Raw genomic sequence first — 72089 nt, forward strand, 5'->3', positions numbered from 1 at the left:
TATAGATTAATCATTTCACTTAGATTGCTTAGTAAATTCATTCGGTTGCTTCCAATACTGCTAAACTGTTTAGTCTTTAACCCTATGAAGTTAGTATTTGTCTTTGTTTTGTTTTTTTGTTGAAGAAATGCAATTCATTCAAGTTGCAGAAGAATAGTTTTTGAAACTTAAATTCGCAACACGAAAATGAAAATCGCAACACGAAAATCGCAACGCGAATTTAGTTTCGCGTTGCGATTTTCATGTTCGCGATGCGATTTTCGTTTTTGCATTGCGAATTTAAGTTTCAGAAACTACTTTTCTTCTGCAAATTGAAACTTGAATGAATTGCATTACTTCAACCAAAAAACAAAGACAAATACTAACTTCACAGTGTTGCGAATTTAAGTTTCAAGAATAAACTACTACTCTTTATATTGTCTTTGAACCTGCACTAAACCTATATGTTGTCATTTTAAATGTTTTATAAGTGCTTACTTCTGGAATGTTATCTGATGCATTTCGTGAACTATGATGGAATAATGACTTGGGTAAATACCGTGCTAGTTTGAATTATATTTGGCTTTGTTTTCACTGTTTAATATCATGTCTGTTTATAGTGTATAATTTGTAGTTTTTGGTATATCTAACTTGGTATGTTTATTGTTTTTGTAGAAATTTTTTTTCGACTCAATTGACCTTAAGGAATAAATTAAGCCTAGCTACTAAAATTGCGTCGACGCTTACACCTCTACAAAGAAAATTGTTTGAGGATACTTGCTTCGGGCCATGGCTGAAAGTACAACATCTGGGTGGAGATGCTATGTTGACACATTTGTTTCTTCAGACCATGACTAACGATCTACCCGAGAGGATACAACGTGGTGATGAAGAGATATGGTTTCATTTTCCTCCGGCGTATACTTGTTTTGAGCGGGAGGAGTTTTGCTTAATCATTGGTCTACGCTTCGGACACGATGAAGTAACCCGGTACACTAGTCATATCTCCCACCCATCATGGTTATCTCGGGTTTTTCCTGAGCAGGCAAAGTCGAAGCCGAGTTTACACGTCGATGACTTGAAGAGATTATTTGTTAAAGATGGTTTTACTCGGATGGATGACCTTGATGTTGTCCGAGTATGCCATTTATTACTTTTGCATGCCGATTTTTTAGGCAAAGAGGGCAGACAACCTATTTCTGAGGACTTAATATTATTGGTAGAGGATTTAAATGCATGGAACCTATTTCCGTGTGGTTCATATCTATGGAAAGCTACCTGGAAGAAGTTGTCTTCTGCCTTTGAAGACCGAAAAAGTTTGTGGGGCGATGGTTCTAAATACACTTTGGCAGGCTTTATTTGGGCCTTTAAGGTAAGAATTTCTATATAATGTTTCCAAATTTATAATTAATTATTTAACAATTACTGATGTTTGTGTATTATATTGTTTGTAGATTTGGATATTTGAGAATTTCCCCAGCATGCGGACATATGCGATAAAAAATTCAAATGATATTGCTAGGGCTATTACCTGGAGGAGGATCCGCCTGTTGGATTGGGAAGAGTTAGTCCCATATACGACGATGAATGATGTAAGTTAACACACAAATACTACCATATATAAACAAATTATTATTAGTACACGTTTAACTTTGTTTGAGCTTTTATATTGTTAAGAGGCCAACTATCCATTACAGAGGCTGACACCCACAAAGGCTGAGCTTTCCACTGATTGGTGGCAAGCTAGTAAGCGATTTTTTGATGGGACGGATGATGAGCATCCCCTACTTCGAGAGCCATCACCTGATCGAGCCTCTTCTCCACCTCCACCATCACTTATTTCATCACATCATCGAGCCTCTTCTCCACCATCACCTCATGATAGGCGACCAGCAAAGAGGCCACGACATTTATCTCCATGTTCTCCACCTCCACGGGATGAGTTAGGGGAGTTACGCGATGAGGTCGGTACTTTACGTGAAGACAATGGTGTGCTACGTGATGAGGTACGGTCTTTACGTGGTGAGGTGGATGTTTTTCACGATGACAATGGTGCGCTACGTGGTGAGGTATCTATTTTACGTGAGGTAGTTGCCGCTCTACGTGAGATTGTTTTATCGTTGTAGAATGAGGTTCATACTCTATGCAATGAGGTAAATTTGTTTAATACCATACTAAAAATGCAAATAACCTTTTTTGGCATTATTTATTTATTTATTTATTTACTGTTTTATGTATTAATTTATTTTCAGTGGCCCGATAAAGTAGATGCTTTATGTCGGGTTTTTCTTGCACGACGGGGTTCACGCATCAGACGTCATGCACATGCCATTATGTCTCCTTTTACCCCACTAGTGCCAAGACTCCGTAAGAAGAAGCCCAATGCTCCTTTCATCGTTTAAGAGGCGCCTCCTATCGTTCAAGAGGCCCTTCTCATCGTTCAAGAGGCTCCTACCGTTCAAGAGGCCCCTCCCACCATTCAAGAGGCTCCTGTCATCGTTCAAGAGGTCTCTCCCACCGTTCAAGAGCCCGATTCACATGGCGTTATATGTCGACATATTGATAAACCCCCTCCCGTGCCAGATATAATGCATGTGAGTTGGATTTCGTATGTGTTACCGGCCAGTACCATTCCTCAGCAGGAGAGGGGAACACTACCAGAAACAATTACGGATAATACCCTTTGGGCTAAGACCACAGTTGATTTTTATCTACATGAGCGGAGCAAGGGGTGTTATTCTGACATATGCAAACTCGACGATGTTATTCATTTGTTTCTTGATCGGTCTTGGTGGGGTATTTTATTAGGGGTTGAAGATAATGGCTATCTCGAAGGGGTGGTAAGTCTTATATTCTTCTTATATTGCATTTTGATTAATTTTTTTAAAATTTATTAATAAATTCACTAATATATTTTTTTTTATAAAACAACATATTGATGCATGGGTGTCACGTCTTCTAATAATAAGAAAATTGAAGAAAATAAAAAATACTCGATGAACTATTATGCCGACGTCTTTTCACGTAGCTCACTTGAAGGATCCGAGAGATGTTTCATATATGTTGGGTAATAGAAAAGCTAAACTTTATCTTGTGTGGTGGGAGGTTGATAAGGTTAGTATTTTTTTGAATATTTTAAAGGTGTTTATCCATATTTTGGAACATCTTTTATTTGACGTGCGCAATTATTTATGATTGTAGGTGTTTATCCCTATTTTGGAACGTCGTCATTGGCTTCTCCTCAAGATTCAGCTCTCATCCCTGAAGATAATAGTATATGACAGCATGTTATATTACATACCATTGTCTGATTTGAGAGATATTATTTGTAAGGGATGGAGCGCTCATTTGGCGAAATACTTGAATGCAATTGATTATTGGATTAATTTTTTAAACAAGAAGCCAAAAAAGTTCAAAGTTACAATGATCAGAGACGAGACCGTGCCACAATAAACGGAAGGAGCCAGAGGGGATTGTGGTCCTCTCGTATGCATGTGCTTGGAATGTTTGACGACATGAAGTAAACAATTTTTACCTCCCACAGATAGAGATAGAGGTGCAATAGGCTTGTGGTTTCAGTATTTTATGGCTAGAGCGATATATACGAGACACTGCCTACCTGCATCCGCGTGCTGAAAGTGTGCATAAACAATTGGTAAGTTTGAGCAAGTGTTGTTAACATATATACTCTTTGTTGGTTTGAAAATGTTTGGTTAAGTACCTAGAATTCCATAATTTGATGTTTGATGGTTTTAGATGTGTAGAAAGTGTTGTTTGAGAAAATGTTTGGTTTCTTCAGGTTAATCCTGAAGTGAGTTGCGTGAAATTAATGTATTTGTGCATAAACAACTGTCTGGGGTACACTTTTTTTGCTTGTTTAATTGAATTTTACATTGATTTGTAAAAGTTGATTTGTTTAATTGATGAGGAAATAAGAATTATTTTTTGCTTGTTTAATTGATTTATAAAAGTTGATTTGTTTAATTGATGTGTAAATAAGAATTATTTTTTGCTTGTTTAATTGATTTGTAAAAGTTGATTTGTTGTTTATTCAATCTGCATTATGTTGAAGGCAAAAAGACCTGTTGAAGGTACACTTTCGCATCGTGAAAGTCAAATTCGCGTTGTAATTTTTTTGTTGCGATATTCAAATTCGCAACGCGAAAGTCAAATTTGCAACGTTAAAGTCAAATTTGCAACGTTAAAGTCAAATTCGCAACGCGAAAGTCAAATTCGCATTGCGATTTTCAGTTTGCGATTTGACTATCGCAACTCAAAAATCGCAATGCGAATTTGACTTTCGCGTTGTGAATTTGACTTTCGCATCAATCGCAACAAAAAATCGCAACGTGAATTTGACTTTCGCGTTGCGAATTCAAGGAAAACACCTTCAAAAAGATAACAGACAACAATCTGATAAGTGATAACAACTGAACAAATCATAGCAATGTTCAAACTGAAGTTACTAATGAATGTCTAACTGAAAATGTATGCATTCACACATAAAATACACATAATACAACGTTTGCATTTAAAAATCACCTAAGTTAATAAGTCCCAAAAGGTAAAGCCGGTTGTGATTGGGATTTTGATTTTGATTTTGATTGCGATTTTGATTTCCTTTTGCTTGGCACCATATGAGCTTTGGATTTTGATGAGGATCCATATTTTGGTAGAGGAAAAGATGATTGTGATGGCACTGGTGATCCACATGTCAACCTTGTATGACCACTTTCCTTGCACCGACTACATGTCGATATCCTCTTCTCTTCACCCTTAGACGATATACGATCGTGATTTTTTGGTCGGCCAGGTAGCCTGCTGTCCATGACTGGTGGCAAAACTGTTTGTAAGTCATCTGGTATGTCCCACTCAGAAGGATGTGGAATAGGGTAGACAATCTAGGCATAAGTCTGTCGATATACTTCTGTAGTGTAGCAATCTATAGTATATGCGCTTGAATCATCTTGGTTTAGATGAAGAGCAACTTTTATAACATGGCCACACGGATAACTAGATGTTTGTCATTTCATACAACTACACGCCTTTGCATTTAGATCGACAAGCCCATTTAAGTTATTATCCAATACTTCAAACAAAGTGTTTGAACATGGTTCAACTCTCCATGACGTTGACTTCACAACACGTTTCGTTATCTTTTTTTCAGTCCATGGTGTAACACGATGTTCCTGTAAATTTAAATAAATAATACTTAGTAAAATATATGATATGTTATGAATTTAAAGAAATAATACATGCATGGTTTCTTTTCTTGTAGTACCACTGTTGAATAGAGGCTCGAAAAAACTCCATTGACATAGTAATGGGTAATTTCCAGGAATTACGACTTAGAGCGTTGATTGATTCTGCACTGTTAGACATCATGAAACATATCTTACTCCAAGTTGATGTACTCTTGACCATCTTTCAAACCCGATATCTTCTAGTGTTTGAGCACATTGAGGCAAAACACGTCTTAAACAATTTATATGCTTATTAAAATCCACTACCCGATAAGCTTTTACAGCCTTCAGTATATCCATTTGTGATTTTTTATACCAGCAGACATTGATTTTAGATTTCTGTACAAATGAACACCACAAAGTCCATGAAAAGCATCTGGAAAACACCTTCTAGCAGCGTTGTCAATTGAATTTGCCCTATCGGATATGATTGTCAAATTGCTAATAGGACCTATGCAATCCCTAAGATGCCCCATAAACCATGTCCATGAATCAGAGGTTTCAGATTTGCCAACCCCGTAAGCTATTGGCAGTATCCTATTGTTAGCATCCATGACTACTGCTAATAAGTTTACTCCAAGGTATCGACTTTCAAATGTGCTCCGTCAACTATAATAACTGGGTGCATGCAAGTAATAAACGAACGAATCTACAAAATAATATACACAAGACATATAATCATTTAAATGTGAAATGCATGTAACTAACAAAAATGAGTCAACAAAATTATATTGATTTACTAACCGCAGCATCAATGGCAATAAACAATAATTCAAAGCGTCCATCTGTATCTATTTTGATATGAGTTACCAACCCAGGATTTTTCAGCTTTAAATTGTGACAATAAGCCGACAGTTGGGCAAACGATGCTTCTAGAGACCCCTTCAACAATTCCAAGGCATAACATTTGGCTCTCCAAGCTTGAGAATATGAGATACTAATCTTGAACCGAGCATTCATGTCAGTCATAATTTGATGTCCTCGATATACTCTACCATTCAAAAACATTAACTCAGCCAGAAAACCACCCAACACCTTTTTGTTTGCCTGTCTATGGTGAGGAAAAACTTGGGTTCTTGAACATGTATGTTTATTAATAAAAGTCCTAACTTGAAACATTTCACAATCTTTTATCCTCTTTGCAATCATACGCCACGTACAGTTTTTTTCAATCATACACTTTGTTTCGAAATGATGTTTGCTTGATTTGTTAACTTTTAGTTGATAGTCATCTTCTACACATTTCGTATACAAAGCTATCTTCAAGTCTTCCTTTGTATCAAAACAATCATCTTTCTTGATACGAACAACTTTTATGTAACAATCAACTGCTATCTTTACCAACTCTTCTTCTGGTATCTGAAGTAATTCTGGCATATTCCAGTTATACTCCCGTGGCATTTTCTTCTTCTTTTCTTCGGGGGACTTCTTCTTCTTCTTCTTTTTCAGGGTTATATAAATTACAGAATGGATGTTCAACATGTTCATTCACAGTCGTAACTTCCTCCTCATTATCATCAATAACATCTTCCTCGACAGCGGCTGTTTCATCATCAAAATTTGGGTATTGACCAATATCAAAATCATTACACGCAGGGTCTGTTTCTTCTTCTGAAACATCATCAAAATCCGAGTATTGACCAAGATCAAAGTCCGTGTATTGACCAAGATCAAATTTCGAATACTGACTAGTACTTACAATTTTTTCTGTTGGCTCATAATCGTCTAACTGGTCAATACGAAAACCGGAATTTGACGCTGAAAGTTGATTGGGATTTGGATTAGGAAAAGGTTGTGGTTTTTGAGATTGTGTTTGGTATTGGAAATGTGGTGAAACAAAATTTTCTTGGTGATGAAATTGTGGTGGAACCATTAAATTTTGAGGTTGATAACAACGTTGTACATTGTGAGTACCATAAACTGAGGTTGAAGAACTTAGTTGATTACTACCCGCTACTGACCAAACTTCACTACTTCTAGGTTCAACAACATACAATGTAACATCATCTTCTTGCGAAACACTAATGTAAGCAATGAATCGTTCGACATCTTCATTGTCGGCTAACAAATAAACTTTACATTTTCTCTGATAAGATAGCCTAAATCCACTTAGAGGCTATAAATTCAATTTCTTTGCAACACGTAACATTAGAGTTTCATAAATTAACTTTTTTAATGACAGTTTTAGTTGAAGATTCATGGGTAAAAGCACATATTCTAAAACACCATGAACATTCTCCCATGACCATCCAAAACACAAATATATCCAAACATGATCAACATTAGATGATTTCATTCTACAAATTGTAAATTAATTTACTAAACAAACAAGCTATAAACTACATATCATCACTAACTTAGAGAAAAATATACCTTTATTAAGTTGATAGTTGATAATTTGAGAGAGAAATCATTGAAAAATTATATAGAAATAAAACTATGTAAAAAAATTAGAGATGGGGAAGGATGTCGTTGGATATAGGAACGGATGTCGCCGGAGAGAGTGATAGATGAAGATGGAATGAGTTGCGATTTAGGGATTTAGGTTATGAGTTGCTGCTGCTGCGTAGTTATATACCCAAAAGATTTGTGTTGCAAAACTAAAACCTGTTGCGAAATTAAATTCGTGTTGCGAATTCGAAAATCGAGTTGCGAATTTGAAATTCAGTATTGCGATTTTGGCAAACGCATTGCAAATTTGACTTATTTGTTGCGATTTTCTAAATTCACTTTGCGATTCACATATTCACGTTGCGAATTTGGAAACTGGGTTGCGAAATTGGAGTTCGTGTTGCGAATTTGAGATCGCGTTGCGAATTTGTTGGTCATTTTCACAAATCCAAAAAAAGTTGGTTAAAATCGTATATTATAAGGCATTTTCGGTCACTGAGGTTATTTTCTCTAAAAAAACTCAAAACTGTTAACTGGTATAACCATTATATTTAACATGTTAATTAACTGAATCGTTAATACTAAACAGTTTCGATTAACTGAACCACTAAAAATAATGGTTAAGTACGGTTATGAATTTTGATAAATGGTTAATTATTAATAAATTAAATTTATAATTATATTTCTAATTTATTATATTTTTACATAAATAACTTAATATAATTTTATATTATTTATATTTATATATATTCTTAATAAAATTTGTATACAAATAATTTAATATATTTTTTTATTTCTTTGAAAATATAGAAACATACGTGCACTAATACAATTATATGTTTATTGTTAAGTACTAAGATATTGAAAGATGTACATACTTATATCGGTGTAAGTATGTGTTAAGTGTTACATTTTTTTATTTTATTCACTTACATTGATGTAGCATGCGTTAAGTGCTACATTTTTTTTTGTTTTATCCACTTACACTGGTATAAGTATGTGTCAAGTGCTACACTTTTTTATTTTATTCACTTACACCGGTGTAGTATGTGTTAAATGCTACACTTTTTTTTATTTTATCTACTTGCACAGGTGTAAGTATGTGTTAAGTGATACACTAGTTTATTTTATTCACTTACACCGGTGTAAGTATGTGTTAAGTGCTACAATTGTTTATTTTATTCACTTACACTGGTGTAAGTATGTGTTAAGAGTTACATTTTTTTATTGTGAATTATGAAAAAAAATTGACAAATAATTATAATATGTTAACTGTAGGTTAATCTGTAACCAAATCATTAATAACGGTTAACCGCTAACGGTTAATCGTTTCTTAATAATTAAGTTACTGTAAGAAAAATCTCATAACCGTTATAACGATTAACTGACCGTTTAGGCTAAACGATACGATTAATCGTTCATCAACAACCTTAGACAAAAGCATAAAATAATCGAGTTTAATTTGTAAATAGTTATTATTTTATTAATTATTCGATAAAAAATCAAATTAAAGATTTAAAAGAAAAATACACTAAAATATATATATTTTTTAAATATCACAATACCGTGTAGGGAGGTGCAAACTGGAAAGTAGGAGTGCTAACCGTGTAGGGACACTTGTTGATTACTCTGACGCTAAACCACTTTAAAACGACCGATTGATTTTGGACTTTACCTTTTGTTTTTGAAGACTTAAATTATGTTTAGGGTAAACTACATGGGTGACCAATAAATTATTGCTTATTTTCATTTTTACAATCAAAGTTTCGATTTGATCAATCAGACCATTCAACTATTTAAATACTTCAATTAAGCTTCTGGCCGTTAATTTTTAACGGAGGTGGCAATGTTTCAGTTAATAAAATTGGTATAATTATATATTTAGTCTTTAGTACATATATATTCTATCAATTTAGTCATTGTTACTTATATATTCTATCAGTTTGGTCTTAATTTTAATAAATTAAAATAAATTTATGCCTCAAATAAGATTGTTTCATGTGTCACCGTCCGATTGAAGGATTAAATAGTTTAGTGGTCACTCGTGTAGTTTATATTTAACCATTCTAAATTTAAATCAATAGAATTTAAAATTCAAATTCAAATAATTTATATATATTCGAATTCACATTGAATGGTTTATATGGCATGAAAGAAATGGTAGAGTCCATGGTGAAAAAAACTAGGAGTGTTTTTGTTTTGTTTGGATTGATTAAGGATGTGATTAGGACAGAATAAGGGGATGCAAGGAGGTTGTTCCTACTCCTCAGGCATTGCTGCAGTGTTGGGATCTGGTTTTTCTGGATGAAATGAAATCTTGATTATCCAAAGATTTTTATATATATATATATGTGTGTGTGTGTTAGAAAGTAAATCTTCCTATCTGTTTGATTTAAAAATATTAATTTAATGAATGAAAAAAAAATCATCTATGTTTTTGTTGAACTCAGAATAAAAATTAAACAATATTATTGAAGTAATTTCTTTGATTTTTGTTGAACATGTGAGAAACATAATACAATTGAAGTTTATTGTTGAAATGCGCTTAGCTAGGCTTGTAAACAAAGAATGGCCACCCTCTGTAATAGTCTAACAATTAAAAGAATCCAACAGTATCATATTTTGGAGAATCGTAGATTTGAGAGATGAAATATTAAGTAGAGACAACGTTTCCGACATAACCAGCAGCTGCCACAGTGAAGGCAATGGATTGAAGGAACAGGAATATGAAATACCCATTCTTCCCAAAGGCCAAATCATAGCACCCACACAAGAATAGGTATGCCCCGATTCCAAGCTCCAGTAGATGGACTCTGTTCATTTGTATCCACCAACCACATATCAATCAGTCACACCAACACTTTAAGAAAAACGAAACAGTTCGATCGATTAAGAGTACTTTACCTTTCTCCGATACGAATACGAGGCTTCCTCGGAGGCTTGCCGTCTGATTTAGGCTTCAGAGCGTCTCCCAATTTCTCGGTAACGACCCATTCATTCACTCTTCCGGCCTCCAGCAGACCGATGAATGTTGCCTTTGTCCTGTGTAAGGACATGACATTCTCGAACAGAATCCAGAATAGTACTAGATGCAATGATCTTGGAGTTCCGACGGCATTGAGTAGAGTGATAATGGAAGGAATATAGACAGCACCCCACTTCGGAACTTCGATTTCGGGAAAAAACACGGTTGCAGGCAGGACAACGCAGTAGAATACGAACGTGACGATGTGTGCCACTATCTTTCGGACAAAGAAGAAACTATAGATCACATATAGCTTCTTCCACAGTGAAACTCTCTGCAATAATATGCACCGTTCCATTCAGTAATATGTACATATTAGGTTGTCATATAGAAGATTTACATGTACATACATACCTTATTTCTCATGATCTCTGTTACCATTTTCTTGAAGAGGTTTGCAGGGCCACACGACCATCTGTGCTGTTGAAATCTGTAGGCTTTGAAAGTACTCGGCAGTTCGTTTTTCACCTTGAGGTCGCCGACGTAAACGAATTTCCAGCCCTTGAGACTAGCTCGGACAGCCAAATCCTGTCTTCAACTGTTGTTCTGTCTTTCCATCCTCCTGCTTCATTGATTGCTGAAATTCTCCACACGCCAGCCGTCCCTGCCTTCGTATAAACCGTATGATGTTCATTACAGGACATAAAAGCCGTTAATCGACGCCGAATGTGGTTCATGTGAAAGTTGTAGGATTACCATTGAAACCGAAGAAAGCGTAGGTGGAAGAGCCCACTTCTTGCTCCACTATGAAATGGTAATCCAATGACATCTCTTGCATCCTTGTCATTAGGCATTCATCCGAGTTCACTGCAACACATCCCACACATATGCTTCAAGCCATGACTAGATCAAAAGAAGCATAACCAGAGGGAGGTTTTAACGAAAAGGTTACCGAATTTCCAACGAGCTTGAACTAGCCCGAGTTCAGGGTTGTTAACCAGAAATGGGATGGATCGGTTTAGGAAGTCCGGTTCGGGCTGGAAATCGGCGTCAAAAATGGCGACAAAATCACATAGTTTAACATAGCTATGTTTCATCCCTTCTTTTAGAGCACCTGCTTTGTATCCATTCCTGTTGTCCCTTATCTCGTACTTCACATTCACGCCTTTGCTGGCCCATCTTTGGCATTCGAGTTGCACCAGAGTCTACAACACCACACCATGTATCCATCACTGCAATTAAAAGATCTACGTAAAAAGTACACCATTACATGGTTTAATGAGAACACCTTAATGGCAGGATCCGTTGAATCATCGAGCACTTGAATTATGATCCGATCAGCTGGCCATGAAAGCCCACATGCAGCTCCGATCGACAACTGATACACCTATACATATCCAACACAACACTAAACATAAGCAAATCTCAAATTTTCAATACAAATAGACATATATATCAAGCAAAGTACTCAATATTATATATACGGATAACGGACCTCTTTTCATTATACATTGGGATTTGAACTAAAACCATGGGATAACCCGAATTGCCAAGCTCAACATCGTCCTTCATCGGCTCCATTTATACATCTTCTCAGGCTTTCTCCGAAGCAACTTGACAAAAGCTATCACAACCCCCATATAAACCCTTTCGATAAAAAGCATTAAGGACATTGCCAAGCACACAACCACCATGACTTTCAACACCGGCACCATCAATGGCGCCCTCGTGTGCTCCCAGATCAACCAAACTGACCTGTAATCTCCATCACGATGTATAGTTTCTTCAGCTCTGATGGAGTACCGACCAGACAGATGAGGAGGCTGTCTGAGAAACTAGGGTTAATATACGAGGTTTGGCTTGGCCTTTGCGAAAAGAACACGAATCTTTGGTTTGGTTCGTGTTTGGAGTGTGATTATTTGGTTTTTGCTTGTGAGTTACGAATAGGCAATTTTGTAGAAACAGCAAGCTGGAAACTTTGTGTCAGTAAGTAGATCAAAAGCATTCCATTGCACTTTCTAATCTTCCTATGCAATTCTCTCTCTTGTTTAGAGAAGAGAGAGTAATTAAAAGCTTGATGCACACCCAGTTTCTAGTCTTCCTATATATATATATATATAATATTGTAAAGAATAATTGGTCAAAAGGAAAGGGACTGAGGATCTTAAACCAGCAATGAAAGTCCAAATCCTGCAGCTTTTTATTTACAACTTCATTTTTAAATATAAATTTAATGTCAACTTCCAAATTTAGTTTAATTTAGTTAACCCAAAAGAGTTTAGACATTGCTTTCGACCAACTTTAGTAAGGAAAGATTAATTTATTTAGTTCTCAGTTGCATGGAAAATGATTAATTAGCAGATTTTTTAATTAAACGTGGAGATGAAATTTTGAAGTTCAGATTCAGGATGCTATTGGTTTTCTGGGTGAAATTGAATAGGTTGACTGCATTTTGTCAGGATTATGCTTCATTAGTTTGCCAAGTATTTCTTTTACTTCTTAATTATTCTTAAATGATTGTTAGACCAATCATCATTTGTAAATTAACCAAGTAAAGTACATGGAAAAGTTGGTAAATTATGAATCTTTTACCTCCTTCAATTTCCCATTTTATAATTAACTTTCACACGTTGGGGAAATGATGGTTGGAATTAGTATTAGAGTTTTATATTTAATATGATAATTTAAATATATTTATACATTCTCAATGAATTAGCTAATATAATCTTAATAATTCTTTTTAAAAATAATTTTATTTTTATTAAGAAAACAATATTGATTTCACCCTTTTATTTTTAATATTCCGTAAATATAAAGTAATATTTGTTCAAAGATTCTGCATAATTTGACATTAAGCACTCATATACCCTACATATGTGGGTTTTGAACTCAAGACCTCAAGAGACAATAATAATTCATTAATCACTGAAATCATTTGATTTATACAACATTTATTTATTTGTATTAAATGTATTTATACATTGTTGATGCATCAAATATAATTCATTTTTAAAAAAATAAATAGAACCTAGTCATTTACTCTCTCTTTTTTTAGAAACATTTTTTTTGGATAATCAATCTATTCATCCAAAGAGAGCAGCAAGCTGCTACAAGTTACAATTACAACCAATTACATGAGTTCCCAATCAATGCAAAGTTGTCTATTTACATTATCCACTCTATTCATATCGCGCATATACAATTTTGTTCTAACAGCTCCTTTTATAATATCTACAATTGTATCAGGCGAATGCGACGATCCCCTAAAAATACGATGGTTGCGTTCTTCCCATGTAAAATAAACGAATCCAGTCCATGCTAGTTTTAGAATGTGAACTAACAAGGACTTACCTTTCCAATTGCAAGCCATCCAGCCAAGCAAGTCATCCCAGCTAGAATCCTGCTGTTGCAACCTACAAGCATGCAAAATGGAATCCCAAACTGCTTTCGAATAAGAACATTCCAAGAACAGGTGATTTCATGATTCCAGTCCAGCACCACAAAGTCTGCAACCAAGGTCTGTCATCACGCCAAACCTAGCCAATCTGTAACATCCTCAATACCGGGTTAGTGATCAAATTGTAAAGTTTCAGAATTTGGCGACTAGAGTAGAACCATGGATTAGTTTAATGATTTATTTGGAAATAAATCATAAAAGTTATTGGTAATTATTAAATGAAGTAAAGGGTAAAATAGTCAATTGACAAGGAAAGATATTTTCTCCCCTTTATTAGGAGATTAACACGTGTGGGGGAGAGGAAGATGAAAACTCTCTTCTTCTTCACTTGCTTTCTTCTTCTCCAACGTGCTCAAGCTAGGCAAAGGCGAGTTTATTTATTTGTTGATTATTAGCTTAAATTTAAGGTTGAGTTTTGATTATTAGGTGATAATTAGCTTAAATTATCTTGAAACAATAAGATGAAGAGAATAGAGGGGATTAAAGAAAAGAGAAGAATAAGTGAAATCTTGAAAGAGGGTTCTTTAATGAGGTTTTAGAGTGAATTTGACTTGTCATCAATCTAATTAACATGTATGAAGTATTAGAATTGGATTTGTAACATGTTAAAATTTGGGTATGATTCTTGAATTTCTTAAGAAGAATAGGATATGGAGGTTAAAGAAGTGATTATTGAGTAGAAATGAGGGAAAATATGTATATGTAAGTAAGGAATATGAAAGGGGATGAAATGTGAAGCATTTGAGTTGAATTAAATGGATTTTCGGGCTTAAAATGCAAATTCTGGGCAAGGTGTATAGATGCACATTGAATGTGCATCGATGCACTCTTTAAAGAAGAAACATCGAATGCAAATGGTGCATCGATGAATAAGGAGTGCATCGATGCATCCCTTTAAAATGAAAACATCGAAGGTAATTTGTGTATCGATGCATGGGTAGTGCATCGATGCACATGTTAAAGAATGCATCGATGCACTTCAAGGGGAAATTGAAATAGACATTTCTTCTGGTCTAAGAAATGATAGATTAGATTATAACAATGGGATACTGATATGTATCAATGTATAATTATGTAGATATCGAACATGAACAAGTTCCAGGTTGTGTATCAAGTTAAGATTCGATCGGAAGAGAGGAAATCATAAAGTGGATTGAAACTTAGTGAGGCCAAGGTGAGTGCACATTATTTAGTATGATGTTAAATGGAAAATAAGACTTATGATAAGTCTATTTCCAATAGTAAAATGCATGAATTCATAGAGGTATGTGTTTGTTATGATTTATATGTGTGCATGAGTATATGTGTTATTGATATGATTCTATGATAATATGATGTAAACTATGTGATAAGTGACTATTTGGAATTATATGAGAACAAGAGATGACAATGATTTACATGTCATATGAAAACCAGAGAAATGTTATAAGCAAAGTGACATATATGTGATAAATGAATGATATGAAAAGTGAGATAAACAAAGTATGGTTGATATAGGGTAATATAAGAATAGCTCATAGGTTATATGATAAAGATGGAACCATATAGAAACATTAATTGAGTACTTGATAATAAGTCATAGGTTATATGAGAATATATATGTTATGAGAAATGACCTATGTGACTAAGTGTGAATTGATATAAGTATGTGATATGAAGTTATGGGTATATGTGTTATATGTTACATGATATGACATGCGAGTTACATGAACAAATGAGAAATGATATAAGTCATATGAAACGATCTACGTGAATACATGCACTTGTGATACATGTGATATGATATGAGATATATGGTTAAACATACATGTGGTATGTGACAGAAGAGAAATAACAAGTGATATGAAATGTTATAAATGATAATGCCCATGTTATGTGATATGAGAACTAGGGGTATAGTTGGCATGCCAAGAGTCGAGGGTTTACCTAGGTTCTTCGGGACCTATGGACAGTTTACCTAGGTTCGTCGGGACCTATGGACAGTTGCCGAGGTTCTTTATGACCTCTGGATAGTTACCGGGGTCTTTGTGACCTCTGGATAGGTCCTTCGGGACATTTATACGAGCTGTGGTGACAACATAGTGGTGCACAACCTCAATAGACTCACGTATCTACAGTTCTCACATGTATACCATGGGCTAATAAAGAGATAATATTAATAAACTGGATATGATGATATGTTTGTTTCCTTATGAAAGGTTATGTGTGATATATGATGGTACAAATGGTAATTATAAGATTATACGATAAAAGGAATCAATGATAGTGATAAGAATGAAGATGATGATATAGTTGCTTGTGTGTTTGATTTACGATAGGATATATGTTTTACATGACATGATATATATATATGTTATATGGTATACGTGAGTACCTGTTAAGGTATATGTGAATGAGTATAATTGATTGACATGATGATATAATAACAAGTCTATCAGATATATAATATGGACATAAAAGATCATAGGAACAGGAGATAAGAGATATGAATGATAATGACATATATGTATGTATGTATTTGTTACATATAACAGTATATGAGTTGTAAGAAATGATTACTAGTAAATGTTTACATTATATGTTTATTGCCTCACTAAGTCATAGACTTAGCGTGTGATTATTTCACACGTAGGTTACAGAAGTGAGAAGAGTAAAGAGCAATGTGGAGCAAGACAGGTCAGTTACCCTTACCAAAGGTCAGATCAGAAGAAAGATGAATAATATGTATGTTAACAACTAAAGTTTTAGTTGACATGTATTCAAAATAATGTATTGTATAAGCTCTGAATAGTTTTATAAACGTTTTGAATAAGTTATATGTTTATAAAAAGTTTTAAATTATTCACTAATTTTGTACAAGCAAAAGTTTTGAAAAGTCAATGTGATACCTTGGACTTGGATCCGGGTCGGATACGGGTTGAGGGTGTTACACAATCTATCTTTGGTAGGCAACCTATCAAGGATTGTCATCCAAGTGATCAGATAATATTTAGGGACATGAGCAGGGAACCAGATTAGCCGATGCCATATCACCTTATCCTTTCTTTCCCGGATTCTGTCCCAGATCCAACCACCCTTAACCTGTGCCCAGTTTACAGAAGCAGAAAATAGAGCACTGGCCTCCTCGCGAAGCTTGATCAATTTCCTTAGTATTTAGTTGAAATGGGGTTTATTCCCAACACTCTAATAATCCTCCTGCTTGAAGCAGTAGGCTTTGATCCATGCTATCTACAAGGATCCCTCATTAGCAAGAATGTTCTTAACAAGCAAAAAACAACATGTCTTGTTCCAATCAACCAACCTTCTAAGCCCTAAACCTCCCTCAGATCTAAGGGAGCAGACTTGGTTCCAACTAACCCTGGCTCCTCTGGCTGAAGTATCATTACCTTTCCAAAAGAATAGCATACAAAGCCTTTCAATATCCAGTATTACTCCTTTTGGCAAAACAAGTTGGCTGCTCCAGTAGCTGAAAATGCTAAATAGAACTGTTTTAATGAGCTACAGCTTCCCAATAAAGCTTAGCTTCTTGCTTGACCACTGCCTCAGCTTGTCCCTAATCCTTACCAAAAGGGCAGTACAATCCTTCCCCGAGAGCTTACGGGTCACAAGGGGCACCCCTAAGTATCTAACAGGGAGCATGCCTATTCGAAAGCCAGTAACTCTCTACATCTATTCTAAGACATCATTATTCACCCCGCAAGCAAAAATCTCTGTCTTGGAAGCATTTAACTTTAATCCAGACAGCTCATAAAATTTGTCTAGGACATTTACAACTCCCAACACTAAGTCCATAGAACCAGAACAGAAAAGCAATAAATCATCAGCAAAGCATAGGTGTGTAAGAGAGATTCTTTTACACCTAGGATGGTATTTGAAGATTCCATTTCTAGCTGCAGCATCAAGCAAGCATGAGAGCACATTCATGACCATGACAAAGAGGTAAGGAGACAGATGGTCTCCTTGCCTAACACCTCTTGTACCTCTGGAATAACCCACTAGACTACCATTCAAAGCTATTGAGTAGCTAGGAGATGTTACACAAGCCTTGATCCAATCACAAAACCTAGCAGGAAGATCCATAGCTCCAAGAACATTAAGCATGAAGTCCCAATTAATTGAGTCAAAAGCTTTCTGCAGGTCAATCTTAATTGCACATCTAGGGGAAAGATTCTTCCTAGAATATCCTTTAACAATCTCTTGAGCTAAAAGGGTGTTATCAGTAATGCTTCTACCCTTGACATTTGAGAAACATTTACATTCTCATGTATAGGAAGAGAATTGGGATCAAACATTGAAAACGATTAATTGTTTGAAAATAGAAACTTATTAAATAATTTCATATAAAATTCAAAAAATAAGATTTATTTTGAATGATAGTTAACCTCTGAAGGCATGGTCTCTCAACTTAATGTATACTAATTTTTTTTAATAATTTAAAGTGATCATAAACCAATATAAAATAGAATTATTTTAATACGGGGTTAGTAGAAAAATTATTTGTTCATAGATAACTCTCAACCATTTGACATTGAACTCTATCCTTGGCATTCTTGGTGCTCGAACCCGAGACTTTAAGGAATAATAATAATTCATTTACCACCGAAGTCGCTTGATTCATGCAGAGGATTATATTTTTAATATATATATATATATATATATATATATGATAAAGTAAATGATAGAAGCAAAGAGAATGATGTATTAATTTTGCTGAATAAAAAGAATGAAAGGGCAATTTCAAATCCAAATGAACCCATTGGAAGTGCTTATAAATTTGTTTTGAATGGTAAGATTGGTTGAATGGGCACTTCATGTGGGGCAAAAGAAGTTGTCATAATGACCAATCATATGTCCTTCCTAGTGGGCCACCACACATGTATACTTAGAATTGGTTCACTGTTTCGGAGGGTGTTCTTCCTTGCCCTCTCAATTCATTCCATATAAATAATAATCAATGGTATTAACTTATTGATACAATTAGCATTAGGATTAGATTAGAATTACTTGTAAAATTTGAATTGAGAATTGTCATGTAGGGGAAGCTTTAAAAGATGACTGCTAAAGCACCAAGCTTTGCCTCGTTGGAAAAAGCATTGGCAAACGAAAAAGTGAGTCATAACATATCTCAAAGCAAACAAAATCTAATCAACGAGGAAACATCATTACATAAAGCAAGGTAAAAGACAAGTTTTTCAAGCATTGACTGCATTTGCTGATAAACCATTCATTTTATATCTCTAAACCAACCAAACACAACTCCATCAAATCACACTTCTGGTCCAATTTGCCTAAAATCATGTCATTCTCAATATTCAACGCCCCCCCCCCGGTTTTTACCACTAAACTAATCACCAAAGCAACGTAGCCGAGTTGAGTTATCACAAGTTGTGTTTTGGAGTACGTCTAAATCCAGGCAATGTTTCAATGCCCTGGTTTACTTCTGAAATCATGACTTCGGTCTTTAAACTATATACAAAAAAGTTTTCATTCATTCGAACTTAAATTATGATATTTAAATTCTATTCGCTTAATAATTTAAATTATTTAAATCTAAACTAAATTTGTTGAATCAAATCCAAATAATATATAAGTCAGCTCGTTTTTTTATTATTTTAGTAGTTTAGTGATGCAAGAAAAAATGAATGAATGGAAGAGATGCTGATTTTCTTATTTTAAGATTGATTATATATCGTTAAACTCTTTTTTTCAAGAATATTTTTAATATGTTAGTTTGATGTATTTATGTGTTATTAGTTTAGTTTAAATATGTTAGTTTGGTGTATTTATGGATCTTTACTTGGAGTTTAAACTTTGAAATTATTTCATACACTCTTTGAAATACGTAGATTTTACTTATAATTCTAAAAACAAGATACAATTTATAATAAGTTTAACGACTTATTATATACTATGTAGATTTTACTCGTAATTTTGAAAATAAGATGCAATTATAATAAACTTAACGAGCAATAAGCTTTTTGTATTAATTGATACCTCTAAGAATAACAATTATTCCCTTAACCATTTGGTTCGTACTGATCTTTAACCATTTTATTTCAAAATTTTGACATTGATAGAGAATAATTATATTGTCGTCATTTAACAATTTTGATCATAAACACCGTGGATATGCATGTTGAATTGGATTCCCAATTGATAATGGTTGATATGAGCTTGTTATACTATTTCAAACCTATCAGTAAAACTTGGATATAACCTCTGGGTTTCCCCCCATGAAATATTGCAATGCAAATATGAAGGAATCAGCTTAGGAAACACAGAACCAAATATTGGATTGTAATTGAGACATCAAACATGGTATATCCATAAAAAAATTGAACAAAAAACGATTAAGTACCATTCATGAAGAGGGAAGTTACATTCAATGTATAACGAGTCATCCTGCTTGCTTGAAGTCGGCTTGCAATGAGGTCTTCTGATTACAAGGCTTGTTCTCTATCGAACGGTCTGAGCCCCATATTTATAAATGTGATCCCGATTCTTTCATGATCATGCTCACAAACTAATCCTACACAAAAGAGCAAAATAAACGGTGCGATGCACGAGGGTGAAGGGTTACAGCAACAAAATCTTAGCAAGTGTCAAATTAACAGTCAGGAGGGAAGTTACTACTTATTCAAGTGTAAGGAATACCTTCAGTAGAAAGAGATGCTATACATCAGCTTCCTACGGTGCTTGTTCTCGAAAGAAATAATATCGTCAATCGCATCCTCCCATGACTCAACAGCTTCGTCTAAGCATGGAAATCACATGCTTCTAAGTCCTAATCTGTTTCCACCATGTAACTTTCCGAAAATCATTTTAATCATGCAACATGCCATGCACCTTGGTTCTTGAATGACAATTGGATCAGTCAGACAAAATCATGAATTTCTACCATCAATGACATTGGAAAAGAGAGAACGAAATGATATCATGACTTCTAATTCATTCTATGATTCTTGAGGCAACTCATATAATTGTAAAATAGCCACAACACCTCAAGCATAAGTAAAGAGAGAAAATCCTACAAAACATAGATTGAAATTTTCTAAGGCACAGCTATGGTAGCGAGCAAACCTTTCAATCTGGTATTATAATTGGTATGTATGGTTCATATTTGATGATGACTACTAATCGACATCAAAGAGCATCAATGATGAGGATAAGAACTGAATAGAGAAGTAGAAAAACACGACAGAAAAAAGAGCAATTGGAGCAAAAGTGAAAATAATTGGAAATTTCAATTAGCATAGTGAAAGAGTTAGGATTTCAGATTAAAATTAATATTCTTTTCCCTCAATTAAGATCAATATTTAACTAAATACTAATTACACAGGAAACATATTAGTATTTCATCTTTACATATATCTCACATGATAATCTCAGCAACAAAACCTAATATGAATTATAAAAACATAAAGTTGAATAAATCCCATAAAATTCCTAGAGCAATTAGTACTACTAAGTACATACTTATATTGAAAGGAGGAGTAGAACAGAACCTTCAAGAACCATATCGAAAACCTTCTCTTCGAATGTAAAAACAATGTCAAAATAACCATCAGCTGCATTGTCTTGCCAACGCTGGGGCGCCAGTTTCACGCTCAGGTTTCTTTTAAGCATCGGCAATATCCCATTCCTCTTATACCTGAAAAAAAAAACTAGTCTGGATTGTCATTTTTGATTAGAAATCGAGAGTTAGAGTGAGAGTGAGAGTGAGAAGAAGAGAAAAAGTTACAGGTCAGGGTCTTTGCGACGGAGGTCTTCGAACATATGTTTGTAAGGGGTGCCGAACTCGTAGACGTTGGGTTCTGAGGAGGGTCCAGGCAGCTTAACGTGAGCCCCTGTCCCGTAGGAGGAGACGTCGAAACCCTGATTCTTGAGGAGACAGTGGGCCTCCATGCTACGGTTGGTTCGATGAACAAACCATGGCGTATCGGAATTTCATGGTTTGATCAAATAAAAGTGCTTCACAGTGGATGTAATGCAAAAATCACTACTGATTTCAGAGGATGAGGGTCTTCAAATTTGAATAGATTTTCAACAATAGAAAAAAAACCCACTTCATGGGTCGTGCACGACTTATGAGTTGTGATCCGATTTCAAAAAAAAAAAAAAAAGTTATTTGTGAGGATGGGGTCGGATTATTGGTCAAACCGACTATATCCGAGAAAATATATCCTTCATCCGAAACTCGACCCAATCTGTATAAAATAAGATTTCATCCGATCAGAAACTTATCTAATTTATAACTTAAAATCCGACCCGACCTATTTAATTTTTTATTAAAAAAATGAAAATTGGTTAGTTTGGTAGAACTAATTGCTTAGTTTAAGAATGAACATACAGTAGATTAATGATGGTTCATACTTTTAAGCTTTAACCAGTAAACTAACAAGTACTATAATATTAAATCAAAAAAAATCACGAAAACAAGATAACATGTTCTCCAATCTTCATAGCAGTTTATGGGTTCCATAAAAACATATTTTTCACATATGCAAGACAAATAAAGCCAAAAATCATGAAAAAGTACTTACCTTGGTAAAAGTTAAAGTTTTTCTACTCTTAAGTTGACTTGCTGTTGCCGATTACTGGGTATCAACGGAGGAAGAACCGATGAAAGTATGAACCGCTGAAGAAGATTGAGGTTTTGATGGATGAGAATGAATCGAAATTGTTGGATTGAATCTAGGACAAGAAATGAGTAAGAATTTGTGAGAAAATTGAAAAGGAATTAGGGTAAATTTAGTATTATTTATATTGTTCTGCACTTCTATTGTAGTGAATCTGGGATTACATAGGGAAAGCATAAAAATGTTACACCTCAATCCGTATCAGACCCGAATTCGAATCTAAGGAGTTACATTAACTTTTTAATCCTTAACTTTTAACAAATAGTTGAAAAAATTAAATTTCATCCAAGATAAAGATTTCAAATTATGCATAAAATATATAATCATCATTTACATAAATATCATCTAATTTATATTTACAAAAACTGATCAGTATTTTTCATTTAAACAAGTGATACATGCCAACAAAATTTACAAAACTATTAAAACCAATTATCAAATGGTTCTGATCTGATCTTCTCGACTTATGACGTCCTCTTCATCCGAAACTCGACCCAATCTGTATAAAATAAGATTTCATCCGATCAGAAACTTGTCTAATTTATAACTTAAAAATCCGACCCGACCTAATTTAATTTTTTATTAAAAAAATGAAAATTGGTTAGTTTGGTAGAACTAATTGCTTAGTTTAAGAATGAACATTACAGTAGATTAATTGATGGTTTCATACTTTTAAGCTTTAACCAGTAAACTAAACAAGTACTATAATATTAAATCAAAAGAAAATCACGAAAACAAGATAACATGTTCTCCAATCTTCATAGCAGTTTATGGGTTCCATAAATAACATATTTTTCACATATGCAAGACAAATAAAGCCAAAAATCATGAAAATAAGTACTTACCTTGGTAAAAGTTAAAGTTTTTCTACTCTTAAGTTGACTTGCTGTTGCCGATTACTGGGTATCAACGGAGGAAGAACCGATGAAAGTATGAACCGCTGAAGAAGATTGAGGTTTTTGATGGATGAGAATGAATCGAAAATTGTTGGATTGAATCTAGGACAAGAAATGAGTAAGAATTTCTGAGAAAATTGAAAAGGAATTAGGGTAAATTTAGGATTATTTATATTGTTCTGCACTTCTATTGTAGTGAATCTGGGATTACATAGGGAAAGCACAAAAAATGTTACATCTCAATCCGTATCTGACCCGAATTCGAATCTAAGGAGTTACATTAACTTTTTAAATCCTTAACTTTTAACAAATAGTTGAAAAATTAAATTTCAATCCAAGATAAAGATTTCAAATAATGCATAAAATATATAATTCATCATTTACATAAATATCATCTAATTTATATTTACAAAAACTGATCAGAGTATTTTCATTTAAACAAGTGATACATGCCAACAAAATTTACAAAACTTATTAAAACCAATTATATCAAATGGTTCTGATCTGATCTTCTCGACTTATGACGTCCTCTCCTAATATTTATTCTTCAGCTCTCTTTGAATTTACGTGTGAAACATTCACGTTAAGTCTTTGACTTAGTGAGACAATAAGGTAAATACAATAAAACATTTCAAAAACGCTTTTCATTGATCCATATAAAGCTGGTCATACTTGCAGTGAAATACAATTTCTAATAACTTGCATCCAATCACTAATTAATGAACTTACACCCTTTTATTCTTTTAGCTTAATGTATAACACTGAGAACTCAAGATATCTGAGTACACTGAGATTGTGCACAAATATTGTCACCACATCTCATATAATTGCACTGAAGTGTCACGTAAATTTGTCCTAAAGGACCGTGTAGAATTTGTCCCGAAGGACCATGTAGAAATATCCCTAAGGATCACATAGATTGTCCCGAAGGACCGCGTAGAACCATCGACTTAGCATGCGAATTATACCCCTAATTCTCACATATAAAACCTTGGGCTTTAACTTATAATTATTTTAAGTTTCACCATTTAAAGTGTATCTTATTTGCATATAGAACATTCTCATAGTTCACTTACACGTAGGGCATTTCATATTCACATGTCACATATTCACATTCAAACAAAATTTAACTATAGAAGTTCCTTTAAAATATATTTGAATAAAACAACATAAAATATTACATAAAAGAATTGAAAATAGTTTTCGATCGAAAACTTTGAAGTTGGCATATCGCAAGTCGTCCTCAAATCCAACATAAAACAATTTAGTTGCACTCACATTTGTCTCACTGAAGTCCAAAATGAAGTCCTTAACACTCTTGATCGAAACTTATAATGTTGAGTTGACAGGAAGTTGATTTTGTTCAATGGCTACACAAACAATCGAAAATAAATATCGTAATTCGAATCACTTATATCCAATCATAATAACTTAAGCAGAAAGAAACACTTAATTTCTCGTTTCATGCTTAGTAGTATCGATACTCCCACTATAGTACCAATACTTCCCTTCGATGGTATCGATACCCCCTTCGGTACCGATACCATTTCGACATATTAAAATTTCAGTTTAAAAAATGATATCGATAACTTACTCTTGGTATCAATACTCCCCTTTCAGTATCGGTACCTCTTCAATTAGTACCGATACTGATTCTTGATTTTTAATTGATTTAGCCTTGAAGTATCGGTATTGTTCTTACAGTACCGATACCCTTGCCCAAATTTCAACTCGTCCATTACAAATTTTAACCCATAATCACCTATTTTCCCTTCTTATCTCTAATAAACTTCTCAAACTCATTAATACTCATATTAAACAACTTATCCACTACTCCTCTTATAACATCCAATTTCTCAATAGAATTCATAAAACTAAAATTCATATCATTTAATCAAACATGTTCTAATTCATTCCGAACACTTCAAATCTCTTAACAATGATTTGACAAGTCAATTCTACCTTTAGAATCTATTTATCAACAGTTACAAACTTTCACTTCAAAACCCATCTTATTCATTCCCTAATAACTCCTTATATAAAATGGATATAGAATTCATATACTGAAAAAGACCATCTTGCCCTTCCTCTCTTCCTTCTTGGCAATTAAATCATAACACAAAAATTTCCAAACATTAGTCCTTGAACTTATCACTTATTTTAATTAAACTACTAAATTTCAAATTTCTTATATTTTGATCACTGACCCGATGTTTGGGGTATTATGTAACATCCCAAACTACGGGTTAGTGACCAAATTGTAAAATTTCAGAATTTGATGATAAAAGTAGAATACTTGAATAGTTCAATGATTTATTTGAGGATATTTCCTGAAAGTTTTAGTAATTATCCAATGAATTAAAGGGCAAAATGGTCAATTGACATTAAAGATATTTTTATCCCCTTTAATAGGAGATAAAAACGTGGGAGATGAATGCATTTTATCTTCTTCTTCATTTCTTCTTCTTCTCCAACCATGGAAGACTAAGCAAAGGTGAGTTTTCTCTTGAGCTGATTATGTGCTGAAATTTAAGTTTAGTTTTGATTATTAGATGCTAAGTAAGATTAAGGAAAGATTTATTTGCTTTAAAACAACAAAATGAAGAGTTTATGAGGATTTAAAGATTGGAAGTTTTTGAATGAAATATCGAAATAAAGTTTATATTGAGAATTGGAAGTTGAATTTGACTTGTCATCAAGTCAATTAAGGGATAGGAAGTGTTAGAATAGGAATTTGAACATGTTGCAAAACTAGTATAATTTTTGCAATTGCATGGGAATGACTAGATTTGAAGTTAAAGAAGTGATTATGGAATAGAAATAAGTTTAAGTATGTGTACTAGAGTTAAGAATGAAAAGGGGATGATATATGAAGTGTTTGAGAGAAATTGAAGTGATTTTCGAGCTAAAAATATGATTTCTGGGCAAGGGGAATCGGTACCCATTCAAAGGGGAACCGATACCCCTTCAAACGACAGAATTCCAGAATGCCAGAGGGGAACCGATACCCCCACAGGAGGGAATCGATTCCCCCTAAAGGAAAATGTTAATATTGGTTTAATAAGTTCGTTTAAGTTGCTAGTATCCAATTAAAATGTGTGGGTATCTAATAATTGTCTTAAAATGTATAATTAGGTAGATTCAAAGCCTAAACGAGTTCCGGAATCATTGAAAAGTAAGATCGATAAAAAGGGAAGATAAGAGATTGAAAGGGGCTAGTGAGGCCAGGTGAGTGCAATTTAAATTGTACTTATGTGATTGATCAAACATTGGCTTGCGATGAGTCAATGATAGAGTTACTATGGTAAGAGGTAAATTATATAATGTTATGTGATTACTCTGTGTGCATTAGTACATAGAAATGGATGTATGTTTATATGTTACATGATTTACATGCTTACATGAAAATGCAACATATGAGATTAGATATGTGCTTACACATACATTTGATATGTGATAGAAGAGAAGGAACATGTGATTATGATATCAAGGATTACACGTACATGTGATACGTGACTGAAAAGAAAAGATATGTGTTTATAAGAGAAAGAATATGAATAAGTAATGTGAACTCATAATGATAATGCCCATGTTATGTGATATGAGAGCTAGGGGTATAGTTGGCATGCCAAGAGTCGAGGGTAACCTATGTTCTTCGGGACATATGGACTGTTTACCTATGTTCTTCGGGACATATGGAATGTTTACCTATGTTCTTCGGGACATATGGACTGTTTACCTATGTTCTTCGGGACATATGGACTGTTTTACCTATGTTCTTCGGACATAGGACTGTTTACCTATGTTCTTCGGGATATGGACTGTTTACCTAGGTTCTTCGGAATCTATGGACTGGTCCTTCGGGACATTTATCGAGCTGTGGTGACAGCATATGTGTGCACAACCTCATGTACTCACATACCTTAAGTTCTCACTAGTGTACATGGCTAATAAAGTGATTAAACAAGCTACTGAATGTGATATGTATACGATGGGTTATAAGTAGTTTGAAATGTGTTACGTGAACCATATGATGTTATGTGTGTTTCTTAATGATAATGATGGTATATGTTTATGTATGATTTATGTTATATGAAATATATGTTTTATATGCCTCACTAAGTCTCGACTTAGCGTGTGATTGTTTCACACGTAGGTATGGAAAGCGAAAAGAGAAATAAAGAGGGAGCAAGACAGGTCAGTTCTTCTTACCAAATGTCAGATCAGAAAATATATGTATTGTATATAGAGTGTAGTTGGCATGTAGTTAAAGATAAAAATTGTATGAACTCTGATATATTTTGTAACGTTTTGAATATTTAAATGTTATCAAGTTTTTTAAATTACTCACTATTTTATACGAATAAATGTTTGAAAAGTCAATGTGACACTTCGGACTCGTATCCGGGTCGGATACGGGTTGGGGGTGTTACATATTATAAAAAACTTTTTTTAAAAAACAACTAAAATATTACCTTAAGTACCTGAGTCGGGTAACTCTAAACCCCAACTCTGACCCGAAACTGAATATTTAATTGAAATCTGATCGACTCAAATCCAATTTTTTTAAAATTCGAATCCAATCGGTCGGGTCGAGTCGTAACCCATCGAATGCGAGTCTCATGCTCATCCCTAGACATGCACAAATCGGATAAGGCCGGATGGTGTAACCAGTTTCGGTTTGAAAAGAACCGATTTTTTTATAAAAAAACCAGATATAAAAAAACTTGGATCCGATCTTGAGTGAAGTGCCTTGAATGATTTTGTAAAATGGTTCTTCAACGTTGTGTTTCCTTCCGGTGCAAAAAACTTTAGATAAAGTTTACAATGCGCCCTCCTCGAGCCATTTGACATCTCACATAAATCGTACTGATCCCAAATATCTTGGTTTCGAGTGTGTTCGATCACTCTCACAAGTTCAAGGTTTCTCTCGACAGAAGATTCAGCCGTGTTAGGGTCGGTATTTATAGCCATGATGAACAAAAAAATTACAAAAATAAGATTTGAAAGATGTTTAGGTGTTGTGTAATAAGATTTTAGAAAGTTGTAATCAACCAAATACATCCCCAACCTATTTATACATGTTTAGGGTGGTAAAATGGTGATTTTTTAAGAAAAAATTGTCACAAAAACCCCCTAACGGCTAGTTTTTAAAACCCCAGACCGGATATTTTTCGGATAAAAACCGGTTTTTAATCCGGTAAAAAAACCGATCGTCCAATTTTTTCCCAAACCGATTATATTATCCGGGTTTTTAAATATCCGATCCGGTTTAAAAAAACCGATTTTTCCTAAATCCAGTTTCGAATACTTTTTACGTAAAATCATATATTCGAATTTTTTGTACACCTCTACTCATCCCTCATGACTCATGAGGGTCTTCAAATTCGAATAGATTTTCAAAAAAAAAAAAAGAGTTCATTGGTCGAGCACGAATTATGAGTAAAGACCCGATTTCAAATTATTTTTAAGTTATTTGGTCTCATTTGTATCGGGAAATTCGTATTAAGGAGTCGACCCTCATTTTAAATTACATCATACGTATATACGTATGACACATATTAAGAGTATTTCATTAATATTTTTGAGTTAATTACATCATACATCCCCAATGTATGATCCTCATTTTAAATTGGTCCCTAAAGATTTAAACATTTCAATTTCATCCCTAAACTATAATTAGTCCTCAAACTTTTTGAACATTTCAATTTAATCCTAAATTATAAATATATACTAATCACATCTCTTGTTAATAAAAGCATTAGACCTAGTTATATTATCATATGTTTGGGAAAAAATTAGGTTAACTATGGTTGAAATGGATTACACATTTGGATGGATTTGGGGATAAAATTGAATGATCCAAAAGTTTAGGGATTAATTCAGAATGACATTCATAGTTTGGGGATGAAATTGGAATATTCAAAAGTTTAAGGACAAATTTAGAGTGGGAGTCATAGTTTTGGTATAAAATTAAATATTTAAAAGTTAAGGAGTAATTTAAAATGAGGGTCATAGTTTAGGGACATGTGATGCAATTAACTCATATTTTTTTTATTAATCTCAAATGGATATAAAAGTAGTACATAGACGCTCGTATATTCATATAAATGTGATGTTTAAATTTAAAACGTCAAGAGATAACAACAATTCATTAATTGTTGAAATCGTTTGATTCATACGTATAAAATCATTTTTATTTACTTTTTTTTATAATAAACTAATATGTATGATAGTATATAATTCTATGATGATCAGTTAACTAATAATGATGTATCATCCATATATGAATATAATTTTAAAATTTTGTGGAATGAGTTATAATATTATTTATTTAAAATATATAAAATCAAATTTATTAACTTATTTTATAATAAATATAAAATGTTTTTTTCATAATGTGAAGTCAAATTTGGGCCCAGCCAGGCCAATCCGAGGTTGAAAACCAATTCCCCAAAACAGTGAACTATTTAATACTCTAATTCGTTATTTTATAAATTAAAAAATATATTCAATAAAATATAAAAATAATCATGAAAGAGGAATATTTTGTTAAGGTCAAAAGCTTATATTTAAAGTAATTCAACCTTGGGAATCGCGGGGACTAGGAGAGAGGGGTTAAAGCTCTATACTAGAGATTCAGTTTAATAATTTGTGATCCATGACAGCAAACTTTAAGTCATTGAAACTTTAGTGACTAACATGAACTCGTCGAAACTTCAGTGGTAATAGATATAATTCATTTATACTAGGACGGCTTAATAACAAGCGTTTACCCCTTTTTCCATGTCCAATTTTTACTACAAGTTGTCAGTACCATATCTATTTCTATAATATAAGAATTCACCAGTGAAACAAAAAAAAAAATAAAATAACAAACGTGTGTATACATATACCCAAACTCATTTTTTTTTTCCCCTACCAAAGATGGAAATCATGAAATTGTGTTTGTGATGATAAAGAAGTTCAACAAAGCAGTCAGCAAACAAGCATTAGGTACTCGGTCTTGATTCTACTATACCTCCTAAAGTTGGGAATATAAACTGCACCATAAAACAAAACTAGAGAATCATACATATTGAGAGTCATCGACGGCAGGGGGCAGTCGTCTTCATCGGGTGATTCCTTCTTGGATCCCATCTCCTTCCTTTCTTTCCATCTTGCCCATATCCATTTCACTAAGAAGATACCACCGATCGCATATACCTGACAAAATCACATAATAAGTAAAATGGTGCTGGGAACGAAACACAAAGCATTGTATTCAAACTCAATATATTACACCATCCACGGCTATTTGTTTACTAATTGAAAAAAGAAGCATCAAATATCAATATGCAACCTTTAAATTATGGTACAAGGGCAAAAATGCAACCTAAGCCCGAGATTCCTTAATCAAATATACCAGTATTTGCACATTCCTTAATCCCAGTAACATAGAAGAAACTAACATATAGAAAGAAAGAAAAAAAAAGTATACATTGAATCTCCTCGCACAGGAATTGTGGAGGTAAGTAAAATAATTTTCATTCAATCATCCTAAATTACCAATGAAAATGAATGAGGAAAATGTTACAAATAGTTCGATTCCCTAGAATTGGATCCTAGCTCCCAATACGAAAATAAATAAACAAATGTTGAATATCACATACAGCTTCTAGATGTCACATCTTTACAGTTTACACCAAGAAAATAAAATACCTAGACACCCCAATCACATCGTATTGCAGTCAAGGCGTAAGGCACACTCTAGATGGTAGAACCTTTATAGCATCTAAAGCACTCGCCTAAGTGAAGTAAGGTACATGTGTATCTTTTCATGTATGTCAGTATTATATATAATAAGCTTAAACATATAATATGATTATAAATGAACAGCAGTCCATTTTACCCTACAAACCGGCAAAAATTATTAAAATGTTGATCGAATGTGGTTCACTACAAATGGTTTAAAATGGTTTTGTTGTCTCATACTGAGAGATACAGCAGTTTAAAAGTTCCTAGATACACGTCTTAACAACACTGTTCACTGGTAAAATAACCATTTCTTTGGAAGAGAATATAAAAAAAGTTGGCATCTTAGTATCTCATGTATTACTTTGCCTCTTACAAACATATAAATTCAACAATTTGCCTTCACTATATCATCAGCTTATTCTTCCAGGAATTTAAGAGTCATGAAATTTTGAAACATCTTCCATTGACTTCATATATTATTTAAAAAACATGAAAAATATACAATAACTTGTCAGCTACAACCAGAATACTGAAACTATTGACTTACACAGCTGGAGACCAATCTAAGAAAAAAAAGAACTAGCTTACCAATAACATTCCCCATATTTAGCCTTGTAATAATTTCTACAAAAAAGTTAGGCCTCGTGGTTCATGTGGTTTAGGAGAAAACAACAGCAATTGAATCACGGAAGAACAAACAAATAAGAAAGAAGTTGGAACACTAGAACACATAAGGTTATACAAACCTCTAGTTTCTCTCTACTGATTCAAAGTAAACAGTAAGAATGTCAGAATATTGTTGGCTGTTAAGTTTACTTTTTCTTTAACCCTACTTTTTCCGGAGTTCCAACTACTTTCTTCTTGTTTTTCAGCCCAATTCTATTGATCACTGTTTGTTTCCCCTACACAACATTAATGGATCCATCAAACAAACCCAGATGAATTTTTCTTCAAATAAACCTTGTTCTAACAATTTGCGCCATAGCTTTGAATATTTTGTTCAAACAATTTACTGGGAACTAATAGCAGAATTTTATCAGTGCATCTTGTGCTCTTCACAACACTGAATAAAAGACAAGCACAGATACATGCTCTTTCTACTTCCTACACAACACTGAATAATCTCTACCACACTCTTTGAAACAACCCTTTCTAGATATAACTAAAATTATAATGAAACGGAAAAGTTGGGCTCACTGGCAATTCACATAAGAACCATACAACAGAGCATCAAACATAAACTCATAATAAAAAAATAAAATAAAATATGCTAATCGAATTCGATTTATTCTAAATAACAAGGTGACATTTGACAAAACTAGCCCAAATTTACCTCTTTTAACTACATATTTAGTTACCTAAAGCACCAAGAAACAAGAAAAAGTATACCTGCCAGAGAACTATAGGATTAGAAGTTCTCCCAAGGCACTCCTCCGCCTCAAATTCCAACGGCCGAGGAATTTTCCGGCGGTTTCCCAGAAATAAAGATGGTGGTTTAGGGATTTCAATCTCCTCCTCCCTTTTAACCGAAACTTGAGGTTTTTTCGATGGTTGGTTTAAGAAAGGGAATTTCAGGTCCAGTTTGGGGAACAATGAGAAAAAAATCCTGGGTCCTAAAGGATTTTCAGCCTTGCGCTGGATTTCTTTGTTATTTGCGTCCGCCATTGGACTTGTTTCTGACTCCGGGTCCGTACACCCAGGCTTGAATTTATCGGCGGAGAGATCAGAGAGGTCACGTGCCTATCGCTTGCTCTTTTCTAATTTCCAGATTTTAGATAGATTTTCATCCTCTCAAGTATTTAGGTTCTATCAAATAGTCTTATTGAAGTGTGGTTTAGGTATTGATTAAGTGCTAAAACAACAACAACAACAAAAAAAAACACAATTCCCATATATAATGGGATAAGGAGAGGTAGAGTAGTAGGCTGCCCCAACGTCAGGTTGAGAATAACTTCTGTGGAAGACCTCCGACAGTCAGGAAATTAAAAATATAGATAAAATGCAATGCATGTATAAATAAATACATAAATACATAGTTGAACAGTATTCATATGCAGTCATTAATATCATTAATATCATATGCACGTTTGTAATAGGCAGTAATCCATGCAAATAAATCTCTGCATATAGACAGAAACGTAAGACCCGACTAAATTTAAAAGTGAAGAGAATGTTACACAGAAGTCAACGATAGCAAGCCCAGTTCTAAGCCTTCATAAATATCAATAACAGAAACGTATAAAAAGTAGAAGTCATGGAAATTACTACAAATGCATTAAAAGAAGACAGAGATGATACACCCTAGAGATGTGACCCACACTACTCGACTACCCTAGTCTTAAGTCTCCATACTTTCCTATCAGAGGTCATGTCCTCGGTAAGGGCTAAATCTATCAAATCAGATCTCAAGCAGTCTTCCCACTTCCGCCTTGGTCGTCCTCTCCTTCTGACACCGTCGACTGTAATCGAATCTATCATCCTGACCGCATCCGACGGTAGTCACCTAAGGATATGCCAAAACCACCGTAGTCTTCCCTCCCTCAATTTTTCGGAAACAGGCACCACCCCCAAGGACATCCTAATAGCAGAGTTTGTTGTCATATCCCACAAAGTCCTACCGCATGTCCATCGAAGCATTCTCATTTCTACGGCCTCTATCCTCCTTACATGATCCTTATTGGTTGCCTAATATTCTGATCCATACAACAACGCTGGTCTTATTGTCATTCTATAAAATTTTTTCCTTAAGTTTTAGAGGCACCTTCTTGTCACACAAAACTCCAATAGCGGCCCTCCACTTTAGCCATCCCGTCTTTATACGGTGTGTAACGTCATCATCTACACCCTATCTTTATGTATCATAGACCCTAGGTACTTAAAACAATCCTTTGAGGGGAGAACGTGTCCTTCTATGCATACTTCTACATCTTCATCGTTTTGATCCCCACTGATTAAGTGCTAAAAAATTGAATATTAAATCTTAAATATAAAACCTATATTATAATTCAAAATTTATTTATCTATCCATAAATTATATAATATTACACTTTTAATTACATTCTCCACTTCATCTAAGAACAAAGATATTATTAGTAGTATTTTATTAAACACAATCTCTTTCTATATAATATTAAATCTTGAGATGACACTACACCTTTAACATAATAACACCTACCATCTACCATAAGTTTAAAAAAATATCATTCGACCAAAATTTAAGAAAAAAATTAATTAATCATCTAATATTCCACCGCTAATGAATTTCATAAAGATTTACGAGTTCACATATCAATAAAAACATTACCTCCACATTGATGGAGGTACCTGAAATTTAATTAATTATTTTTTTAATGTGCTCACATTAAAATTATATTTATATTAATTATCTATTTTATTATTGTGTCCACATTAAAAATTGTGTTAATCCATATAATTTTTTTATATATATATATATATATATTACCCTAAAAAAATGAATAAGGCGCAGTCTGACCTGCCAGAGAATAATTTTGTTTGAAGTGGTTCCAGAGACGTCGGCCTCAAGCGTCAAAGGCGGTGGAACAGCCTGCCAAGGCTCCGAGAACTTCACAACATCGGCTGCCTTGTTATTCTTGCTAATTTTCTCGTCATCACCACCCGACTGTTTTTCATTGGGTTTCTTTTGGATCGCAACTTCAACGCTGCGTTTCCTGTTGAAGGGAAGTTTCGGTAGCCATAGCAGCAAGTTCTTGGGGAATTTCGGGTTCTTGTCTTCGATCTGGATCTCAAGGTTTTCGGCCATTTTTTTTTTGTTTCGCTACAAAAACAGAGAAGAACACTTCTAGAGCTGAAACGTCAGATAGATAAAGCGGTAAAACCGTAAAATTTGGAGTTTGGTTTAAAGCTTCTTGAAGATACTAGGAAGAAGGCCCGAGGGTCTATAGAATCTTGAATTGCTCTTATTTAAGAAACTGGGATAATTCTCTTTGAACCCAACAACTATGAGAGTGTTAACCACTAAGCCCAATAAAATTCATCACCCAACCAATCCATTTATGTCTTTACAAATGAATTTTCAAACTTGACCTTAAGGGTGCGTTTGGTTCACGGAATGTAAGATTATCAGTGGGAATAAAAGATTAATAGGGAATAGGATTACTGGGAATATTGTATTTTGTGTTTGGTTGGTTTAGCAGGAATGTAAGATTACCGTGTTTGGTTAAAGGAATAAAAGATTATTGGAATGTATATTTGACCAAATTGTCCTTATTATATATTTATAATATTACAAATTGTAAAATATTTATATATTTTATTTAAAAAATTAAATTCATAATATTTATATAATTTGTTTTACAAAATTAAAAATATAAAAAAAGGTTTAATGAAAGGGTAAAAAAATTTTAACCCCTGAACTTCATATAAAATTTTAATTATAGATTTTTTTTGTAAATCTAAAATAATTTAAGGATAAATTTGTAATTTAACCTTCGTAGAATTTTTATTATTCAATGACAAAAGAATGATATTTTTTTTAAAAAAAATTAAAATTTAAGGGCATTTTAGTCCAAAACGCCGGTAATGTTACAATACCTAAGGGAAGGGAGGTTATGACATTCCCGGTAATATACCCCAAAAAATCTACTATTGATAATAAAACATTACCGGGAATGAGATTCTCGGCCAACCAAACATGGGAATGTGTGATTCTCATCTCATGAGAATCCCACAATCCTTGAACCAAATACCTCATAGGGTGTGTTTGGTTGGGGGAATGTGAGATTCCCATGAGAATGAAATTTACATTTCCCCGTTTGGTTGGCCAGAAATGTCATTCCTGGTAATTTTACATTAGTAATAGTGATTTTTTTGGGTATATTACCGGGAATGTCATTACCTCTATTTCCTTAGGTATTGTTGGATTATTGGCATTTTGGACTAAAATGCCCTTAATTTTTTCTTTCAAAAATATCTTTATTCTGTCATTGAATAATAAAAAATTTACGAAGGTTAAATTACAAATTTATCCTTAAACTATTTTAGATTTACAAAAAAAATCTATAATTAAAATTTTATATGAAGTTCAGGGGTTAAAATAAAATTTTACCCTTTCACTAAACCTTTTTATATTTTCAATTTTGTAAAAAAATTATATAAATTTTATGAATTTAATTTTTTTAAAGAAAATATATAAATATTTTTCAACTAGTTAAAAAAACAAATATATAGTAAGGACAATTTGGTCAAATATGCATTCCAATAATCTTTTATTCCTTTAACCAAATATGGTAATCTTACATTCCTGCTAAACCAACCAAACACAAAATACAACATTCCCAATAATCATATTCTCTGATAATCTTTTATTCCGACTGGTAATCTTATATTCTGTGAACCAAACACACCCTAAATATCTCGTTGGTATCTAAATTATTTTAGACCTATTTAATATTTGGGGTTTTCCCCTAACCTACTTGTTACTAATTTGAAAATTGCGACTTACATTAATTTAAAATATTTAACTTCATTAAAATTTTACTCCCACGTGATATCAATTAATTAATTAGATATGACATGTCAACAAAATTCTAATATATATATTTTTAAAAATAATGTATTTACAGTTTGACTATCAAGTAAGTCAGAAAACATATTAATAGGTCGAAAAAAAGTTTAGGTATTAATTATGTATTTAAAACATAGTTTAAAATTCTAACAATTTCGCACAAACTAAACAAGCCAAACACCTAAGTGGTTAAGAAATTTGTTATTCTCTCAAAATGTCCTAAGTTCAGACATCAATAGAAATATAAACGTTCATTTTTAATTAGTTGAAAATCTTTTAAAAAATACTGCATTATATTTACTTTAAATTTTTCAGGAAACAAATCTAATAATTTCCATATAAAAGTCATTTTAAATAAAGTTGAAACGTAAATAATTAAAGTGTTTTAAAAATATTGAAGCTAAAACAAAAGGCAAACTTTAATAACGGAATTTAGTTTTGTGCCTAAATTAAATAATAATATCAAATAGTTTACTAAAAATAATATTTATATATTTAAAATTATTACTATTCAAAAATATATTTAATATTATTCGTTGTAATGTCCTAATCCAGTTAGACCCGAAGATCCATGGATTACAATGTTACACGGGACTACCGAAATAGTGACCAATTTTTTTTAAACTACTTGTAAATCTATGAAATTTAGACATTCATAAAGTAATATAAAAACATAATAATAAATTGGGTTTACAAATAATGGGGAGCCCCAAAATATATCCGCAAAATAATACAAAATATTGAGTTTCAAAACAATTACGACTGAATACATAACAAGGTCCATAACAGTGTATGCCCTCTAGAGATGACTCAATACGTACTCTAAAAGGTCTTTGGAAATATGAATCTGTTGCACTGGAATATCTAATGACAATAGCACCCCATGATCTACTTTCTAAGAACATGTGCACGAAAACACATTCCGAACACTGAGCTTACGAGCTCAGTGCCTCACTAAAAAATGTACTATACTATATGCATTCACTAAATGAAATGGAAAATGGCACAATTCTGAGTATACAACTATTGGGTTGTTAAATTGTGGCTAGCATCATAGTGTGACTGAGTGATTCTGCATCTTGGAGCTCACGCACCCCTCTAGCACTGCCGAAGCATAATCGGTTACTCTTGGGTTAAATCTGAAATTCTGCATCGGAACGTACACTAACCGACTTACTCCGTCAAGTCTTGGGGCATTTGGTGCCCAGTCGGCTGCTGTAGTGTTGTGGCACTGACTGTCATATTTCTGCTAAAAGGAACTCGGGTGTCCTGATTATTTCCCGAGCGTCAAACAAGTCTAGTTTTATGTAAACCTAGTTATTTATGTTTCTAATATTATGATATTAATTATTGTTCTCGCTTAAAGTCTTATTTGAGGATATAACGAAGTGTTGGGGGTACCTCGAGTCTAATTCCATTAAAAACTGTACTTTTGTCCAAAACAGACTGAAAGTATCGATACTCCTGAAATTTTTTTGATATTTTATGTTAGTATCGATACTTTAAAGTAGTCTATAATGCCCTATTTGATACTTTCTGGGAGTTCAAAACTATGACCCAAAGTATCGATACTCTTGAAAGAGTATCGATACTCTTGCCCAGAAACTCATGATTTTGCCCAGGAAGAAGAGAACAAGTTTCGATATTATCCCTCTAGTATCGAAACTCAACCTATAGAGAGCATAAAATAGGTGCAGAAACTCCTATTATATTATCCCAAAGACCTTAGTGAGGTCCCCAAACATTATTAATGTTTTATGAAGATACAAATGAGCATAAATAGGGCTTTAAACTTGTTTATAACTCTAAAACATGAAATCTACCATGTGAATGCTTCAAGCTTATGCAACCTACTACATTTCATCTAAATGACTTACATATGGTATAGTTGAGTCAAGATTGAGTTACCTTTGATGCTAAACTGCTGAAAACACACAATGCTCAACCAAGGGTTAGTTTCTCATTCCCTTTAGCTTTGGAACTTTCTTCAACCTCCGTCACTAAACAAGATTCAAAAAAAAGATTACTAGCTGAAAGTGAAGGTTAAGAAGGGTTTAAAAACACTTTCTATAGCTATGAAACATTGGAAACGAGCTGGATTCTCTGAATTCCTTGAACCCCTTCAAAACCCATTTTTGGTATCAATCACCAAAATTTGCAAGAGTGGGCTTGAAATAAAGCTTGGAAAGAGTATAATGTGGTTCTTACCTTGGTTTAAAGGGATAAACTGGAGATAAACTAAAACTCCCACCTTTGCTCAAGTTTTCTAAGAAACATAGTGAAGCCTTGGAAGAAGAAAATGAAAAATGAGAGCTGAGAAAATGAGGAAGGGAAAATAGACGTGAAATTATTTTCAATTAAATAATTTAAGCTTTATTTTTAACAAGGGTATAATTGCTTCCTTGGTCCCTCTAATTCTGACTGCAGATTAAAACACCATTTTTATTCATTATTGAGCTTACCTCAAGCTTAAATCATCTTTAATTTGGGTCAAGGCTTCCTACAAGCTATGAAATTAAACCAAGGCCCATCTCGGGTTAGCCTAATACTTGTAACCCAAGATTCGTGGCGTTATAACTCTCATCTTCTAAATAAAATTTTGTTCTCAAAATTTACCTGAGTAAAAGAGGTGAGGATACTGAAGCTTCAAGTCCTCATCTGTTTCCCTCGTCACTTCCTCAATGCCATATTTCCTCCATAGCACTTTCACTAAAGGAATCCTCTTGATCCTTAACTCAATCATTTTGCTCACCAAGATTCTTATTGGTTCCTCTGAATATGTCATATCTGAACTGACCTCAATTTGTTCTAAAGGTATGACGTGCGATGGATCATAGCAGTATCTTCTAAGCATAGATACATAGAACACATTGTGAATGCACTCCAACTCTGGTGGTAAAGCTAGTTTGTAAGCCACTGGTCCATTTCTCTCAAGTACCTTGTAAGGTCCTATGAAACAATGAGTCAAATTGACTTTACGCCCGTAGTAGAACACTTTCTTCCGTGGGGAAACCTTAAGGAACACATTGTCCCCAACTATGAACTCGATGTCTATACACTTCAAATCTACATAAGACCTCTGTTTGTCTGAGGCCTCCTTACGCCGGCTCTGAATCAATCGAATATTCTCTTCAATCTCTTGGATCAAGTCTGAGCCTACAATCTTACCCTCACTAAACTCAGTTCAACAAAGCAGAGTCCTATATTTATGCCCATATAGGGCCTCGTACGGAGCCATCTAAATGCTCGACTAGAAACTGTTCTTGTAAGTAAACTCCACTAACATCAAATGATCCTCCCAACTACCCCTCAGATCGAAGATAGTAAACCTGAATATGTCATCGATAATCTGGATAACTCGTTCTGTCTGACCATCTGTTTGAGGATGGAAATATGTACTGAAGTGTAGTCAGCTGGCTATGGACTAGTGAAGAGCTTCCCAGAAGTGAGAAGTGAAATGAGGATCCCTGGCTGAAATGATAAAAGTCGGAACACCGTGCAACTTACTATCTCACGGATATACAACTGAGCTAGCCTCTCTAAGGTATGGTCCATCCTAAATGGGAAAAATGAGCTGATTTGGTTAGGCGGTCTACTATGACCCAAATTGCATCATGTCTTTGTCTAGACATTGTTATTTCGGTCACAAAGTCCATGGTTACCATGTCCCATTTCCATTGAGGAATCTGAATGGGCTAAAACAAACCTGAGGGAACTTGGTGTTCTGCCTTAACATGTTAACACACTAGAAATCACGCTACGAACTTAGACACTTCTATTTTCATGTCTGACCAATAAAATAATTTGTGAAACTCCTTGTATATCTTGTTACTGTCTGGGCGAATGTAGAGTAGATTGTAGTGTGCTTCGTGGACAATCTTACTATGTAACTAAACATCTATGGGTACATAAAACCGAACCCCTAAAATATAACACTTTTCCAATATGAAGATCAAAACATGGGGCCTCGTCCTGACGTACCTGCTCGATCCAAGATGTTAATCGATCATCTAAACTCTGTAACCTCTTGAATTTCCCCTACTAACTTTGGTTAAACTTACAGTTTGGCTAATAATCCACCATCACTAAATAAACTCAAACGTGCTAAGAATGCTCATAACCTAGTCATTGATTTTCTATTCAATGAGTCTGCTACCACATTTACTTTTCCTGGATGATAATCTATTATACAGTCGTAGTACTTAAGCAACTCAACCTATATACGTTTTCTGAGGTTCAACTCTTTCTGAGTTAGAAGATACTTGAGACTCTTATGATTGGTGAAGATGTTTCACTTCTCACTAAAAAGGCAATGTTGCCAAATCTTCAGGGCGAACACCGCTGCTGCTTGCTCAAGGTCATGGGTAGGGTAATTATGTTCGTGAGGCTTAAGCTAACGGGAAATGTAAGCTACAACTTTACCTTATGGCATTAAGATGCATCCAAGTCCATTAAAAGAAGTATAATTAAAACTGTGAAGTCCTTACCCGACTTTGGTTGGGTCAATACTAGGGCTTGGATCAAGATGACCTTTAACTACTCGAAGCTCTCCTACCGCCTCTCATCCCAAACAAAGAGAACTCCCTTATGAAGTAATTTGGTTAATGTCCTGCTATCATCGAAAAACCCTAAATAAACCGATGATAGTACCTAGTTAACCTGATAAAGTTGTACACTTAAGACACATTCTTAGGGGACTCTCATTCAACTATAACCCACACATTTTCTGAGGGTCGACTCTAATGTCGTCAGCTGAAATGACATGCTCTAATAATGCTACCTCTGATAGCTAAAATTCACACTTCCCAAACTTGACATGTAACTGTCTATCTTTGAGGGTTTGAAGTACGATACAGAGATACTGGTTATACTCGTCCTTTGATTATGAGTATACCAAGATGTCGTCTATAAACACCACTACAAACTGGTTTAAGTATATGTGGAAAACTCGATTTATTAGGTCCATGAATGTTGTCAAGGCATTGTTGAGTTAAAACAGGATGACTATACCGAGTTTTAAAAGTTGTCTTTGCCACATTTGCATCTTTGGCTTTCAACTAATAGTAGTCTGATCGTATATTAATATTTGAAAAGACGTATTGTAACACCCCAAAAATCAGACTAGTGACTGAAATGAAAGTTTTTGAAATTTAGTGACTAATTTAAGAAAAATGGAAAAGTTTAGGGACTTAAATATGAATATTTTGGTATTGGATTAAATAGTAAATATGGAAGGAATAAAGGGCATTATGGTATTTTCAGTTTAAATGATATTTTATCCCCTTTATTAAGAGATAAACATGTGGGATTTGAGAGAGATATTTGGAAGCTTATTTCTTCTTGCTTCCTTTTTCTTCCTGTTAGCCCCAGCTCAAAGGTGAGTTAAGATTTAATTTATTTATTTCTTGGATTTTAAGTTGGGTTTTGTTCTTTGAGTGATATCTAAGCTTAAGGAAAGCTTAAGTGGTATTAAAATTAAAAGATGAAGGAGTTAAAAAGGATTAAAGATAAAAGACTTAAAAGTGAAATATTGGAAGAGAGTTAGTAAGTAGAATTTGAGACTAAAATTGACTTGTCATCAGTCAAATTAAGAAGTATGAAGTGTTAGAGTTAAAATTAGAACATGTTAGAAAATTGGTAGGATTATTGATTTCAAGATATAGGATGAGATTTTGAAGATAATGATGTGTTATATGAATATTAATTGATTAGAGTATGTGTATTTAAGTTTAGTAGTATGAAATGAGTTAAAAATGGAAGGTATATGTAAGTATGAGTAAATTTTTGAGCTAAAAAGATGAATTCTAGGCATGGGGTATCGATATTGTTCATCCAATACCGATACTTCAATGAGAAAAAGGGTTAAAATTTAAAAGAGGGTATCGATACTCTATGAATCAGTATCGATACCATAAGCTAAAATTTGACAAGTCATTCAAGGGGTATTGATACCTAAGGGGTAGTATCGATATTATGGGTACCGATACCATTTGGCCAGTATCGGTACCATTTTGGAAATAAGGATCACAGAATCGATAATGGGTATCGATACCCAGGCTTGGTATCGATACCATATCTAGTACCGATACAACTCCAAGTGGAAATTATTATAAAGTCTTTGTTTTAGTTTATATTATTAAGGATTGAATTACGATATTTAGAATGTTGATGTGAGTATCCAATGATATTTGTGTAGATATCGATCGAAAACAAAGTCTCGACAAGTCGCCAAAGTAAGAATTTACGAGAGAGCGGTCAGAGATTTATATTGACTAGTAAGAATTTACGAGAGAGCGGTAAGATATTTATATTGACTAGTGAGATCAAGGTGAGTACATGGTATTAAGTATAAGTTATGTTAGGGAATTAAGACTTGTGATGAGTCTAATTTCGATATTAGATTACATGAATACAAGGATACAAGCATGTTGTGATATGATGTGTACATAAGTATATGTCTAGAAGTTAAGTGCATATTTATATGTGATCTCTATGAATGCATGTTTGTGTGATAAATTAAGTAACTATGAGCCATGTAATAGTAAATTGTATGATTACATGATCATAAGAGATAAAACATATAACGAGAGATATGTGAAAGTAATCTATGTGAATATATGTTTATATGAATGCAAGAATATGTGATATGAGATATGAGACTCCATGAGAGTATTACATGATATATGTGATAAGAAGCTATGAGCTTATATGAATATGTTATATGAATGTGTATATGTGAAATGACATAAGTGATAATGCCCATGTTATGTGTTATGAGAGCTAAGAGTATAGTTGGCATACCAAGAGTCAAGGGTCCTACGTGGTCATTCGGGACATATATGTAATCCTTTGTAACATATATGCGGTACTTCAGTACATCTATTTGATCTATTGGAATATGTATGTGGTCCTTAATGAGTGGTCATTCGGGACATATATGTTATATGTGGTCCTTCGGGACATCTATGTGGTCATTCGGGACATTTTTACGCGGTCCTATGGGATAAATTTCATATGCCCCTAGTGAAAATTATACGAGTTGTGGTGACATCATATGTGCACAACCTCTATGTACTCACATATTTTTAGTTTTCAGAAGTATATATGGGCTTTAAAGAAAATAAATAAATAAACTTGGTATGATGCTATATATGTTATTTTGTGAAATGATATATGAGTTTTATGATGTATATAGAAATAATAAGTACAAGATAATATGATAAAAGGAATTAATGTTAATAATATAAATAATGATAAGCATGCTAATGATGATCTATGTGTGTATACAGGCCTTGTGTTGCATGATATGTACATGCATTTGTTAAGTAGTTATAGTTCTATTATTTGTTTACATGTCTCACTAAGTCTATGACTTAGCGTGTGAGTGTTTTACACGTAGGATCCGAGAAGTTCCAAAGTGAAGATAGGCAGCGGAGACAACATAACTTCAGCAAAGATCAGATCAGAAAAATTTACAGTAGGTTTCTCTTTTGTATTATATAGTGTTGACATGTATTTAAAGGATTAAATTATATAAGCTTTGAACAGTTTTGTAAACGTTTTTGCGTTAATATATGTAAATTATTTAATATGTTAAAATTTTCCTCTATTTTGAGTAAGTACATGATTTGAAAGGGTATTATAACATCTCAGACTCATATTTGGGTCGAATACGAGTTGGGGTGTTACACGTACGCTCCTCTAAGCTGGTCGAAGAGGTCATCTATTATGGGGAGTAGGTAACAATTATTGATAATTAGCTTATTCAACTGTCTGTAGTCGATGCACAGCCTCATCTACCCATGTTTCTTCTTAACAAACAAGATTGGCGATTCATAATGTGATATGCTCGATCAGCTGAAACATTTCTCTAACAACTCCTGACTTTAGGCCTTCACTCTTTTAGCTCAATTGGTGTCATGAGATAGAGAGCAATGAACATCGGGGATGAACTTGGCATTACCTCAATTCCAAACTCCAACTTGTGCTCGGGTGGTAAACCTGACAACTCCTATGGGAACACATCGAGAAAGTATCACACTGTTCAGATATCCACAAGTGTGGGTAATGAGATTTCGGGTGTCGACTACGTGAGCCAAGAAGGTCTCACACCCACTATCAATCATTATTTGGGCTTGCAAAACTGATACAATCCTTGTCTAGCTGGATCTCTCATTGGTCATCTCTAACTTGGTTCCGTCAACTGCTCTAGCCTTAAGCCGTCTGGCTTTGCACCTCAAATTGGCATCATGTTCGGTTAGCCAATCCATCTTTAAGATTAAATCGAAATCCCTTAAGGGTAACTCTATCAAGTCTGTTGGAAAGTCTATTAGAAAGTCTGACCATGAATTCCTACCAGACAACGACTGAAGATTTTGTCCATAAGGACATCTAAACCTAGTGGGCTCGAGACTCGCACACCTATCTTTAGGTTCTCTGCTAGAATTTTTTTGAACTAAGTCGGAGCAGATGTAAGAATGAATGAAACAAGGGTATATTAATGTGGTAACTGGAAAGGAAAATACTGTAAATATACATGAAATTACATCTTCTGTATCAACCTCCTCTTTGGCTCATACCATATATTGTCTAGAGGTCACTCTAGGCTCGACCCTAGTCTCAGATCTAGCCATCCTACAGATCTTGTAACATCCCAAAATACGGGTTAGTGATTAAATTGTAAAGTTTCAGAATTTGGTGATTTAAGTAAGATGATTAAATAGTTCAATGATTTTTTCGGAAATATTTCCTAAAAGTTTATAGTAATTATCCAAAGAATTAAAGGGCAAAATGGTCATTTAGCATGAAAGATATTTTCCCCCAATAATATGAACGAATCACGTGGGGGGTGGGGGAAGAGTTATCTGAAAACTCTTTCTTCTTCCTTTTCTCTTCTCCCAACCATAGAAGCTAGGCAAAGGTAAGGGTTTTCTGATTAGTTGATTATTTGTTAAATTAAAGGTTAGGTTTTGATCATTAGATGATAACTAAGCTTAAGGAAAGCTTAAGTTGTCTTATAATCAAAAGATGAAGAAGTTATAAGAGATTTAAGAAAACGAGTTTTTATATGAAATCATAGAATAGAGTTGATAAGTTGAATTTTAAGTTGAAATTGACTTGTCATCTATGAGAATAAGAAGATAGAAGTGTTAGAATTGTATTTAGAACATATTGAAATTTGAGTATGATTCTTGAATTACATATGAAGGATAGGATTTTGAAGTTATAGATGATTTTCATGGATATAAGTTGGTTTAAGTAATGATAGTTGAGTTTAATGACATGATAGGGGTTTAAAATAGAAGAATTAAGTGAAGAATTGATGATTTTTGGGGTTAAAATACAATTTCTGGGTAGAGGGAACCGATACCCTATGAAGGGAATCGATTCCCCCTCTTGGACGAAAATTCCAGTATGTGCAGGGGGAACAGATCCCCCCTGGGGGGTATCGATTCCCCGGGAACAGATTCCCCCTGAGAGGGTATCGATTCCCCCTAAATGAAAAAATGGAATTTGATTTATTAAACCGATTTAAGTTATTAACATCAAGTTTAAAGTTTAGGCTTCTGATAGTTGTTTTGAAATAATATATTTATGTAGATATTGAGCCTAAACAAGTTCCGGAATAATCAAAGGATTATAATCGAATCAAAGCAAGGCTAAGGTGAGTGCAATTTTAATTGTACTTATATTATTGAACGAACATTGGCTTGCGATGAGCCAATGATTGAGTTACTACGGAAAGAAGTGACTCCTAAAATGTTATTTGATAGGTGATTCTTATATGTACATGAATACATGATATGCATGAACATAAGAGCATGAAACATAAGATATATGATATGATATACATGATTATATGCATATGTGATATATGCTATGAGATATGACCAATGTGAAATGAAATAAGCTATGTGAATATATGAAATGACATATGAATATGCAATATGTGATATGATATGAAATATATGGTTACACATACATGTGGTATGTGACAAAAGAGAAAGAATAAGTGATGAGAAATATATTCATAATAAATACCCATAGTATATGATACGAGAGCTATAGGTATAGTTTGCATGCCAAGAGTCGAGGGTATTGTAGTCCTTCGGGACGTAGTGGTTTTACGGGACATATATAGCAGTCCTTCGGGACGAATACTGAACAAATGTTCGGTGCCCCATGAGGGAATTTATACGAGCTGTGGTGACAGCATTAGTGCACAACCTCAATGTACTCACATACCTCTATTCTCAATAATATACATGGGCAACAACAACAGCAATTGAAATATAAATTAAAGTGAAAGTGATGCAAAAAGGTAAGTTTCATGTGTGCATGACTTGATTATTATATATGTCATAGGAAATATATCCATGCATATTGAAATATCCTGATTAAATAGTAGAATGCATATTCATAAATTTACTGTTACATGTTTATTTATTGCCTCACTAAGTCTATGACTTAGCGTGTAAGTGATTTACACGTAGGTACCAAGGAACGTGAAGAGCAAGAATAGAAGTAGCAAGGACAATATTATTACTAGAAGATCAGAAGTAATCGACAAAGTATGTATTTTGTTGTGTATAGAGTGTTGGCATGTAATAAGTCGTTAATTATGAGTACTCTGATCAAGTTTGTATTTTGTGGTCTCTTTTATGTAAATTAAAGTATTTTGTTTTAAACAAGTTTTAAATTCCCCGAGGTTTTTCTTTAAGTGTCAAGGTTTGAAAAGTCAATGTGACACCTCAGGCTCGTATTCGGGTTGGGTACGGGTTGGGGTGTTACAGTTAATGGCATCAGAGCTAAGGTTTAGTCAATTCTCGGCATAAACCGGAGTCTAGAGTGTTTTATAAGGTATACATGCCAACAAAATAGTGAAAACTTCTGATCTGATGGAATAGTAAGTGTATTGTCTTGCTAATAGAATTAAAATATTATGTTATATTAGATATATGATCATAAGAGTTTCTAAAGTGAAATACAATGTGATAGACCTGAAGGTAATAGCATTCACCTGCCCTGGCCAGGCAGGGAGAAGAGCGAAAACCTCAGGGAATGCCTGTATAAGATTAGAGAGTGATTCATGATGTTGAATGATATTATGATGTGTTTTAATTTTATACTTCTATAATTCATAGGATTAATGTATTGAAAAGAGTTGAGAACACCCGAGTTTAAGGGTGAATTTTGAGAAATGTTCCATTGTTATGGAAATTTGATTAAATGGTAGGAAGATAATATTAGAAAATTTTCATTTCTCCAAAGTAGAGAAATTAAATTGAGTAGTTTTATTACTACGTAGGTAAGCTAGAAGTATGGTGAATAAATGCCACCATAAGAATGTTAAAATATCAAGTGACGTGGTTATCAATTATAGAAGAATTTATGAATAAGTACATGAATGATCAGTTCATAAAACAAATGAAGATCGAATATATGAGATTAACAAAGAAGTTACACATGCAGGTGTATGAGTATAAGTTTAATAAGTTAAACAAATTTATTGTTGTGTTAATTTTGATTAGGAAGGATAAGGAAGAACATGTGATTGGTTGTTTAGGGCTTGCGCCTTAAATTAAAAGAGTGTTACTGGTTTTGAAATTGTTCTCAATTCAAGAAATGATTAATCGCGTTAAAATTCTATAGAGAGCTAAGAATAAAAGGATTGGAGAACAAAAATTTCAGATGATTAAGAGAATTAGTGTTTAATAGAGTTAAGCACCATTAAAGAAAGATAGAGATTCTAGCTTTCAACTTTAAACCAGATATGAATTAGTTGCATTCTCCGCCAGAAAATCAAATCAGATGAGAGTCAGACAGACTAAAGCGGTAGGGTCTGATATTTGAATATTAAATAAGGAGTTAATTGATGATAAGTCAGGGTTAAAAACAATCTTTATGAATTGGGTTAAAAGCTCTGTTAGAAGTTATGAAAATTGAAGGAAAAAAATATTATTTTAAAGGGATATAAATAAGTTTAAGTATGTGTATGTGAGATAAGGATTTGAATGTTCAAGAGAAGATATAGAGTAATAGAAAAGTTTGAGAATGAGTAAGTCGGTGAACAATTTATAAGATAAAGGAAGTTATAATGTTCGATATTAATCAGAGAAATAATATTGCGTGTGAGTAAAAGTCCAAGTTTGAAAAGTTGAGTAAGATATCATTGGAAAATATATATATATTGTTGGGATTTTCGGACGCTCGAATAGACAACCGGAAAGGTTTGCAAAGAGGGGTCGGAACGGTTTTGTGTTTAGGGAGTAAGGAGATTGAAAGATAGAAAATTGCACAGCGATTTAGAGTGGTTCGACTTTCTCAACCAAAGTCTACATCCACTACCTTAGCTCCTCACCAAGGATTTTCCAACAAATTCACTAATTTGTTCTTTCTTTTGAGGACAAAGAGATAACCTTACAACTCCCTAGTTTTTCCGGGCTAAACTAGAACCTTTCCCTAGCTTTTACACGGGATAAGCTAGAACCTTTCCCCTTTACAAAAGGATAAAAGATGTAAACAAGAAAACCTCTCTAAGGTAGGTGTTTACAAGATTGAGCTGACAAGAACAAAATATTTACAAGAGAATGATGAAATAAGAATGAAAAACTCTTCTCTTGTGTTTGATTGCTTGGATAGTTGTTCTCTTCCTTCTTCAAGTGTCCTTAGCTTGTATTTATAGCTTGGAATGTGTTTGATGTTGTATATAACCGTTGGAGATGTTTTGGAGCCGTTTGGGGATGATTTTTCTACTCAAAAAGGCTGCCCATAACATGGTGCATCTGTGCAATATCATGGTGCATCGATGCCCCTTAATTAAATTCAAATAAACTAGCAGTTACTAGCCGTTGCAGCCTTGATGCATGGATGCATGGCAGGATGCATCGATGCATGGTAAGGATGCATCGATGCATGGTAAGGATGCATCGATGCATAGTAAGATGCATCGATGCACTAATTGCATTCGTTGTTTGGATGCATGGATGCATTGCATGATGCATCGATGCATTAGTGCAGATGCATGGATGCACTGCAGGGATGCATGGATGCACTGCAGGGATGTATGGATGCACTTTGACACCCTTTAGCATTTTTGCTCAAATCTGATTTTAATGGACTTTGAATTATTTTTGAAACCTTTTAAAACTTTGAATAAATTCAATTAAGTCCAAAATCATTTTGTACATTCAATTCAAGTCCAAAAACATTTTACCTTAAATTGTTATATCAAAACATAGTTCAACAATCTCCCCCTTTTTGATATAACAAAACATTTGAAAAATTGTTTTTGGCAAAACTCCCCCTTAATAAATTGTTTAATGAAAAAGATATCAATTGTTACCAATTGTTGGAAAATATATGAAAATGTTATGCTCCCCCTTTTTCATTAAGAAATTGAATTTTTCAAACCAAACTTCTCCCCCTTTTTGATATAACAAAACATTTAAGTAATTTTAAGATTTGTTTAAGAAATTATTTTTGAAATAGATTTTGAAAAACTTACTCCCCCTTACTATAGCACATCAAAATCTTACTCCCCCTTACTATAGCACATCTAAATTTTCTCCCCCTTTTTGTTAAGTCAAAAAGACTCCATAAAACGTTAGCCAATTGATTTTATTAATAATAAGCTGCTAAGATTACAATCAAAAGAGAGATTATCCATTAGTTTTCATAAACAATATTCATAATTAAATGTGAAATGGCATAATTTGGTCATAAATTTCTAATGATGCAAAATTAATAAACAGAAAGCGCTAAAATGTCAAACCAAATATATAAGTTCAAGCATCCTCAAACAGACATCCAACAACTAATCAAGTTCAAAGTACCAAACAAAGCACAAAAAATCAAAATCAATCTAAGTTTTAAAATCAAGAAAATATGACAAGCAAGTCTACTCCATCGGAGGATCGGGAGGAGGAGGGTAGTGAGCTCGTACTTCAAGAGTCAGAGCATCCATACGATCACGCATCTCCCTCTGAAACTCAGTAATCGTAGACTCAATGGAGGCAAAACGCAGATCAAACGACTCTAGAAAAGATCGGAAATAAGGTGGCGTTTGATCATCTTGCCAAGCTGGTACTTCCTCGTCAATATCTCTCATAAGCCTTTGAAGCTCTTGGATCATCATCAGCGTCAGGAGCTGGAGGAGGAGGAGGAGCACGAGAAGAACTAGGAGCAGCTCGTGAAGAACTAGCTCCCGGGGTTTGCTTACCGGGTCGAAAAGATCATAGTCCGGTGTTCTCATCCAATTTCCAATCCGATTTCTTTAAGGATGTGATATTGATTGGGTTTTGGAGCGGGATAGGATTGTCAAGGGAGACATCTAGGCCGAGTTTGATAAACAAATTGCTTAGTAGACAACCATAAGGTAGGGTTTCTACATGCTTTGAGGGAATGATGTTTATGATATCGACAAGCACGCTAAAGACAATATGTGGAAAATTGATTTTCCTTTTGTTCTTTATACAGTGCATCCACCATAAGTCTGTAGTACGTAGTGTGGAGTACCGACCTGCGGATGGTCTAAACCACCAAGAGATCATTAAGTGAAGAAATCGATCGTGGTGAGACCTAAAGGTACTGACACTAGCATTAGGGAGATATGGATATTCCACATCTTCCTTCTCATTAAATAAACCCTCGTCATCTAAACCAAAATGAGATGCGATAGATTCAGAAGTAATAGTGATATATTGTCCTAAAAGATAGGATCTAATCGCTATAGTACCGCACTGAGTTGTGTTCTGAATACAAACCGCATTGGAATAAAAGATGCGGACAAGTTGGTGAAAGACGATGGGTTGAAGAGAAAAGAGTTTATCAAACTTCCATCGACGAAGAATTGAGAGGTATTCAAATTCAAGTTTTATCATAGCTTGTAGAGAAGGAATACGCTCTTCCCTAATACGATAGGATTGGAAGGAGTTCATGTACCTAGAGTACAATTCATCCCTACGGTTTTTAGGCATGTTAAAATAAGTACTAATGAGGGATGAAGGAATATTGGATGGATTTTGAGGTCTAGGAGTGGGAGGACAGTTTTGGTGAGACCGAATCGAGGATGACCTAGGGCGTTTGGGATTAGACATGGTTAGGGAAATCAGAAAAGAAATATCACCTACAATTTAAAAACACATGTATGCACAAAAATCAATCCCAAAACTCAAATGAGTCCTCAATAATTCAAGGTTCTCTAACAAAGTCCTAATGGGCAAAGTTTTGAAAACTATTTAAAATTAATATCATAATACGCATAGTTTTCATGAAACTAACATAATTGAATCAAAAGTATCAGAAATTTTCAATTTTTTTTTAAATCAAAATTTCAAAACAATTTTGAAAAATTATGCGTTTTTGATGAAATTCGTTGTAGAAACTAGTTTAGAATCATCATATAACCAATGCCCGATAATTATTTTAAACTAGAACTAATCTAAACTAGTCCTAAGTTTAAAAATTTAATGAAATAGAGTTTTTGTGAAAATACCTTGAAAAATTCAGATTGAGGGGAATGAGGAGATGTTTTGCACGATTTAATGAGTGTAGCAGGTTTGTAGGATGAAAATCTTGAAGAATCCGATGTTTTCCCGAAGATTTTGAGCAAAAATAGAGATTTTGGAGAGAGAGGGGTCGAATGGCCGTATGTTTTAGTGTTTAGGGTTTGAGAAAAATGAAGAAGATGAGGATTTTAAACCTAAAACCCGACGGATGCATCGGTGCATGGTCTTATGCATCGATGCATATTCAAGGCATGCATCGGTGCATTGTTAAATGCATCGGTGCATGAAGCACAAAAATGTCAAAAATCCGTTTTAAACACTTAAAATGCTAAATTAATTATGTTCAATCAATCAAATTAATCTTCAAACTTTATTTGAACATAAAATTAATTTTCATTAAGAATCATTAACTCCCCCTAACTAATAGCAAGAATGCAATCAAAAATTATTATTATAAGCATTTTTCAATATTATTTAAAAGTGCTAAAATATTTTAAACACTAAGTGAAGATAGGTCAGTTAAACCTAATTCTCTCCTAAGTGTCCAAAATCTTTCTTTATCTAAGGGTTTTGTAAAAATATCTGCTAATTGGTGCAAAGTATCAACAAATTCTAGAACTACATCTTCCTTAGTGACATGGTCCCTAATGAAGTGATGTCTTATTTCAATATGCTTAGTTCTAGAGTGTTGGATGGGATTTTTAGTGAGACAAATAGCACTAGTATTGTCACACTTGATAGGAATGGTACCTACTTCAATTCCATAATCAAAAAGTTGTTGTTTCATCCATAAAACTTGTGCACAACAACTACCGGCTGAAATGTATTCCGCTTCAGTGGTAGATAATGCAACACAATTTTGTTTCTTTGAAAACCAAGAAATCAGCATATTTCCAAGGAATTGGCAAGTACCGGAGGTACTTTTCCTATCTAATTTGCATCCTCCATAATCCGCATCAGAGAAGGCATGCAAGCTAAAACTAGAGTCTCTAGGATACCAAAGACCTATACTAGGAGAGTCCTTAAGGTATCTAAAGATCCTCTTAACGGCTAGTAAATGTGATTCTTTAGGACATGATTGAAACCTAGCACACAAGAAAACACTAAACATAATATCTGATCTACTTGCGGTTAGATAAAGCAATGAGCCAATCATGGATCTATATAATTTAACATCCACACATTTACCTCCTTCATCTAAGTCAAGCTTTGTAGAAGAGCTCATTGGAGTGGCATAAGGCTTCCCATTTTCCAATCCAAATTTCTTGAGCATATCTTTGACATACTTAGCTTGATTAATGAAGATGCCATCTTTCCTTTGCTTGATTTGGAGTCCCAAGAAATATGAGAGCTCCCCCATCATGCTCATCTCGAACTCACTTTGCATTAGCTTAGAAAATTCTTGGCAAAGAACATCATTAGTAGAACCAAATATTATATCATCAACATAAATTTGAACTACTAATAAATCATTACCTTTTCTCTTTAAAAATAATGTAGTGTCAACCTTTCCTTTTGAAAAACCTTTTTCAATTAAAAAATTTGACAATCTTTCATACCAAACTCTAGGAGCTTGTTTTAAACCATAAAGAGCTTTTGTCAATTTTAAAACATGATCCGGAAAATTTGAATCTTCAAAACCTGGAGGTTGTTCCACGTACACTTCTTCCTTTATAAAACCATTTGTTGAGATTTTTGGACGCTCGAATAGACAACCGGAAAGGTTTGCAAAGAGGGGTCGGAACGGTTTTGTGTTTAGGGAGTAAGGAGATTGAAAGATAGAAAATTGCACAGCGATTTAGAGTGGTTCGACTTTCTCAACCAAAGTCTACATCCACTACCTTAGCTCCTCACCAAGGATTTTCCAACAAATTCAATAATTTGTTCTTTCTTTTGAGGAAAAAGAGATAACCTTACAACTCCCTAGTTTTTCCAGGCTAAACTAGAACCTTTCCCTAGCTTTTACACGGGATAAGCTAGAACATTTCCCCTTTACAAAAGGATAAAAGATGTAAACAAGAAAACCTCTCTAAGGTAGGTGTTTACAAGATTGAGCTCACAAGAACAAAATATTTACAAGAGAATGATAAAATAAGAATGAAAAACTCTTCTCTTGTGTTTGATTGCTTGGATAGTTGTTCTCTTCCTTCTTCAAGTGTCCTTAGCTTGTTTTTATAGCTTGGAATGTGTTTGATGTTGTATATAACCGTTGGAGATGTTTTTGAGCCGTTTGGGGATGATTTTTCTACTCAAAAAGGCTGCCCATAACATGCTGCATCGGTGCACTATCATGGTGCATCGATGCCCCTTCATTAAATTCAAATAAACTAGCCGTTACTAGCCGTTGCAGCCTTGATGCATGGATGCATGGCAAGGATGCATCGATGCATAGCAAGATGCATCGATGCACTAATTGCATTCGATGTTTGGATGCATGGATGCATTGCATGATGCATCGATGCATTAGTGCAGATGCAGGGATGCACTGCAGGGATGCATGGATGCACTTTGACACCCTTTAGCATTTTTGCTCAAATATGATTTTAATGGACTTTGAATTATTTTTGAAACCTTTTAAAACTTTGAATAAATTCAATTAAATCCAAAAACATTTTGTAAATTCAATTCAAGTCCAAAAACATTTTGCCTTAAATTGTTATATCAAAACATAGTTCAACATATATATATATATATATATATATATATATATATATATATATAATTTGATTGAAAATATGGTATATGATTGAGTGGATAAGGGTTGTACCCTAGATTAAAAATTAAAGATTTCGTTTAAAATAAATTAAGGTGCTATTAAATAATGTTAAAGGATATCCACTATTATAGAGTGGAGAATTTAGATGAGATAATTTAGTTGCTATGCAGTTGAGCTAAAATATGGTAAATAAATATTGTAATGGGAATAATGGAAGATTTATTGATGTGAATATTGTTTCGGAAAAAGTTTAAGAAATAGATATGTCAGTAATTATTTTATAAGATGGAAGATGTTGAAATGTTCAGAGTGAACAAATAAAATTTCATGATACATGAGAATGAATATGGATTTGAATATGGTTAGGTATTTGGGTTATATATATATATGATTAAGGCAATGAGAAGTGTATTTACAGGTTTTAAAAGGCGCTTTGGGGAAAAAAAATAATGCAAGTATAAGAAAGGATAAAGGATAAAGTTATGTGAAAATAATGTTAAATATTAAGGTTATGAAAATATGATAAATATTAGTAATCAAATATAAGTATAAGTGTTATTATGATGTTTTTCATATAGATATGAAAAACGTAATGGAGTAAAAAAATGAATGAAATGATTTAGTTGCAAGGAGATTTTGATTTGTGAAGGAATAAAGAGATAAGGAAATTAAATGATAGAGTTTAAAGGTTTAAGAATGAAAAGGGTTATGATGAGGTGTAAAGTATAAGTTTGGTATAAAAGTAAGAATTTTTCAATTCTAAGTGGAAAGGATAAAGAGTTATGAATTTTGTATCAAAATTTCAGTAGAGACTAAATTTGGAGGTTTATGAAGAAACTGATTAAGTTAGTATCCTTTATTATACTGAGGTAAATATTTCTTGGATAAGTATGTAAGATTATATGAAAAGATTGTTGGATTTTGTAAATAGTATGTCTTAATTATATCTGATGAAGATTTAAGATTATCTCAAAGTTGTGGAAATCTTTGAAAATGTCTTAGGAATTTAAATTAATTGTAGCATTGATATCTATGCATAGACAATAGTGAGTTTAACAGATTATTCATACTTTAAAAGGGTATGTATGATTGAGTTCAAAGAATCATAGGAAAATTATTTACCTTTAGTAGAATTTGTCTATAATAATAATTATCAATTGAGCATTAAGATGACTCTGTATGAAGTTTTATTTGGGAGAAAATGTCGGACATCATTAATTTGGTTCAAGTTAAAGGATCAGAATTTTATTTTCCAGGATTTATTGAAGGTGGTTGAGGATAAAGTAAAGATAATTTAAGATAATTTCAAGATGACATCTAATCGACAGAAGTATTAGGCAGACTTGAGACAGAAATAAATTGAATTTTATGAAGACGATAAAGTTTATTAGAAAAAAATTAATTATGCAAAGGGGAGCGTATAATAGAGTTTAAAAGATTGGAAAAAGAATGTTTGACTAAGTTAACCAAGTGTAACATGTATTGGTTTAAGGTTGTGTTTCTTAGCCATGTAAATATAGTAAAAGAGATAAGGATTTATTTATATGTATGAAGGAAACTTGAGATATATTTGAATGATAATATTCTCTCTAATCAAGTTGTTAAAGATAAGTATGTTACTTTTGAGATGAAAAAAAAAGAGTATTAACATCAATTTCAAGATTGATATGAGTAAAATTTAGAAAGAAAGGTGTATAATAATTTGGATGAAGATGGTATAAGAATAATTGTTTGGTTTATGTTGTAAGTCATTAGAGATGGATGAAAGAAATCAACGGACTCATGATGTTGAGTGATAAGGATTGAGATTACCGTATGGATGGAACCTTATTATTTCCATGATGAGCGACATTATATTTATACGAATTTATAAAGATTAAAAAGGTGTAGAATCGAATGAGTGAAAAGATAGAAATGAATGAAATTCCTTGTTGATTGAAAATAAGTTTAGTAATTGCAACCACGAAGGGAAAGTTAAAGATTTAAAGTCAGATAATGTTGTCATAGGAAGAGTTATTATTGAGTTTGTTTAATGAGTAGTAGGTTTGCAAGTAAAGAAAGATATCAAAATAGTTTTTTTTTGTGACATTGTGCAAAAGAAATGCTGGAAACTATTAAGTTAGTTGAATAGAAATATTGAGATTTTGTATGGACGGATTGGATCAAAGAAGTTGAAGAAAAGTGAAAAAAAAATTAAGATAGTGGATAGTTAACAGAAGTTCTATATATATATTTAAAGAAAAAAAATGGAATTTCTAGATAAGTGATAAAGTATTTATTAATGTCTTGTTCCGAATAAGATTCTCTGTATAGTATAGCTCAGTCCTACATTCATTAGACCTTATGGATCTTTAAAAGAGGTGGATCTGTAGTATAATATGAAGTGCAAATATGATATAAGTAGACAGTTCTCATATACTTGTACAGTGAAAATTCGAGGACGAATTTTCTTAAGGGGGAGAGATTTGTAACATCCCAAAATACGGGTTAGTGATTAAATTGTAAAGTTTCAGAATTGGTGATTTAAGTAAGATGATGGAATAGTTCAATGATTTGTTCGAAAATATTTCCTAAAAGTTTATAGTAATTATCCAAAGAATTAAAGGGCAAAATGGTCATTTAGCATGAAAGATATGTTTCCCCAATAATATGAATGAATCACGTGGGGGGTGGGGGGAAGAGTTATCTGAAAACTCTTTCTTCTTCATTTTTTCTTCTCCCAACCGTAGAAGCTAGGCAAAGGTAAGGGTTTTCTGATTAGTTGATTATTTGTTAAATTAAAGATTAGGTTTTGATCATTAGATGATAACTAAGCTTAAGGAAAGCTTAAGTTGTCTTATAATCAAAAGATGAAGAAGTTATAAGAGATTTAAGAAAATGAGTTTTTATATGAAATCGTGGAATAGAGTTGATAAGTTGAATTTTAAGTTGAAATTGACTTGTCATCTATGAGAATAAGAAGATAGAAGTGTTAGAATTGTATTTAGAACATATTGAAATTTGAGTATGATTCTTGAATTACATATGAAGGATAGGATTTTGAAGTTATAGATGATTTTCATGGATATAAGTTGGTTTAAGTAATGGTAGCTGAGTTTAATGACATGATAGGGGTTTAAAATAGAAGAATTAAGTGAAGAATTGACGATTTTCGGGGTTAAAATATAATTTCTGGGTAGAGGGAACCGATACCCTATGAAGGGAATCGATTCCACCTCTTGGACGAAAATTCCAGTATGTGCAGGGGGAACAGATTCCCCCTGGGGGGTATCGATTCCCCCCTAAATGAAAAAATGGAATTTGATTCATTAAACTGATTTATGTTATTAACATCAAGTTTAAAGTTTAGGCTTCTGATAGTTGTTTTGAAATGATATATTTATGTAGATATTGAGCTTAAACAAGTTCCGGAATAATCAAATGATTATAATCGAATCAAAGCAAGGCTAAGGTGAGTGGAATTTTAATTGTACTTATATTATTGAACGAACATTGGCTTGCGATGAGCCAATGATTGAGTTACTACGGTAAGAAGTGACTCCTAAAATGTTATTTGATAGGTGATTCTTATATGTACATGAATACATGATATGTAGGGGTGTGCAAAATTACCCGACCCGGTTGACCCGACCTGCCGACCCGGATATAAAAAAATCGGGTAATTCTCTAAAAAAAATTACCCGGCCCGACATTTCCCGGGTCGGGCCCGGGTCACAAAATCTAGTTTTTCTGGGTACCCGGTTACCCGAGTACCCGGTTAGTTTTTATTTTTTTTATTTTTTTTTATATAATTATATAAAATATAATGAATTATTTATATGGATTATTATTTTGTATTTTGAACTTTTAAATTTTATGTTCGGATATTAGAGTATGTAATTCGAAGTTTCGAACATTTAAATTTGTGTATATATTTTTTAAAATTAATAATTTGAAAATAAAAAATTAAAAACCGGGTATCGGGTACCCGATTACTGGGAACCCGAAAAATACGGGTACCCGATTACCGGGTACCCGTAACATCCGGGTCGGGACACGGGCCGAGAAATCGTTGACCCGGAAGTTCCGGGTACCCGGAAATCGGGTACCCGAAAATCTGGGTACCCGGATTTGCACACCCCTAATGATATGCATAAACATAAGAGCATGAAACATAAGATATATGATATGATATACATGATTATATGAATATGTGATATATGCTATGAGATATGACCAATGTGAAATGAAATAAGCTATGTGAATATATGAAATGACATATGAATATGCAATATGTGATATGATATGAAATATATGGTTACACATACATGTGGTATGTGACAGAAGAGAAAGAATAAGTGATGAGAAATATATTCATAATAAATGCCCATAGTATATGATACGAGAGCTATATGTATAGTTGGCATGCCAAGAGTCGAGGGTATTGTAGTCCTTCGGGACGTAGTGGTCCTACGGGACATATATAACAGTCATTCGGGACGAATACTGAACAAATGTTCGATGCCCCATGAGGGAATTTATACGAGCTGTGGTGACAACATTAGTGCACAACCTCAATGTACTCATATACCTCTATTCTCAATAATATACATGGGTAACAACAACAACAATTGAAATATAAATTAAAGTGAAAGTGATGCAAAAAGGTAAGTTTCATGTGTGCATGACTTGATTATATATGTCATAGGAAATATATCCATGCATATTGAAATATCCTGACCAAATAGTAAGAATGCATATTCATAAATTTACTGTTACATGTTTATTTATTGCCTCACTAAGTCTATGACTTAGCGTGTAAGTGATTTACACGTAGGTACCAAGAAACGTGAAGAGCAAGAACAGAAGTAGCAAGGACAGTATTATTACTAGAAGATCAGATCAGAAGTAATCGACAAAGTATGTATTTTGTTGTGTATAGAGCGTTGGCATATAATAAGTCGTTAATCATGAGAACTCTGATCAAGTTTGTATTTTGTGGTCTTTTTTATGTAAATTAAAGTATTTTGTTTTAAACAAGTTTTAAATTCCCCGGGGTTTTTCTTTAAGTGTCAAGGTTTGAAAAGTCAATGTGACACCTTAGACTCGTATTCGGGTCGGGTACGGGTTGGGGTGTTACAGTTCTATTACCCAGAAACAGTGCCACCTCCTCTAGCTGACCCTCAGCCTCTCTGTGCTGATGGTTCGAATTACTAAGTCATTACTGATGCTGCACATTGAGCTCTTGGACAATTTCTGGAAAAATGACTCGTGGAGTCACAACTGTAGCAACCTTCAAATTCCAACTGACATGACTCAGGATGCCTTTTTTCGTACCTAGAATATAAAGAAAAGGTGAACCCTCCAATTGATTCACTAGTAAAACTCATAGAAGCTAAGTTCAATGGCCTTCTCATTGAATTGAACTTGCCTCCACAACTCAAACTTTGCCCAGTCTTTTGGGACTATGCTATCGGGGGTCTCGATGAACACTGACTGTCTCTAGCCCTCTTGGTCGAGGTCTGAGAAGGCCTCTCCGACTCAGCGACTCTCCTGAGTTGTCACATAGCCTCACTAGACTGCCTAGTCTAAGGCTCTCTCAACTATCTTCGCCTAGTGGGATGCTAAGCAAAGACTTTAGGAGGATCTGCTGTAAGATGGGTCAAAATGTCACCATGGAGGCCCTCTTTAAAATGATAGTAGCGACGCTCCTCAGTCAGAATCAGCTCTACTGTATATTTACTAAGCCTGAGAAACTCCCGCTCATACTCCACCATTGAGTGGTCACCCTGAGTCAAGTGTAGGAAATGCTCTATCAAATAATCATTGTGGATTTGTCTGATGTACTTCTCTCTTAACTAGGTGAGGAAAAACTCCCAAGTAGGCATCTCTAGCTTCATCACCAACTCTACCATCTCTCACCACTCCATCACACTACCCTTAAGTGTATGGATTATCTCTCTAAGCCACTTGTCCATTGCAATAGGATAATCATCCTATGAACTGAAAAACTTGATGGTTTTATATATGAGGAGATGCTCTATGATGAACTCTTGATGAAGGGTAACTGGATGAACTAGGGGTACTGGTGGGGGAGGTGGTGTAGCTGAAGAACTAGGGAGAGATCTAGCTATATACCTAAGTACGGAGGTAAGGTCCATAAAGAAGGTAGCCTCATCTACCACCGTATCTGCTAGATCCTAACGATCGTAGGTATCTGGTACAAATCCCTCACTGATATTGGGTGGTGGTGAGGCATTGCTCTCATCTTTACCATCTTGATAATAATCCGGGTCGTCTGCCATAGGGTCTATATGAAATTAGAAAAAGATGGGGGTCATTATCATCATTCCAGTTATTTAAGTACTCTAAAGGTAATATACATATACAGACACTGACTGACTCTAACCCGCGGGTCCTAGAAATGATTAAACTTGATACTATGATACCACTAAATGTAACGTCCTAATCTAGTTAGACCCGAAGATCCATGGATTACAATGTTACACGGGATTACCAAAATAGTAACCCAAAATTTTCTTTTAAAACTGCTTGTAAATCTTTGAAATTTAGACATTCATAAAGTAATATTAAAACATAATAATAAACTGGGTTTACAGATAATGAGGAGATCTCAAAATACATCCGTAAAATAATACAAAATATTGAGTTTCAAAAGAGTTACGATTGAATACATAATAAGCTCCATAACAGTACATGTCCTCTAAAGATGACTCAAGACGTACTCTGAAAGGTCTTTGGAAATCTAAATCTACTTCATTAGAATATCTAACGATGATAGCTCCCCAAGATCTTTTTTCTAAGAATATGCGCACGAAAACACATTTCAAAGGCTGAGCTTACGAGCTCAGTGCCTCACTAAAAGCTATATTATACTATATGCATTCACTAAATGAAATGGCAAGTGGAATAGGTCTGAGTATACAACTACTGGTTGTTAAACTGTGGCTAACATCATAGTGCGACTGAAGGATTCTGCATCTCGGAGCTCACGTACCCCTCTAGCACTGCCTAAGCACCATCGGTTACTCTTGGGTTATATATGAAATTATGCTTCAGAACGTACACCCACAGACTTACTAGATCAAGTCTTGGGATATCTGGTGCCCAGTAGACTGTTGTAGTGCCGAGGTACTGGTTTGGATCTACTGACTGTTGTATTTTTATTGAAAAGAACTTGGGTGTCCTAATTGTTTCCCAAGCGTCAAACAAGGCTATTTTTATGTAAACCTAGCTATTTCTATATCTATTGTTATGATGTTAAGTATTGTTCTTGCTTGAAGTCTTATTTGAGTATATATTGAAGTGTTGGGGTACCTCGAGTCTAATTCCCTTAAAAATTAACCTTTTGTCCAAAATAGATTGAAAGTATCGATACTCCTATAAAAGTTTCGATACTTTACGTAAGTATCGATACTTTAAATGAGTATGTAATGCCCAGTTTTGATACTTTCTGGGAGTTTTCAAAACTATGACCCAATGTATCGATGCTCTTGAAAAAGTATCGATACTCTTGCCCATAACCTACGATTTTGCCCAATAAGAAGAACAAGTTTCGATATTATCCCTCTAGTATCGAAACTCAATATGCAGAGAGTATAAAATAGGTGCAAAAACTCCTATTCTACTATCCCAAAGGCTTTAGTGAGGTCCCCAAACATTATTAATGTTTTATGAAGATACAAAGGAGCATAAATAGGGCTTTAAACATGTTTATAACTCTAAAACATGAAAGCTACCATGAGAATGTTTCAAGCTTATGCAACCTACTATATTCATCTAAATGACTTACATATGGTATATTTAAGTCAATAGTGAGTTACCTTTTATGCTAAACTGCTGAAAACACCCAATGCTCAACCAAGGGTTAGTTTCTCCTTCCCTTTAGCTTTAGAGCTTTATCCAACCTCACTCATTAAACAAGATTCAAAACAAATATTACTAGCTGAAAACAAAGGCTAAGAAGGGTTTAAAAACACTTTATAGGTAGGAAATACTAAAACGAGCTGGATTATCTGAATTTCTTAAACCCATTCAAAACCCATTTTTGGCATCCATCACCAAAACTTGCAATAGTGGACTTGAAATGAAGCTTGGGAAGAGTATAATGTGGTTCTTACCTTGGTTTAAAGGGATGAACTACAGATAAACTAAAGCTTCCACCTTTGCTCAAGTTTTATAAGAATGAATGTGAAGCTTTGGAAGAAGAAAATGACAAAAGAGAGTTGAGAAAATGAGAAAGGGAAAACAGACGTGAAATCAACTTCAATTAAAGGATTTCAACTTTATTTTTTAACAAGGTATCGTTGCTTCTTTAGTCCCTCCAATTCTGGCTATATATTAAAAACACATTTTTATTCACTATTGGCTTACCTCAAGCTCAAACCCTCTTTAATTTGGGCCAAAGCTTCCTACAAGCTAATGAATTAAACCAATGCCCATCTCGAGTTACCCATACTTCTAACCCAAGATTCGGGGCACTACATTCGTTTTTTTTTAAACAAGTAAACCATTAGAATAAGTTTAATAATTATAATTCTAAATACTATATTAAAAATTTTGCTTTTATGTAAAATAATGATATTTTTATTTACAATGTAATTTTATTTAAGAAAGATGATGAAATTGATTAATATATAATAAAGAATAAGTTTAATAATTATAATTCTAAATAATATATTAAAAATATTTACTTTTATATGTAAAATAATGATATTTTTATTTACAATGTAATTTTATTTAAGAAAGATGATGAAATTATTAATATAATATAAATAAAGAATAAGTTTAATAATTATAATTCTAAATAATATATTAAAAACATTGTCTATTGTATTAAATATACAAGTAAAGTAAATAACCAGGTTCGAAACTAAAGATCGGATTGTCTTCGCATATACAGGTTCTGACTCTCTTAAACCAACCCCGATTTGTGACTTGACGCTACCATCTGGTTCTTGGAATTGGGATAGGTTATCGACAATGTTGGCAGAGCATATTGTACAGCTTATTGCGGCTGTTAAACCCCCTTTAGCTCGATTGAGAAGAGATGGACTTGGTTGGCGTTGGGAAGCTAATAAGTCATTTACAACCAAATCAGCTTATCACTCCTTCACGCAGCCTGAAGATTCATGGTTGAATTGGAAGATAATCTGGAAAGTTGAAGCTCCTCAAAGAGTAAGGACCTTCTTATGGTTAGCCGGCCATGTCTTTGCTGATAGCTTATTATTATTATTATTATTATTATTATAATTTATATTCGTTCTCTAATAATATTTAAATCACTAATAAAATCTTGATCATCTTCCCGTGTTTATCATCTTCTTTTTGAAGTAATACATAGATTTTCTGCAGGAAGTTTTAGGTTTTTGTTGAAAAGTAGTTTCCATTGAAGACCTGAGAGTGCAGAAGTTTGGGCAATGCGACTGATTGATCTGCTCATTGTGGCACTGATTCCGGTTACGAAAGTACTTTCGGTTACCGGTGTCGGCTTGTTTCTCGCCCTGGATCATGTTTATCTCTTGGGACCAGACGCTAGAAATCATTTGAACAAAGTAAGTCAACACTATCTTTCTTCCATTTACCTGTATACGATACGGTTTTGTCTTAAATTCGGATAAATTTAATTTTCAATTTTCCAGAGTGTTATTTACTGCCCTTAGTGTCTCTTTTTCTTTAATCTAAACAGCTTGTATTCTATGTATTTGGCCCTTCACTTGTGGCTATTAACTTGGCTGGAACCATCACTTTTGACAGCTTTCTAACACTAAGTTTCCCCTACGTAATTTGAAACCCAGAGTTAAATATTTAGTTATATACAAATTGTCTAGGAAAGCAAAACTGGATTCGACCAACTGCTTGAATGGATTTCATGATTGAATCCATTTGTAGGTGGTTCGTGCCGGTGAATATTTTGATAACATTCGTTATAGGCTCAGCTTTTGCTTGGATTCTCATCAAAATCACTAAACTCCCAAGCACCTTCAAGGCATGGTCATCGGCTGTTGTTTTGCTGGTAAATTCTCCTCCACTTTCTTGTATTTTCTGGCAATATGATGTTATGATTATTATTTACGTTTTTGATTTTTTTTTTCGCGGGAAATTTGGGGAAGTTGCCTCTCATTTTAGTTCCAGCGGTTTGTGAGGAACCAAATAATCCATTTGGAGATTCATCCACTTGCTCTGCAAATGCTGGGGCTTATGCTTCACTGTCTTTGGCTGTAGGAGCCATTTTCATATGGTCCTATGCGTATGCCATCATGCGTTCATACGCAAATAGCTGCAAACAAGATAGCTTGGCCATCACCATCGACACGTTCAAGGAGACGACGTCGGAATCATTTTCAGAAAGTTATGGAGAAGCTTTACTATCTTCGAAGGATTGTCTTGCTTCAGATGAATATTGGATACAAGAACTCCCTCACTTGCACCATGAAGAAGGAATTTCAGCTTTTAAGAAGGATTTCAATGCATAAATAGGGTCATGAAGAAGATTAACCTCAAGGAAGTGCTTGCACCATCAGCAATTGCAGGAGTATGCCAAAATTCATGCATTCTACATATAGGATCTGTAAATATTGCTCATTAGACTTTACTAATCGCCCCTCACACCTTTTTTGGCTCTCAGATTGTCGGATTGATCGTAGGGACAGTCTAGCCATACGACAATTACTAAATGGTGCAGATGCTCCTCTTCGTGTTATCGAAAGTTCAATAAATTTGATTGGGTATGTGTGTCCTCTTGGATATCCTTTTTCCACTTCTCATATTTTGAACTTTACTAATCCTATGCATGCAGGGAGCCAACAGTTGCATGCATGACCTTGCAAGTGGGAGCAAATCTTCTAAAGGTGAAACACAATTTTTATTATAAATATCAAAATCAAATAGATTCTGATTCAATATTAGGCACCTTGAATTGCAGGCTTAAAAAGGACCAGACACGAGTCCTTCAATTATTCAGCAGTGAGGAACATATTGATGCCTCTGTTCGGCGTCGGTGTCGTTAGAGCCGCACAGCATTTCGGCGTTGTCGGATCGGACCCCTTGTTCCAGTTTGTTCTTATGCTTCAATACGCGTTTCCGCCTGCCATGTCCGTCGGTACGCTACACTAATATTTACTTAAAACCTTGATAAAAACTCTGCAAAATCTGGGTTTAATGCAATGGTATTGGCACAGGCACGATGACACAACTATTTCAGGTTGGCCAAAGTGAAAGTTCTGTGATCATACTGTGGACTTATGCGGTAGCTGCATTCTCCATCACCATATGGTTAACGGTTTTCATGTGGCTTCTCGTTTGATTTTGCTTTGGAAATTGCCTGCTTTATAGAAGCAGTTTTAAAGAATTCAACAATGTAATTTTGTAATGGAGCTATGTTATAGCTTAGGGGTGCTTGCCCCTAAATTTTGTTTACTTCTTTGAACCTCCGACTTTGATTTATTTATAGTTTGTCCCCATATTTTTATAGCTATTTATACTTGTAATTAACAGGTAGTATTATATATGCTCGATTCTTAATAAGCATAACTAATCATTGAAAATAAACTCTTCAAATTAACCACAGTAAACTTTCAACTTCCAGTATCCTATCTGTGAAAACCTCGACAGACACAGAGCTAAACCAAAAAAAAGTATTTGTGCAGTAAATAGTTAAGCCAGAATCCACATGAACAAGGTAGACCAGAGTGTGAGGGTGAATGCTGCTACAACATAAGTCCACATCATTATCACTGAAGTTTCACATTGACCAAGCTGGAAAAATTGGGTCATGGTACCTGCCAACAGTATCAAATTAGTGTAAACAATCATATATTTATGCGGTTTCTATTTGTGTACCGGTATTACCATCGACAAACACGTAATTTTATACTAAGGAGCAAATTTATAAAATTTTAGGAGTAAAAACAGAATATCAATTGAAAATATAAAGAAGAAACTTAAATTATATGAAAAATTAAAATTTTCATGAGTCGATCACCCCCTGCCGGCCCCCTCGATCTATCATCCCTGGGTGTTAAAGATATTACCTATGGCCATTTCAGGTGGAACGGCAAACTGAAGCATAAGAACGAACTGGTATAACTTATTATCAGATGCCACCAACCCCAACTGCAGAGCTGCTTTAACAACGCCGATCCCAATCAACGGCAACAATATGTTCCTCACCCCTATTATCCCTATGATGACTGTCTTACTCACATCGGACCTCTTGAGACCTATATAAATAGGGAGGGACATTTTATAGGGGAGGGACACGTGATTTTATGTTAGAAATAAACTTATAAAAGATTAAAGAGACGAAAATAAATTATCAATAAAAAATATAATACTATACAGAGATTGAATCTACTCTTGTTTAAAAACTAAAGACAAGGCACCAACCTTTCAAAAGGTTTGCCCCCATTATCAAGGTAATGCACGGAATTGTTGCCTGCCTGCATTAACATCATTTTTATTTGTTTTTCTTTAATGAAATCAATATGTATAGGATGTACAACGAAGCATTCATACCCCAATATATGTAGAGCTGTCAATTACACGAAGTGGAGCTTTATTTCCGATCAACAGTTTTCGGATCGGAGATGCAATTCCGATTATTAACCCGACAATCTGTCCATACGAATACAGTACGTAAAAGAAATACATGAATACGATACGAATATACGAATCGAGAGGGTTTCATTTTAGCATACCGCTGCAATTGCTGATGGTGCAAACACTTTCTTGAGATCAACTTTTCCGGATATGATCTTCATTCGTTGCATTATTTTCTTGGGGGCTGATATCTACATTAGGATGATACCGAAATTGAAATCATAAAAAATAAAGCTTGAAATTTTGACGAAAATCGAATAAAGAAATAAACCTTTGCAATTGTTCCATCGAAGCTGGTGGGATCACTGTGACCATTGCTTGAAGGAAGAACAACTAATTCAGTGCAACTCTTGGGAAGTGTTTCAGAAATGGAGCCATTTCCGGTATCTGTATTTATGTATAATCGCATGACACCATACACATACGACCATATATAAATTGCCCCAATCTATGTAAACATCATTCAAGCCACAATCACTATAGAACCCTTTTAAAATGAATATTGAAAAAGAACAAGAATGATGTATACAGCTGAAGATAGTGAAGCATATGGCCTAGCATGGGATGAACAAACAGATGGATCTCCAAATGGACTATTCGACTCCTCACACACCGCTGGAATCATAATCAGAAGCAAATTCCCAATATTTCCTGTTCAAAACTAATGGTAAACTTAAATATCTGAACGAAACGAAACGAATCGAATATATTATCAGCAAATATCCGAATTCACGCATACTGTCATCTTTAACAAACATACCCGCAGAACAGCAACCGATTACAATGCATTGAACGTGTTTTGGAGTTTTAGTGACTTTGATGAGAAGCCAAGCCAGTAATGATCCAAACACGAATGCCAGCAGAAGATTCAATGGCATGAACCACCTGGTGAAGTCAAACTATGAGTTCCTTAAACGAATGGGTGATGGAAGGGAGAGGAACTAACAGTGTGATGAAACTTTTGAAAGTGACGGTTTCGGCTAAGCTGGTGGCTGCAAGTGCAGGGCTTAACACATAGAACACAAGCTATAAACGATAAAGAAATATACATCAACTGTTAATTAGTGAAGAAATTTGAGAATTAAAGCAAGGAAAATGATTGATTTATATGAATGTACATTGTTCAAATGGCGGTTTGGGTCGGGGCCCAGCAGCTTTATCCGATCCAAAGCAATGAACAAGCCTACTCCGGCTATCAGTATTACTTTGAGGACGGGCATTAGTGCCACGATGAAGAGATTTAGAAACCCCATTGGCCAAAATTACCTCTCTTTTTTGCCTGAAAATGTAGAAGAAATTTTTATGTTCTTTTGAGACCAAAAATGATTATTGTTGCAACCCTGAAGCTTCATACCAAAATCCGGATGATTTATAGTTTTATTATTAGGACGAGTCTAGCTAGAGTGAGTGGCACACACCCTCAAATTGCACTATTAATTATGAGTATCGATATGCACTACTAATATATTAAATATATTAAAATTATAATTGTTTATTTTTTATTCATTTAATTATTTTATAACTAATTATTTATTAATTGTTATTGTATTTGTAAAATTAACATTTTATAATTTTTGAGATCTAAAAAATAAATAAATTATCAAAAAATGTAATTATTTTTTATTAAACGATGTGATTCAAGCATTTGACTTTTGTTTAAGAAGTTTAAACACAATTTTAAAAAATACATCCAAAAAATTATAATATCACATTAATAAGAAAAATACATCCAAATTTAAATAAAAATAATTGAAACAATCCTTAAGTTTAATTAATGTATCAAGTAATTTTTATGGTATATATTCTATATTTATAATATGACATAAAAATAATATTTAATTTATTTATATCCATTTTATTTTCAATTCAATGAATATAATAAAAATATTTTAATTAAAATTAACAGTAAAATGATAATTAATTATAATTAAAGGGTCAAATGAGATATTTGTTTATTAATTTAGTATGTCACGTCATCTCTTTAATGATAGATAATGTTGTTGTGCCCATTTTGTAACAAAATCTAAAGTTTAATGTCTACTATATAAGTTTTGAAAGTTTGATGACTAAAAAATCATTTTGTTATAGTTTAAAATCCATTTATGAATTTTACCTTATAAAATTAGTGGTGAGTGTTTGACATCCAATTTTCCTTTATTATAATGAAAATGGTAACTAAAATATGGGTTAATTTTTTTTCACCATTGTAGTTAAAAATATTATTAAATGGTTATTAAATTTTTTATTTTGCGACAAAACGGTCATTATCTTTCTATAAGATGATCACATCATCTTTTGAGGACTCTAAAATAGGTACAATGTCAAAATTAGTTCTAATGCTTATTAAAATTGTCATTTTGGTTTTTATTCTTTTTTAGAGTATTTTGGTCCCCGATTTTTTATTTTTATGAAAAAAATCCCATAATGTTTGACTGAATAGTCAATTTGGTTCTTTGTTTTTGGAGCATTTTGGCTCTCAATGTTCCATTTTAGAATTAAAAGGTCTTATTTTGAAGTGTTAACTAGTAGTTATTAAACCCATACCTTTGACTTAATAGTTTTAAATATTTTTTTAATGTGACAACATTAATTTATTTCATATGGGACATGATTTGATGGGAAATAGTTTTTAATGTGATCGTACTTAGTGCATATTAATTTCATTAATTTAACTTAAACATACAATTGGGCAAAGTTTGGTAATTGTAGGCATAAAAAGAGTGGGGATGGTTTAATGCTCTAAAAGTTATGTAATAAATAAAAGGGTTAACTACACGGTTGGTCACTTATCTTTGAGTTTTGTTCACTTTTGGTCACTGATTTCAAAATACATAATATATGGTCACTACTGTTTTATTTAAACAAGATTTGTCCACTTTCGTTTTTATTTAATTAAGACGTGGACACCCCGAGTTAATTGTCATTAACAACAGTTAAATATTTTTATATAATCACACATTTAGTCCATGTTATTACATATTCTCTCATTTTAGTCATACTTTTAATAAATTAAAATAAATTTAATCCTCAATGGCACATGTTATGCCAGTAATGTTGTTCAAAAATATCCGACCCGATTGAATTGACCCGTCGACCCGCTGACTCAATTAAAAAATATATGGTATTTATAATAAAAATACCCGATTTTCTGGGTCAGGTACACTACCGAGTTTTTGGGTCGAGCATGGGTCACAAAATGTTTCTTAATCGAGTACCCTCCGAAACGGTACCCGATTTATTATATAATTTTTATTTTATATTAAATTTTTATTCATAATGTAGACACCAAATTTCGACTGATCAACATTATTGTATAATTACAAATTATATTATATAATAATGTTTATGTTTATTTTGTTTTTTATATTACAAATTATATTATATAGTTTTATTAATATAATATAATTTACATTCATTTTACAGGTTCATACCCAAACCCCGTGGCCTACAACAGTGACCCATTACACCACAGCAAAAACCCACATAACCCAGCTGCTGTGGCCCATCTTCGGTAGCCCATATGGCCCAACAAAATCAAAAAACGCGACCCGAATGAAAGGCAACCCAGATCCAGCGAACCGGTTCAAACCTGAGGATCAGGGTTTCCAGAAACCCTAGCACCTCATGCCCTATCTCTCCTCTACAACGTCGAGCAGCAACTCCAACAGCCCGAGTCCACCGCCATTTTTTTCGGCCTTCAACGCCATGCTTCAACAGGACTCACCAACAATCCACGAAGACAACAAACAAGAGCAACCAACATCAGTGTTTTATTCATACTTAAACTCTAAAAATAGCCATTCTTTGGGCTATAAATATTATATAAATCATAAGCATATGACACAGAGGGTTTACACGAGTTTACACGAATATAAGAGCAAAAAAAAAGTAATCACAGAGAGAAATTGCAAGTGTTTCGAGAGTAAAAATAGTGAGAAACTAAGCTATTTTTGAGATCTTTATTTCGAAAGAGGAATAAACATAAAGGTATCGTTTTTACCTTTTTTCGGTCTTCTTGGATGCTTGTTTCTCTATTGTTTTTTTAATCAAACCCAAAATGGGATTCGACCGGCGGGTGTGAAGAAAGAAAAAGAAAAGAAAGTTTTGAGAGAATAGGGAGAAGATAACAAAGGGAGGCTAGGGTTTCTTTACCAAGTGGGATAAAAGATAGTATATATAGGCTACAAAGTGGGAAACCCACATTTAAGCCCTCCCATGTTCAGCGCGTTTTACAGAATGGTCACTAGACCTGTGCATTTTACTGCGTTGAGGTCCTTTCCCTTCTGTTGGGTTTTTATAATGGCCACATGGTTTTATTCTTTTTCATTCCAGTCATTGATTTCATATATAATATATGAATATTAATATTTGGTTTTTATCACTAAATTTGTAAATATTTTATTTCAGTCACT

General features: G+C 33.8%; 1 protein-coding gene and 4 pseudogenes across 2 annotated transcripts; 1 reads left to right on the forward strand and 4 right to left on the reverse strand.

Annotated features, from left to right (window-relative positions):
• Positions 1-10179: 10179 nt before the first annotated feature.
• LOC120157790 lies at positions 10180-12361 on the reverse strand (annotated as a pseudogene).
• Positions 12362-20315: 7954 nt separating this feature from the next.
• Positions 20316-22181, reverse strand: LOC120157737 (annotated as a pseudogene).
• An 8239-nt stretch (positions 22182-30420) lies between these two features.
• LOC120157732 lies at positions 30421-35205 on the reverse strand. 2 transcript variants are annotated; one of them, XM_039168778.1, is made up of 2 exons: positions 34801-35205; positions 30421-30776 (listed from the first exon to the last, which is right to left on the reverse strand). In XM_039168778.1, exons 1-2 carry the CDS (start codon positions 35086-35088, stop codon positions 30549-30551), a joined length of 516 nt encoding a protein of 171 aa, XP_039024709.1. In that variant the 5' UTR covers positions 35089-35205; the 3' UTR covers positions 30421-30548. The 2 variants fall into 2 exon arrangements, with proteins under 2 accessions (XP_039024709.1, XP_039024710.1); XM_039168779.1 differs by lacking the exon at positions 34801-35205 and adding an exon at positions 32697-33030.
• A 29291-nt stretch (positions 35206-64496) lies between these two features.
• LOC120157738 lies at positions 64497-66382 on the forward strand (annotated as a pseudogene).
• A 343-nt stretch (positions 66383-66725) lies between these two features.
• On the reverse strand, positions 66726-68959 carry LOC120157780 (annotated as a pseudogene).
• Between the last annotated feature and the right edge of the window lie 3130 nt (positions 68960-72089).

Source organism: Hibiscus syriacus, unplaced genomic scaffold, assembly GCF_006381635.1.
Source record: "Hibiscus syriacus cultivar Baekdansim isolate YM2019G1 unplaced genomic scaffold, ASM638163v2 tig00111276_pilon, whole genome shotgun sequence".
Taxonomy (NCBI): domain Eukaryota; kingdom Viridiplantae; phylum Streptophyta; class Magnoliopsida; order Malvales; family Malvaceae; genus Hibiscus; species Hibiscus syriacus.

What these genes read in the sequence shown, in the direction of transcription:
- LOC120157732 (XM_039168778.1), bottom strand. Translation starts at nt 35,088, where the DNA reads ATGGCCGAAAACCTTGAGATCCAGATCGAAGACAAGAACCCGAAATTC. An exon ending in ACAAAATTATTCTCTGGCAG is followed by an intron (nt 30,777 to 34,800) that starts GTCAGACTGCGC and finishes TGATTTTGTCAG; the next exon opens with GTATATGCGATCGGTGGTAT.